The sequence below is a fragment of the Elaeis guineensis genome, chromosome 8, assembly GCF_000442705.2.
Source record: "Elaeis guineensis isolate ETL-2024a chromosome 8, EG11, whole genome shotgun sequence".
Taxonomy (NCBI): domain Eukaryota; kingdom Viridiplantae; phylum Streptophyta; class Magnoliopsida; order Arecales; family Arecaceae; genus Elaeis; species Elaeis guineensis.
Window position 1 is genome coordinate 4611652 of NC_026000.2, and position 53981 is coordinate 4665632.

General features: G+C 41.5%; 3 protein-coding genes and 1 pseudogene across 16 annotated transcripts in view; 3 read left to right on the forward strand and 1 right to left on the reverse strand.

Moving 5' to 3' along the window:
- The first annotated feature begins 441 nt into the window (after positions 1–441).
- On the forward strand, positions 442–23288 carry LOC105050688 (dynamin-2A-like; annotated as a pseudogene).
- A 2866-nt stretch (positions 23289–26154) lies between these two features.
- LOC105050685 (uncharacterized) lies at positions 26155–27158 on the forward strand. The gene has a single exon (XM_010930799.4). It carries the CDS (start codon positions 26486–26488, stop codon positions 26981–26983), a length of 498 nt encoding a protein of 165 aa, XP_010929101.2. The 5' UTR covers positions 26155–26485; the 3' UTR covers positions 26984–27158.
- A 15180-nt stretch (positions 27159–42338) lies between these two features.
- LOC105050684 (nucleobase-ascorbate transporter 6) lies at positions 42339–47383 on the forward strand. Of its 4 annotated transcripts, none has more exons than XM_073261679.1 (16): positions 42341–42497; positions 42611–42707; positions 42855–43042; positions 43409–43506; positions 43611–43787; positions 43872–43972; positions 44060–44135; positions 44333–44392; positions 44554–44738; positions 45023–45119; positions 45294–45380; positions 45470–45528; positions 45633–45724; positions 46367–46444; positions 46557–46717; positions 46855–47383. In XM_073261679.1, the coding sequence occupies exons 3-16, from the start codon at positions 42937–42939 to the stop codon at positions 47071–47073; spliced, it is 1596 nt and encodes a 531-aa protein (XP_073117780.1). In that variant the 5' UTR covers positions 42341–42497; positions 42611–42707; positions 42855–42936; the 3' UTR covers positions 47074–47383. The 4 variants fall into 4 exon arrangements, with proteins under 4 accessions (XP_010929099.1, XP_010929100.1, XP_073117780.1 ...); XM_010930796.4 differs by having other exon boundaries at positions 42342–42497; positions 42611–42800; positions 42909–43042; XM_010930797.4 differs by having other exon boundaries at positions 42339–42800; positions 42872–43042.
- A 986-nt stretch (positions 47384–48369) lies between these two features.
- Positions 48370–53981, reverse strand: part of LOC105050682 (histone-lysine N-methyltransferase TRX1) — a 38397-nt gene continuing 32785 nt past the window's right edge. For 4 of the 11 annotated variants that reach the window (XM_029266256.2, XM_073261678.1, XM_019852368.3 and 1 more), the window contains exons 31-34: positions 53491–53912; positions 50178–50385; positions 48688–49199; positions 48370–48598 (exon numbers count right to left, since the gene is read on the reverse strand). The gene's annotated coding sequence lies outside the window, so the exon portion shown is untranslated. Of the gene's footprint in view, positions 48599–48687; positions 49200–50177; positions 50396–53490; positions 53913–53981 lie in introns of all 11 variants that reach the window. The other 7 variants (XM_029266257.2, XM_029266260.2, XM_029266259.2 and 4 more) reach the window with 7 other exon arrangements.

The following is a 53981-nucleotide window of genomic DNA, read 5'->3' on the forward strand; positions in this document are numbered from 1 at the left end:
AAAAATCAAAAATAATATTTAGTAACATTATGAAAAATAAAAAAAATAAAAATAATTATTTTATATATAAATTTTTTTTACTTTACAAACTTATTTTTTTATTTTTTTTATTTTCACACGTCTAAAATACCAAATCAAAAAGTAAAGAATCCGAATCCTTCACCTTCGTCGAGCTTTTCACCTCTTCACCCTCTTCTTCTTTTTTTTCTGAATTTTTTTTCTCGTCGAGTTCTTCATCTGTCGTTCCTAAATTTTATTTTTTATTTTATAATAACGTAGTTATCAAACAAATTTTTTTATTTTTTTATTTAATAATAAAAATTAAAAAAATAAAAAATATTTTTTAAAAATTAAATATCAAAAATTAAAAAAACGTAAGCAAACGCACCTCATACGCAGCTCGAGGCGTCCGAGGTTTCCGTCTTTATATCCTTTTCCATTTTTTGAAATTAAAGTAGCCGCCCGTCTTGCTAGTGGCGATGTGCGTTCGAGCCCTTCAACAGCCCCTGTCCTCTCTTTTCTTCCTTCTTCCCACGCTCTCCACTCTCTGTTTCAACCATCGTCCGCCGCTGCCGTCAAGAAGACTCCCTCCGGTCGGGGCACATCGGTGATACCACCGCCAATAGATTCCATCGATCTCTCTCATTCTTTCTCTCTGTAACCCGTTCTCGGAGCGATCGAGGCCCTCCTGACGGGGATCTCGACGAAAGTGCAGAACCGGATCCTTGCTCTCCGATCGGACTCCTCCCGGGGCCGTTTCTTGGAGGCCCCTGGTTGGCGCTCGGATCGGATCGGTGTACCCTAAAACCTAGATCTTCGCACGTCTTCGGGAATCATGGAGGCAATGGAAGAGTTGCTCCAGCTGTCGGAGTGCATGATCCAGGCGGCGGCCCTCCTTGCCGACGAGGACCCCGACGAGCTCTCGTCCAAGAGGACCTCCACCTTTCTCAATGTCATCGCCCTGGGCAATGTCGTAAGCCCGCTTCTGACCCTAATCGCCTCCTTCTTTCCCTATTAAGTCCGTGGTTACGATTATGTTGCCCTTTGTTGAAACCCCATCCGTTCTATTTTCTAAAAAACATGGAGTGTTTTCGTGGTGGATTCAATTCCTCTTCTTTTCGTCCGAATTAAGTTCAGTCTTTTTGAAAATCTTGATTCTCGTCACTCCAAGCTGTTCCCAGGGCGCTGGAAAATCGGCGGTCTTGAACAGTTTGATCGGGCACCCTGTTCTGGTACGGTTTCTTGGAAATTAGGTTTCGATTCTTTGTATTGTTTCTTTATTTTGATCCTTGCAAATAAGTCCGGCCTGTGTCGATGGGTGGTTGTCATCTTTGTTGAAGCCAACGGGAGAAAACGGTGCCACTCGAGCGCCCATCAGCATTGACTTGCAAATAGATGGATCGTTGAGCAGTAAATCAATCATCTTGCATATGGACAACAAATCTCAGCAAGTTTCTGCAAGTGAGTTTCTTATAGCCGTGGTGAATGCTTTTGTTTATGCGTTACTTGTGGGTTTTCTGATTCTTTTAGTACCATCTTCTAATTAGATGTTTTCATCTACCATTTTTGGTGCTAACCATGGTTCTGTGAGGACTTGATGAGTCTCTACTGTGTGGTTCCTGCATTTTGTTCATGATGCCCATCACACTTTTTTGTTTCTGTTGTAGGTGCTCTTAGACATTCTCTTCAGGATAGGCTAAGCAAGGGCACAGGTGTTCATAGCTCACGAAAGAACTGCTCGGATGAGATATGCTTGAAGCTTCGGACCAGTACAGGTTTGTTAATTTTTATTTTTCCCTTCCCAGATACAGCTTTACACTGCCGGCCCAGTCACTATTTAATACTCAAAATTAATTTTTAGGAGAATCTATTATATCTTTTCCTTGGAGTTTTGAGGAAGATATGGAGGTTATGTGATAAGTGAAGCAAGAGAGAGATATAAATTGATAGATCATGTATAGAATTTTATAAACTGTTTATATCAAAATAAAAACCATGATAATATTGTAATACTTCTAAACTTTTTGACATCCCTAATTTACCAAGTCATTAAGTCTATAACTATCGATAGTCTCATGCATTTATGGTCAACTGCTTACATTCTAATTTTCTTGAGTGCTGAGCGAAGATTATAAATCTCACCTTCATATGACAAAGAACTTATCAATTCCCAATACTGTCTTTGGCTTAATATTGTCTTTCCTACTTGACATCTGTTTGTGACATTATCTCTTGCTTAGTCATATTGCATTGAGATACTTTACTTATTTTCTAAACTCAGCTTTAAAGTGCTAAAAGGATTTCATGTTAAAAGAAAGGTAAATACAGAAACAAGATATAGAAGCTTTTGTAGCTAGTGTAAATCAGAACTAGACTTGCTTTAACAATAATAAGCCAACGGATTATAGAACTTTGTCAGCTTCATTATTTACAAAAGCTAACAGTATTGTTGGGCCCAATGGGTCTATCACAGAGGGTGTTGGATGCTGGCCAACCATCATGTTCATTAGTAGACTGGAAAAACCTCTTGTTATCTGATCTTAGATTTTGCTACTTGGATTGCTTAAGAGTCATATGATTGTGTCCTCCTATTAGAAATATCAGCAATTTTTAAATTAGAAGACAAATTTTTGGTGACACGATTATTTTCAATTATTTCTTTAAATTTACATCTCAAGGCTGCTTCTAGGAAGTTTATTGGAACTACAATAGAGTGACTATGCCTTTAATTCAAAATCTTATAGGTACATCTATTGGAGAGATGATAACAAGCTGTGCATACTTACTAGTCTCTGCCCCATCATTTTTTTTCATATTCAAAGGATTTTAAACCAATTGTTGTGTTCCAATCTGTGAAACTTGACATTTTTTGTTTCATTCATTTTTAGATTCAGAACCCAATTGCCATGTGTTTTTTTTAAATTTATTTTTTCACATTAATATTGCTACCCTTTAATATTTTTTATGGATTTCTTTAGCAATTCTTGTAGTGCAATTAACCATCCTATCTCTACATTTTCATGCTTCATTTTCACTCTATCATTATTCATCCTTGGGTATCTTCCCTTTACCTCTAGTTTCTAGTATATGTAATTGCAAAAGAATGTTGTTTTGCCATGCTTGCCAGTACTTTCACTTGATAATCCTCACAGATCTCTCTCCATAATTTTTTTAAGGGGAGAATAAACTACATGTGACACATTTGATGCACTTGGAATTCAACAAGTGATTTTATGTTTCAGAATGCTGGGAGTAGCCTAATATGGCCTTGGTTTAGAATGTTATCTAGTCATGTGTTGTATTCACATATTTTATACGAGTGCCACTACCTTTTATTATTCTATATAATGTATTCTACTTGATTCCCCTGCAGTGGATTTTTTTGAGGGAAACCATACAGCGGATTTTATGAGAGATAACACTACTTCAATTATCATCATCCATCTTCATGCTCTTAAATTTCAACTGTAGCTATAAAACCACTAACTTTATATATTTAAGAGGTTTCTTGGTGTGTTACTGTAATATGATATTGACTGATGAGACTAAAAAGAGGTGAATGCCAAATGGTAGCTTTCAGAATATAATTGGAGTGAATCATTAGTAAATGGGATGCAACTTGAGTGGGCGTGTAGGTGGAATCAATGGATTATAATCGGGAACATGTGATTCTTCAAACTTATCTTTTTTAGTTGGTTGTCTTCTTGTGCACTTTGATGTTAATCAAGCTCTTTGTGCTGGTGGTCTTATCAGCAAAAGGTGTATTAAAAGATTCAAGTGCATGTTTTTTGATTGGCTAAGATTATAAAACTAAAACAAAGTTGCAGTATTTGTATTGCATTACTTGCTTTTGGGTGGTTGTTTGAAGATTTTGTTTTCTTTACTGACACTTCTGCTGCGGCATTCTTTAATGTCCATATGCTGTTTTGTTTTAGTCACTTACTTTTACCCTGAGCTAAAATGCTTTTTTTCTTACCAGCTCCTCCTGTGAAATTGATTGACCTACCTGGTTTAGACCAGCGGGCCATGGATGAGTCTATGGTGAGTAGCTAGTGAACACTTACCTTCAATTCTAATATCCGTAGATGTTATGGGATAATTAGTTACCTTTCTACTGACTGCTGCTAGATTCTTGATAATATGGATGATATGCCCTGGGTAAGAGTAATTGACACAATAGAAATTGAATTGATTATCTGCAAAATAATGGTTATTTAGTGGTTTTGAATTTACTTGACATTCTTACTGAACATTTGTTCTGGTTTATAATAATTTTGTAAATTCAGTTAAGATGCTATCTGGCAGCACTAATTCCTTTCTTGTCTGTATCGGGGGATGTGGTTGTAACGTTTCTTGTTTTAGGTCAGTGACTATGCTGCACATAATGATGCAATATTACTAGTTATTGTACCGGCTGTCCAAGCTCCAGAAATTTCTTCATCTCGAGCTCTTAGACTAGCTAAAGAATTTGATACAGAAGGTTAGGAACGTTATATAGCCAATTGCCCAATCTCTAGAGTTTTAGCAATAATTTTTGAAATAATATTTATGTGAAGCTTGTCCATTGATATACTAGTTTAGTTGTCATCAATTGATTTTGTTGTTGTTGTTGTGTCCCTGTTTGTTGTAGGGACAAGAAATATTGGAGTTGTTAGTAAAATTGATCAAGCAGCTGGAGATCAGAGAAGTCTTGCCGCTGTTCAAGCTCTTCTTTTAGATCAGGGGCCACAAAGAACTTCTGATATTCCATGGGTTGCGCTGATTGGGCAGTCTGTTTCTATTGCTTCAGCACAAGCTGGATCTGTGGGATCTGAAAATTCACTTGAAACTGCATGGAGAGCTGAGAGTGAAAGTCTTAAATCTATACTTGTGGGAGCTCCCCAAAGAAAGCTGGGTAGAGTAGCATTGGTGGATACCCTTGCCAAGCAGATTCGCAAACGGATGAAGTTTCGACTTCCCAACCTTGTCTCTGGGTAAATCTTTCTACAAGTTCTACATGATTTTAGCTTCACTATTAGTTATCTGCTATTGCTGTTACCTTATGTGGATTAAAAAATTGCAAATGTTTGTTAGGATTAGGAATATCATGTGTTTGGTGGAAGAGTATGCTAAGCATAATATATTCTCAATGTGTTTTTCTCTTCATTCATTTTTATTTTCAATTGGATTATGAGTCTCTCACTTTCAAAGGCATAACGGATGCACCATAAAAAAAGGTTGTTCAGTAGGCCCAACATCTCCAAAAGACCTCTACATTGCCTTTTTCCCTAAAATGAAGTGTTAGCATGGTTGCATTTGTTGGCTGTGTTAAGGTTTCATCAAATGAACTTTTGCTATGTGAATGTTTTGATATTTGAGGGGTTATTATGCTTTTAAGTGCATAGTAGCCTATGACGCTATTTCCCCTCCTTGGTGGATGCGTTGAATAATTGCAATATCTGACACTCCTCATGTGACATGATTTCAAAGTAGAAGATTGCATTCAAGGTTTTGAGCTATAATTTCAATTACTTGATGTGAGAGATTGGTTCAAGCTCTGCTGATTTACATTAGTGGATGTAATTGATTTGCCAGCTCCAAGTGACAGTACACTTGTCCAGAATGTCACAGGCTGAAGTTAATCATCTCTGCTCATAGATGCTTTTTCTGGCTTAGATTGCTGAAGTTGATAGAAGTTTTGATTAAATTTGAATATCTTTCATTGTCCAAAAGAACATTTGCAGGTTACAGGGTAAATCTCAGATAGTGCAAGATGAGTTGGTAAGGCTTGGTGAACAAATGGTACATAGTGCAGAAGGTACTAGGGCTATTGCTCTGGAGCTTTGCCGAGAATTTGAAGATAAGTTTCTTGCACACATTGCCACCGGTGAGGTCAGTAGTTCCTTCTAATGTTTGTGGTCTTATCTTAAGCATTTTTTTTTGTTTTTATTCAAAAATACTTATGAATATCTCACTATTCCACATATCCATTTGAAGTGGAGTGCTCCCATGTTCGCTGAATGTTTTAACTATGCTCCCATGTTCCATATATAAGGGTGCTCCCATGTTCCAACTATGCTTTAACTTGCAGGCATCTAGAACTGGAGATATTCGCTTAATGTCTGAGCATCATGAGTAAATGATGGGCACAATTAACAAGCTTCTCCCATAATATATTATTGTCTATAAGAATCTTACTTTCTAGTAAGTTTATATACATGGAAGGTAATTGAAGCCGTTTGTTACTAGTTCTGCTCAAGTGCATATAAATATTATTCCTGTAGGCCGAGGGACCTCATAGCTTCAGAAGAATTTGGTGTCTCAGTTGGACATCTAGGTAAGTTCTTAATTATATTAAAACTAGAAAATTAGCAATAAGTTGGAAAATAAAGGTAAAAAGTTTAATTGGGGAAAAACCTTCTATCTGTGCTTGAGGATGTATTTTTGTATCATATGGAAGTCACGGATGCAAGTACAATTATTTTTACAAATTATAAAAAAATTGTTCATAAAAATTTAAACAAAGGTTATTGTGACAAGCAACTCCATCAAGTATCAAACTTGTAAGTTGTAACTGAGCGTCATGTTTGGACACTGATGAACAAACAATGAGAGTTATAATCAGCACATTTGACACTCCAAATTCTACAATAATCCTGACAATTCAAATACATCCTGCCTAAGCTTGTTTTGGAATAGGTGAGCTTGTTAGGCGCCTGCTTGATGGTCTGTTCCATATATGGGCCAATTGGATGGTTGGGCTCTGAAGTGGGTTGTTGGGGGATTGCCTAAGCCTAGATGGTGGCTTTTAAAACAATTCACCTTCATCCTGTGGATGTGATTAAAGATGGAAGATAGACCTTTAGAAAGATCTAATTGGGAGGAGGGTGGATGACTAGATGGGGCAGCTTGAGTCCTTTTTCTTCCTTTTTTTGTTCTTTTTTTTTTTGTATTTGTTCTTTCTTTTTTTTTTCTTCTTTTGTTTCTTTTATTCTCCCTCCCTCTCCTTTTCTCTCTTTATTTTTTAGTTTCTTTTTTCTATTTTTCCAGTCTTTCCAGCATCCAAACCTTGGTTTCTGCTTCCCTCATGCTGTAGGTAAGATAAAATGGCCCACTAATTTTCAACTGGTGGAGATGACCCTGCTCAAAATGGCCACCCTTCTAGGCTGACTTGGGTAAGTTTAGGGCCTCACAGCTTGAAACATTTGACTACATTATATGGTAAGAGCTATGGTTAAGTTTTATTCTTGACTGACATATGCTTAAAAAAGAAAAGGGGTAGACCCCTAAAAAGAAAAACTGAATCATGAATCCAAAAAAACATTTTAAGACTAAACAGAATAGCATGCCTACCAATGAGCTTTCAAACACCCATATTAGCTCCATTCACCCTAAAACTAGATTTTCTTCCACGATAACCTAAGTCATTGGTTAAGGTGAATGTGCATTAATATATGACAACTACTTTAGGGCTGTTTGGATACTGGAGTCGATTATTCACATGATGGTGTTTTTCCTCTGAAAAGAGGTGAGAAAGAGAGGGAGTTTCAAAGAATCGGGGAAGCTTCCCAATCGTTTCATCCTGATTTTTCTCAGACAAAATAAATCACCTCTCAACCGGTTTGCCTTATCCCTAAAAATCAGCATAAATGATTCCATTGGAAGGACTGATCCCTCCTACTTCTGTTGTTTTCTTATTTCTTAATGTGAGAGCTTGTCTGACTTTATGACCTCAGTGGAAGATCTTATCACTCTGATAAGATTTTCTGACATCCAAACGAGCCCTTCATATGATTGAGGTCTGATCTTGAGGATTTTGGAATGAAGAGGGTTTGGTGTGAGGGAATTTGTCAGATTTTATTTTAGATTTTTATGAGCAAGAATCTTTGCAGTACTTTCTAATTGCAAAAATTACGGATTTGCAAGGATTTTATGTGGCCATTTAAGGTGGAGTTCTGTTATTTTGGTTTTAGTACCAACTGGGAGCAAGTATCTAGTAAAATTGGATGAGTGCTCTTCTATATAAGTTGTATGCATGAGTTTTAATGGTTGAGAAAAAAGCAGAATAATTTATAATTAGGTTTAGAATCATCTTAATCCACTATCCTATTCAACTTGTTTATGTTTTACTTAATTTGAACTTATTAACATTCATAGGATTGTGATCCTGTCATTTTGTGTGTCAGATTGCCCAGTTCATACTTCATACCCTTACTTGAAATGATTGTATTATAGATCTAGAGTTGTTCCACATGTCTATAAAAATAAATTAAGCCGATAATCGGTAGGCATGGAAGACTAATGCAATGGTCGCTTCAATGTAGCAGCAAGTTGGAAAATTATAGTCCTTCTAGCCTAGCTAGTCTAACACATGACGAGCCTATTGATCTGCTTCGGTGCATTCGGCTTTTAACCTGGTATCAAATTAGTAAGCCATGATAAGAAATTGGTGGATTATGGACTTTTGAATGTCATGGCCATCAAGGGATCAGTTGTAGAAGATACATGTATGGACTGCATCATAATTATACCCTATTTTGCATGTTAATTATACTCTATTTTTCCTCTCTGAAGACTGTAGTCGCTCTGTTGGAAAGATACATTTGGATCTCCCTAGCAGAATAATATTATGATTTTGTCACACCTCAAATAATCAACAATGGTTATGTTTAATCACACTATCACTTAAGGACTCAATCAATGGATATTCCAAGACAGAAGGGTCAGATGGTCCAGTTTGGTCCTTTTGAGTGCGAAGATGTGCATGGAGAGCTCGTGAGAGTAGCCAAATCTACACTATTCTGGTGAAATAGTTTTTTTTTTCTTCATCAATTTAACAACCTGAGCCATGCCTTTGGCATGGTAAAACTTTATTTGATTGGGACATCTATAGTGGATTTGTTAAGTATTCATCTTATTGTAAAATTGTAGAGACAATGGCCATGTCATTCTATGGGTTGCAATAAGTTCTGCAGCTCAAAGCTCCTGATAATCCTATAAGACATTATGTAGCATAATGTGCAATTACCATCTAGAAGGACTAACAGAAATCAAGGTCTTTTCTCAATGCACCCATCATATGATTTCACATTGATTGAGCGGGAGCAGATAGAGAAGGGCAAATGCTTGTATCGAGACGAGGAATGCAAAGAGGGCACAACTTGGTAAACCTACAGAGTGCTTATTGATGATGAGACCAGCCCTATGACCTTGACAACTCTTTTGTTGTTGCAGAGTAGCATGTTGAAACAGGTGCAGACGAAGACATTTGTCTAAAGTCATTGATGATATTGAATTTCTTCCTTTCTTAGTGGGATAACACTGCTTTGAGATCATATGAGCTAAGGGCTATATTAAACATCAAGCAATAATGCTCTTCATAGTATTAGAAGCACAGATGATTTCCTCTAATGGATGTTGCTAAAATGCCTTCTTGTTGGGTGGAACAATCGGGTATTGTAGACTTCCCTCTGTTATACTTGACCACTTCAATGCATGCACTACAAGATGAAAGTAATGCAGTGCTGGTATGTCAAATATTGATATTTATGGTTCAATTCAACAGGATAAGTGTCATATTTGAAACTGTGGTTAAATATGCTACAGATATGAGAGATATTTCTGAGATGATCTGCACCTTTGTTAGCTAATTTGGGTGTCAGTGCAGGAGTGGATTTCGTTGCAGGTTGGGATGTGGATCTCCTAAAAAGAAACTATTAACCTAGATGCATTTTGGGAAGGGTCTTTATAAGCAAGTAGATGCATCTTGCTACTAAGGTGTACATATATGAGAAAGTTCCTAGGTAACCAAGTTATGGAATTGAAACTAGATGGCACTAGATCAGGCTATTTACCTGATGGCAAAGGCTGTGGAAATCTTTTATTTGGTTTAAAGGATCTGAACATAAGAGGAAAAGATTGCAAAGGCTAAAATGGAAGTGGTAAGAATGATTGAAAGGCACTGGATAGAAATTATTTATGCTATTTAAGCATTACTATTGGGAATTAAAGCTTGCCTTGCTTTGTAACAATGAACAACATTTTAATACAATATCCTCTGTATGGTACATATGTTGAGCTGTATTGTTGGATTGCTGGCTGTCTTGACTAGCTGCAAGGAATGTTGTTTTCTATGAAAATTGTCTTCTTGATTTGTCACAAAAGTTATCTTCTTGGTGCTGTGCATGTTTCAGTGCACATATGTTGAAATGAAATATCATATCTACAACAATGCCCACCACCCTTATTTCATGTATCTGAGATCATTCTTTAATTGAGAAACTCAAAAAAAAGCATAGTGTTTGTACAATTTCTTGTTTGATATGCAAATGGACCTTCTTGTACAACCACATGGCTCACATTTACTCAATCACACGCTATCTTTTCCTTTCCTTTTTCTGATTGTTGATCTTGTGCTGCAATTTGCTTCGACATTTTTTTCTTTGATGTCTTGTTGCAGTTGTTTTGACAATACTTAAGGCATCTGGAGGATCATCAACATTATTCGATATCATACTCTCAAGTGCCTATTAGTTGTCTGGATCCAGTCATTGATTGATCTCTGCTTTTTGTTAGATACTCTCAGATCATGCATTTCATTTGCAGGGTGTGGGTTGGAAAGTAGTTGCGAGTTTTGAGGGAAGCTTTCCTAACAGAATAAAGCTGCTTCCACTGGACAGACATTTGACATCAATAATGTCAAAAGGGTAGGTTATATATATTTATTAATCAATCAACTTCTATTACTCTTATCAGTAGCTTCTAATTGCTCTTCCATATCTGATTCTGCATTCTAGATTGTGCTGGAAGCTGATGGTTATCAGCCATATTTAATTTCTCCTGAGAAAGGTTTGAGATCTTTGATAAAAGGAGTACTAGAACTTGCAAAAGAACCATCACGCCTTTGCGTAGATGAGGTATTTAAAATAATTGTATGGAAGCATGTTTGCAACTATATCTATATGTACATGTTGGATCTCTTCATTGCATGGTATGCACAAGCTGTTGTGCATTCTTTGCATTCTACCTAATCCCCATGCAACTTCTGCTACATCTTGGATGTTGATGCTGGAATATATCTACACTATCTTTCAAACTATTAACTGGTCCTTCCTTAAACTTCTGCTTTGCTGTGGATTTTGTTCGTTTGTAGTTTACAGTGCTCATCAGCATGTTTCTCAATACTGAGTACTGATAGGGCTTATTAGGGATCAAATGTTTGCTTGTAGTTGCTTGCATTAATATCTTTCTCAAACTCTCTTTAAGAACTAGTTTCAACTTTTTAAATGGAAGCTTGATGTGATTCTTAAATATTTGTATTTCTCTTCAGCAACCTTTATAGATTTTTACATTGTGATATGTGCAAGAGCAAATACTTGTCAAGGCATACGATCTATCATTTAAAATTGACAGTCATTCTTACATGATCTTAGCATGTTCAGTCATTTTGTATATATATATGTGTGTCTGTATGCATATGTGAAATTGGGGGTGCATGCCTTTTGTTTTCACTTATATTTTAAATGCAAATCAGGTTCACCGTGTTTTGATTGATATAGTTTCTGCTGCTGCAAATGCTACCCCTGGACTTGGCAGATACCCATCATACAAGCATGAGGTCATTTTTCTGTCGATGCTGATCCCATTTAATAAGTAACACTTGATTTTTTTGCTTTCTTTTCATTCTGACTAGTACACAAGACTGTTACATGGCAGTTCTCTATAGAATTTCAGCATTGCAGTGTTTTATTTTTTGGTAAGGTTATTGCAATTGCAACTGCTGCACTAGAAGGTTTTAGAAATGAAGCTAAAAAGATGGTCATTGCATTAGTTGACATGGAGCGTGCTTTTGTTCCTCCTCAACATTTCATCCGTCTAGTGCAACGGAGGTTTGTCTTTGTGTCCTGATGATACTATTGTTTAATCATAGTAGGCTGGTGAATTATACATTCATGAATAAATAAATAGATTATTTTTGTCTGACCCAAGCAATTATTCTGTTGTGTTGTACCATTTGCCTGTCTTTTCCCCTCCAATTATGTTACAGTGCATTTGCCGATTATGTTTTCTCCATCTGCACTGTTTCTTGATAAATGCTGCACTACTGCTTCTGTAGCAAAGTTCTGACTATTCCTTCTGAACTCAACTGCTTATGGTTCTCTTTATTTTATTTTTAGGTGAAAAAGCATTCCTAAGTTGTTAATCATCAGCGTAACCTCTTAAGTATTAATGGAACCCCCTCTTTCTTTAATGCTTTTGTGGTTTATTTTATATCTATTTTTTTTTCTTTCAAAGATTCGGTCAAAAGTGCAGGGCATTGTAAGTTCTGGAAACCTGCATTTATGTTAATTTTTTGTAAGTCCCCAAAACAATCATTAGGTGAAGATATTGCGTATTGAGTATATAAAGGTAATTATATTGCACCTTTTCATGTCTGGACGCTGAAATTTATTTATATAAAAAAGTACATATAGATTTGAAACCAAACATTCTGAGCTTTAAATTTCAAATAGGTTGTTTGTTTTAGATTTTGCCCAATTGAGGCACTTTATTTTCCTTTTTGCAGATTGTCACGGCCTTTTCTTTTTGCGGGAATAGTCTCAAGGCCCTCAGCTCAACTCGACTAAGCCTTAATCTTGGGGTCAGCTACATTAATCCTTTTCCTCCATTCTGCTCGGTTTAGGACCCTACTTTCTGAAAAAGAATGTTGAGATATCAAGTCTTTACTACTTCATCCTATGCTTTTCGGTTTACCTCTACCCCTCTTGATTCCTTCTACATGTATTAAATCGCTCCTTCGTACTGGTGCATCCCCCAGCCTATGCTGTACCTGTCCAAACCACCTAAGCGGTCCTCTCAATTTGTCCTCAATTAGTGCTGTCTCCACCTTTTTTAAGAATGACCTCATTTCTTCCAGGAATAGTCTAGTTTCAGAATTTTTGGATGCTTTTGGCCTTTGCTCTGGCAAATACACTCCCCATATGTTTAAATGAAATTGTATCTACATATTGTTCAGCATGTAATGCACATTCACATGCTGGAGTGCATTGGCAGGACCACGGGCAAAAGCATATGAAAATTTTCAGGATCAGGTCATTCGTGCTCAAGAAAAAGTGATCCAACTCTGCAAAAGAAAAAGATAAAGTGGGCCTTTTCTGCAAATATTTATTAATTTTTACTCATTTCAACCAGTATGGATTCACCATGCAGAATCCCGAAGATTCCATGACCCAAACTCACTCTATCTCAAGGACTATTGCATGACTTTCTATAAATTCACATGATCATATTCTATCTTACCTGGTATCATAAATAGTAACGTGGATACTTAAAAGTCATGTGATTACATTAATTGCCTCTTTTGCCCGTCGTTTTAAGAGACCTTTGAACCAGATTCCTACCTTCCTTGCTGGGAACTTGGCAAGGGTATTATTTCCCCATAGTCCATGTATATGTACATACCTACATATTATGTGTATAAACACATATATTCTTTTAACTTTTCTTTTTAAAAATTGCAATGAAAATGCACGTTCTTTTGAATTTGTAGCTGATTACCACTCACTGACTTGTAAAAGGTTTGAACATTATTAAACAATTTAATCCTATTCACCTGTTTGCGGCAATCGATAAATAAGTTTCCAATAATTCATTTCATGCATTTCTGATGGGCTTAATGCATATTGATACACCTTGAGCAGACTTGATAGGTTTAATAGGATGACGATACTATAGGGGAGGTCCTGCAGCAACATTGCTTGACACCAGAATGATAAAAAGCTTAACACCTCTTATTTGACTTTTTAAATATTTTTAAATAGGACAAAGATAAAAGTCCAAGGCTAAGTTGGTATAGAAATGCTATCTAAATAGTTTCTAAATATTAGCTTTGGGTAATGTAATAAGAAAATGCAGGGAGCAGGGAAACGTTATGATAATTCCATCTTATATTATTAGTTGTTATTTGTCTCTTTTGTGGTTTTCTATATTGTTCTTTTGCATGGTAACTGAATATGTTCTAATATTGAATTTGTATTTGATACTTCCAAAGTTAGCTGTCAATGAATCTTCTTGCTGGCTCTTTATATACTTACAATTTAACAATTAATATTTCTGCATATACTAATTCATGAGTTTAATGGTGTTCTATGGTGACATTTCTAGTTATCATAATGAGTGAAGAAAGTAGATGAAGTGAACAGTATTAATGTGGAGATGGTACTTGACCATTAAGAAGGAAGTTCTTATGAGGAGGCATTGATCTTTTTGCCTCTGCATTGTTGTTTGCAAGCACTAGGTGAAACGTGGGTTTCTGCTTTCACTTTTTCCTTGCCTTTTGGTCTGGTATGCTGCTGAGTTCCTTTTTCCACGTAGGCTAGGACATTTTAAGTTTTTGTTTGCTATGCATATCGACCCTGATAATAGATTAATTCTAATATCATAGAATGCCTTCCTCGGATATTAAAATCAAGTTCAGATTTTCTATTTTTTGATTTATTTTTTCCTTAATACAAAATTTTCAATTCTCATTTGTTTGGCAATGTCCGAGGGTAGAGAGAGCTTCCTTTCCATGATGGGCCTGGGTAGGAACTTCAAGAACTACAATATTGTTCTCATGGAGCTACTTCCACAAATCGCCCACTGGCATAAGCCAGGATTTGCACAATTAACAGGCATTATTGGCATTTCGTTAACAATTGTCCAAGAATCTTCACCTTCTCCCTCTCTCTCTCTCTCTCTCTCTCTCTCTCTCTCATGTATGTATGTATGTATGTATGTATGTATGGCAGTTTCTCATCTTAGAGGTGTGTGCCATAGGAAGTATGTAATCATTGGGAAAAGGCTTGATTGTTATTCTTGATGCAAATGGATTCAAATATGCCATAAATTAGTCCAGTGGTTGGTCAACCTCATGAAAGATTTTCAACATACTGTTAATCAGTTGTATTTATGCAGTTCTCTGAAATAAAATTTATATTTGCCAGGATGGATAGACAACGCCGTGAGGAGGAACTGAAGAATCGATCATCAAAGAAAGCACATGAGGCAGAGCAGGCTATATTGAACAGAGTTAGTTTTTATCCTTTTTTGTTGCAATTTAAATTCATCTTGGTAAAAGAAGGCTTATGTGATTTTTGAACTGTTCGTGTTGTGTTTAGATTGTTATGTGGCATTAACAGAGTTCTTTTTCCGTTTGTTTTCTTATGGCATATTTCTATTGTATCAACTAGGCAACAAGCCCTCAACCTGGATCACAACCAACAGGTGGTAGCTTGAAAGCGATGAAGGATAAATCTAATCAACCAGAGAAAGATGCAAAAGATGTGCCTGCCTTGCAGATTGCTGGTCCTTCTGGAGAAAATAACAGCAGGTTCATTCACCAACAGTTGGATGCACTACTTTTCCTTATCATGTGTATTTTAGCAGTATATCTTATATGTTACATTACTTAATTTTTTTAGGTAGTATACCTAGGCACCTGCCTAAGCTTTATGCAGTCCTCTGACCAGCTGATAGCCTTTTAGAACAGCAGGGGCGCATGATGGATCTATTTGTTTTCCCAATGAGCTCTCTTCTTTGTTCTGACTCTTATATTAGTTACTTTCATAACCACTCACCACACTCAATTACATTTTCCCACATATGCACCAAATGTCGGTATATCTTGAGTAGCTTTCTTTCATATTCATTTTGAAGCTTATATTGGATTTGTTAAGGCCGAATATGATGCCTTTCATCTATCTAAAAGGGTATCTATCGAAGAAAAGTGCAAAAACAAATGGCTGGAGCAGGCGATGGTTTGTTCTCAATGAAAAAAGCAGAAAAGTTAGTAGTACAATATTTCTATATTTATTTATTTTTCTTTTTTTTGATACATCAAGTATGTCTTTTGTTGGAAGGTAGAACCAATCTGACAATGACTTACTTTTTTAGCTTGGTTACACGAAGAAACAAGAGGAAAGACATTTTTGTGGTGTCATCACTTTGGAGGTATTATTTGCTTTCCTTTTAATTTCTTTGATATTCATTTCAAATAAATAGACTGGAAAGGGTGGTACAGGGTTCATTTCACAGCAAGCTTTGCTATTCTTTGGTGCTCGTTGGAACTTGGGAATATGTCAAGAGGGATTGAAATTGTGCTTAATATCCAAAATTTTAAAGATGTAATTAAGTTTGCATAATGGATTTTCCCGCTTTTGCTACATTTCCAAGTAATTTAGTTATGGAGATGCAATTTTAGCATTCCATATTATTTTTGAGAGCTGGGATAGGAGGAAAGCTATAGGAGAGATCAGGTGAGAGTGGCACTCGAGCCAAGTTCATGGGTGCCAACCCCCAATGGCTTCACCAACTCCATTCCATGTTATTTTGACAAGTTTTGATTGTCCCGTTTGAATTCACTTAGTCATTTTGCTCCTCCAAGTATATTTGCTAATTTTTTTTTCTCTTTCGCCTGACTATTTTGGCTTGCAATTATATTTTTTGTTCTGCTTACAAGGGCGGGGGATAGTTTTGGACTATTTTGTGTTGTGTGCTTTATGTATCCAACATATTGCTTGTCTGCATCTTATGGGTTTGTGCTAGCCGGCTACTACTAGAACTTCAAGCATGAGTTTGACATTATTCCCACTTTGTTTTTGGTTAGAGATGGCAGAATAAGCATTTGTAGATTTTTGAGTTGAAATTCAAAATGCCGTTGTTGTAGCTGAAAGTGATAAAGTGGGAGTTGAAATGGAAATCCAAAACGCGGTTTCTATATTTGAACATAGTTGATAGTATTTAAGTTGGGCATGATTTTTTTGGTGGGCATGGAGGCTCAGTTTTTCCTCATATAGGTTGGTTGATGAGGTTTCTGTTTTCTGTCATTCTGCTTATTTGTCGCTTATTTCTTCACTTATCCACTGTACCATTTTGGCATGAGAAGAATCTTCAGTCCCAAGAAATTGAAATTTCAGTTGAAACTGAAATGTTAGACTGCATTTGTATTGCCTGAGTTTTGCCCAAACTAACTAGTTTCAGTTTGATTTTAACCTGTTTTGGCTGTTTCAGTTGAAATCAACTAGTTTGACTGATAATGGCTTGCATAAAGGTAAAAAAGGGCATCCCAAGGCACAAGACTCCCGCCTCTGTGGATCTGTTGGGGGTTAGATGTGCATGTCCCTTATTTGCAGAAAGGTTGTTTCCATATCTTGAGCCTGTGACACCCAGGTCATGATGGTGCAACCTTACTGTTGCACCAAGGCCCACCCTCAATGGCTTGTATAAATGTTAAGAGTCTTGTTGTGAATTTATTTCCTTTTTCTTTTTTGTGAAGATTTAGTTTGCTCATGTCTAAGAGATTGATACCCTAGGAAGCATCTGCACAAAATTAGACTCAAACAAACTGTGTTTGAGTAGGTTTTATAACATACAGGTGCGGACTAAGGCTGTTTGGCTTTGCTTACATTTTATGGAGTTCAAAAAATTACAGAAATTCATAAACTGGGATTTAAATTCATATGAATAGCATAAAGGAACAACTTTTGCTTTGACATTAATACGTGTATTAGGTGTATAAAAATTTTGCTAACTAGTATGTATAAATTTGTAATGCTGTTTAATCACTTTTAACTGTTGTATGGCTGTTTTTTAATTTTTATTTTTCTTGAATTTTGAATTTTTATTCTTTTGATTGAATTGGGCATTAAAAAAAAAATTTTAGACTGCGGAAACTATACATTGTTTATTGATATGTTTTATATAGTATAAACAACGTAATACACTTCAATTGTATATGTGGTAATCCTTTTGCCTTTTTTCTTTGTATGTTTCTTATTTTAATTTCTTGATTTGTTTTGGTTTTATATCCAGACTTCTGAAGTTTTAACCAGAACTGCTGGAATTGAAACTCTTTTGGCTCAACTGCAATTAGAACTGAAACCAAGTTTTCAGACCTAGCCTAATTCTTTTCTTTCAGGTTATTCTCTCTATTGTCAACTTAGCCTTTTATTTATTATCTTTCAGAGGCATACGCATGCGATTGAGTGACCTTTTGCCAAAAAGTCGGTTGCCTATGAAACATAATAAAGTTGTACGGTAGTATACAATTTGTATATCGGTTTTCCATTTTTGCTGACAAGATTGTTGCTTATACATCTACATATGCTCTCTCACTCTTTGATTGACAGGAATCATGTCACATTAACTTCGGAGGCTAAGCATGCAATTTTTGTAGTTCCTATTCCACAACTTACAGTCCTCTGATTCCTTTCTTAATTATTTATTTTCTTTCTTAATTTTCTTTATTAAGGAAATAAATAATTAATTTTCTTAATTAATTAATTATTAATTTTATTATTTATGCAAGTTTCTTTCTTAATTCTTATTTTCTTCAATATTGCAGGATTGCAATATTGAAGAGGTCTCAGATGGGGAAGAACCTCCTAAAACTTCCAAAGACTCCAAAAAGGCAAATGGACCAGATTCTGGTAAAGGTGCAAGTCTTGTGTTCAAGATAACTAGCAAGGTTCCATACAAGACTGTTTTAAAAGGTACTGCATGCATGCTTACTGCAAGGTTGATCGTCTCTCCTTTATAATCTGGTTCCACATTTAATTGAAAAAAAATGTTGAGCTTGCAGCACATAGTGCTGTCGTGTTAAAGGCTGAGAGCATGGCTGACAAAGTTGAGTGGGTAAACAAGATACGGAATATCATCCAACCTTCGAAGGGAATGCCGCCCAAAAGCATGCCAGGTTCTGAAGCTAGTCCCTCCATAAGACAAAGCCTATCAGATGGCTCTCTAGTAAGTCCTAACCTTGTGCATGCTATCATCTTGGAGAAAAGATTGAAACTTATTCCCATCGCGTGCTGTAACATATTCTGTTGGTGCTGATCAGACACCAAAGATATGCTCAAACCTTATCAATATTTTATTGTGCTTTTACACAACATATTAGGTCTTTGCCAAATTTTAGTACTCTTAACTAGATTATTTTCCAGGAGACAATGTCTAGAAGGCCTGCCGATCCAGAAGAAGAACTTAGATGGATGTCTCAAGAAGTTCGTGGTTATGTGGAAGCTGCTTTAAACAGTCTTGCTGCAAATGTTCCAAAGGTAAGTTTGAATTATATCTTTCATTTTCTGGGCTTACCGACCTATTTGGCATATTGTGAATCTTCTGAGTTCCATTTCTGACTTTGCAGGCAGTTGTGCTTTGTCAAGTGGAAAAAGCAAAGGAAGACATGCTGAATCAGCTATACAGTTCTGTAAGGTTGGTCACATGCCTTCTATTTTTTTTTTTCAAGAATAATAAATATAAGGGTACAGCTACAATGTAATCAGGGTGGGAAAAATGAACAGAAGTTTATACCAATTTCAAAGATGGGTGGTTGCAAAATGGGAATTTATGCCATTGAATGTGATCTATAAATACCTATAAATTAAATAAGAAACATTTGGTCTGTAGACCGCTTGCCTCTGAATCTAGTCAGCTTGATAGTTCTGATGGCATGATATGATATTTTGCTATGGGATTATTTAATGAATAGGCAAGGTTCATACAAAACCTATGATTTTTTGGCTTATAGGCATTTTGACCTTGTAGAGTGTAGATTCCAGTTGTTTAGAAATTCATTTTGCAAACCCCATCTTTGAATTTGATAGTGTGTATTGTGTAAACACTTGTTTTTCTCCTAAGTTTTTCATGACTATACTAGAACATATCTATGGATACGTGTGTAGATGAAAATACAGTTAGTTATTGCATCCTCGAAGCATTCAATGAACTCTGTTGTTTCAACTACCAAACACAAATGTTACTTTTTATTGGTCAATCCTGCTAAATGCTTTGGTGTCTGATGATCACCAAGTTTGTCTGCATGCTTCCATATGTATACCCTGGGTGTGTGTGTGTGGAGGAATGTGGATAAGCTGTGTTTGAATGCATTTTTTACTTTGCATTCCTTATATATATGTGTGTGTGTGTGCGTGCGCGTGCGCATGTGTGCACCTATATATATGGACTAACTTTTTCTCAAACCTTCGGAGTTCGGTAGTTCACTGTAGGTGAGGCAGGATGAAGTTACAGACAGAAGATTTCATGGCAAGCACCTTACAGCTAGGATGTAAGTATCGATGTATGCTGGTCTGTACCATTCTTTCCAGAGTGCAGTAGCAAGGCTCGAGTATGGGTACAGACCCTGTATGGGTACTGTGTTGACACATCCAGTATCCTCATTTTTGCTGTGCCTGCAAATGAGGCATCCCGTATCTGTAATAGTACCACTTTGAATTGGTACAGGTTCTGGTGCTGGTAGTTTAATCCTTGCTCTGTAGTCTATGTGCGGTCACATTTTTATGACATTTCTAACTTTCATGGAACCTTTGATGATACCCTTGCTTGAGTTTGGAAACCAAAATTTTATCATGATTTACATTTGTGTTTGTCATCCATTTTTGATGTTATCAGAACTCTTGCCTGTTCATTGAAAATAAATCCGCCACCAAAAGCATACATGTATTTCTCTGTTTTAAATTCTGGTATGTGGATCTTTGCTGCCATAGTAACCATATTGTATTTCATGGTAAAGAAAGTACGGCATTATTTGCCTCCTTCTTAGTTTTAAATATAGCAATCATCTACGAAAGACTTCTGGTTATTTCACTAACACTGTTTTTAGCCATGGCCTTGGAACCTCAAATAGCAGTAGTTATTGAAAAGTTTACTTCCCATTATATTATTCAGAATGTTATCTGCCAAATAAGCTATAGGGAGTGTTCTTATATTTTTTGTTTGTATGGTCCTTTGATTTCAAATGGTAGGTTCAAACAGTTAAATCATTAATTACATGTGATTTTGATGTAAGGAAGCTATCATAGATGCTAGTTCACGTAAGTTATGGACCTTTCAGGTTGTACCTTATTCATCCTAGCCAAATGGTATAAATTACTTAATTCATACATTTCTTTGCAAAGAGAACCATCAATGGCTGGTGTGATGCTTTATTGAGTCTATGGTAAAAATATGAAGATAATATTATTTGATCTACTATTTTGTTCAAGGTGAAAAAATTGATGCCGTCATGTGAAAGTGACACATTCATGCTGTTTCTTTCCCAATAAAAATTGTCATGATTGCATTGTTTGTGTCCAGTTTATGCCTTTCAATCCTTATGACGTGAGTTTTATGAATTTGTGTCTATGATTTTTCGTAAATTGTAATCAAAGCCTTGTTTTTGTTTGCTTGTGTCTAGTGCTCAAAGCACAGCAAGGATTGAAGAACTGCTCCAAGAGGATCAAAATGTCAAGCATAGACGAGAAAGGTTTCAAAGGCAGTCTTCTCTTCTTTCCAAACTTACTCGTCAGCTAAGCACCCGTGATAATCGAGCAGCTGCTGCTAGCTGGTCCAGTGATGGCACTGTTGCAGGTAAGAATTTTGTAACTTCTATGACACTTACATTGATGTGATCTATGGACTCATCATTCTTATCTGGACTGCAAGCTTTTTCTTGGAAACAGAGCAATGATACCTGATGCTCGGACATGCATTTGATTGTTTGCTGTAATATAAAACTAAGCCATTATATCTCATAAGACAAAATTAAATTTGGTATCAAAGGAGTATTGCTGATACATCATTGGTTTTATGCAGTTCTTATTTCAATAAACTTGAAATGAATTGTGAATTGGCATGTAAGAGAGCCAATTGGCAATATGGTTTGGCCTAATATCGACGTTAGATGACTCCTCTGAAGAACTTTGGACATTAGTTTGTCCAATTAACCTGCATAACTTTTCAGCTTTCTCCTTCAAAGTCCTCACAAAAACACTTCTCTTCACATCTTATGCTATCATAAATGCAAAGGATGGCTTGATATCAAGAATCCTGTAAACCATAAAAAGGAAGAAAATTCTGTCCATCCAAGTGAATCCAACTTTGGAAGAGCAGAAATTGTTTATTATGAATCCAAATCTAAAACCTGACAAGCAGACAGCTGGCACCATGTAAATTACTCTTATGATATTTTGTTATTTTTTTATATTCACTGACGAGTATCAGACTCTAACCATTATTCTAATGTCATGGTTATAACAGTAATATCTGCATATTTAATAGTGTTGTTATTTCATGGGAGTGATCATGAACTGACATCTTTTCTTAAAGTAAAGGGTAATTTCCTTATCTATGTATTCTGGTTTGATAAATTTCTATATCCTCGACTCCCTAGAACATCAGGGCATGAATGAATCTTGCTATATAGGTAGTTTGTGCTGGTTCTCAGTAGTACATCTAATCAGAAAAATTTAAATGCAGTTTATTGACTTTGTCATTGTTTTGGGGTAGGTCTATGCAGAGTTCATGATGTGTTTTGCTTAACATTTTGTAGCTCCTAATATCAGACCAGATTATTAAATTTCTCTTATTATCTTATTCTTTTTCCTTTTTGAACATTTAATATGCCTTCTTTCTGACACAGATGATAGTGGTTCTCATTAAATATAAATATGTACTGTCCAATATTCCATGATGTTCTTAATCATAAAAGGTTCACTTTCATAAACCACAGAATGGAAATTCTTAAAAAGCAAACTTATTGTACTCCATTTTCCTTGATGTTCGTGTTTTTTGTGAGCTAGTTGTGTACCAAACTTTTCCTCCAGCCCGTACAGCTTTATCAGTTTTTTAGCATGGACCGCACAGTGTGGAGGTATGTATGGCATATATATGCTTTTGTTGCTATGCTCGCATCCATCTGTAGCATCTTTTTTCTGGATAGTGGTGTGACTTGTATTTTGCCTGTGAAAATATATGCATGTTATATACTTCTTAAAAGCATTGTAAGATCAATCAATTTTGGTTGGAGTCCCTAATCGAGACTGGAATCTAATTTGAATTTTGATTTTAAACTTTGCAGAGAGCAGCCCAACTGCCAATGTTTCTTCTGGTGATGATTGGAGATCAGCATTTGATGCTGCAGCAAATGGACCTGTAGACCGCTTATTTGACAGATCTAGCAGCATCAGTGGCCACAGCTGTCAGTACAGTGACCCCGCACAGAATGATGTTAGTTCAGGTCCAAATTCTGGTAGCCGTTGGACACCAAATAGGTTGCCGCCTCCACCTCCACAAAGTAGTTCATCAGTGTATAGATACTAGGCAGCTAATGGTTTGATTGACAGTTAATATTCTATGTATTCTTGTTGGGGACACATCCATGTGCTTTCTCATTTTAGTTGATTCAGGCAGCAGTAGAGCGAAAACAATAGTGTACCCCAACCTAGTAAACGATTACATTCCTTCTAGAAATATATAGTTATCTATTTTTTCAACTGGAGATTACAAGCTGTCGATGAGATCCAGGTGCTTGTCTTGCGATGCCATGCATCAGCAAGGAACCACTCGTTGAGTGGTAGCGATTTTTTGCTTGAGATTTTTTTTTTTTTTTTGTTAATTGAGTTAATAATGATACATTCAGATGTAATTTCTTTTCCTTAAACCTTTATTTTCGAGGGGTTGTAGAGGTATAAACACTGGAATGACAACTGGATCTAAAACCACTTTGTTTGAAAAAATAATTACTATGTCCATCGCAGTTCTATAATTTTTTTTTTCCCTAAAGAAGCAACTCTAGATAAGTTTTAAATTGATTAATAAAATATGCTTCATGTGACTCGTTGAAAACCATGACAGGGATTCTGAAATACATTTATCTTCATCCTTTGACCATGTGATTACCTGGTCCGTGTAAAGAAACTGGTACCTGGTGGGATGCTTATTGGCATAGACCAACTGTAAACCTAAGCCTCATAAGGCTCAAAGGTGCATCAAGGACTCTGGTTATTAATCTAGCAAAAGTGCAGAAGCATTCTTGCATTTACCATTCAACGATTCATTCATTCAAGATCTTCCACAGCCTTTCATTCCATTTCTATAGACCAAATCTAAATATTTTAAAAGGAAAATCTAATAGTTATCGTGGTAATGCAACTAATTGACCCTTGAGTCAGACCATATTGATCATAGCATGGCATCCTCTGACTCCGAATCTCAAAGATGACCTGCCACGGCCCTGTCTGATCTACGCAGAACTGCGGTGCCCAAAGATGACCCCATTTGTCGTCACACAGCTCTGCTGGTTGCAAATCTACGGCAGTGAAAAGAGCAGTGTCAGTTGTGATGCAGGTGCTGCTGCTTCTGCCTCTTCTGCTCCTGTAGTTCCCCCTTTCCACTATTAGAACAGGCCCATCCCTGGCACAACTGGTCGAGCTTCTCTAGGTCATTCGACATGGTATGAATATCCTTTCCTCCACTGGTGGTAGCTCTTCTTCTTTTGGAATTAGAAACTTTCTTGCACCAGCCATGAATTTGCCCAGCTTTGTTGCCATTGCTGATATTGGTTTTGGTGATTCGAGATCGAAATCTAGAAAGCTCAAGACAAAACTAGAAGAGTGATTCGAGATCGAAATCAAGAAAGCTCAGTGGAGATATATAAAGACAAAACTAGAAGAGGAAGCGATATCCACGTGCCAGCGAAGCGGCCGAAACCGAGGCAAAAACACCAAAATAAGACCACCAAGAAGACCAGAGAGCCCGTTCTTCTCCATCGCGGCCGAAAACCCGCACCCGAAAGAGTAAGGAAGGAGAGAGGAGCGAGAGACTGAAAGTTGGTTCGCACCGTGCACCCCAACGACCTTTTTTTTTTTTTGTCGTCGGATGATTTAAATCTAACAAGAATAAGTACATCCATTAGAGTTAGGCAATAAAATATTATAAAATTGGATAGGCAGATCAGCAGAGTACGTCTATAGAGTAGATCTCGTATAATTCATCACGTGGGATGCCATCCAATTGACAACATTGTGCACTTCTGTCCATTTCTCTATAAATGTACAAAATCTCAAAAGATAATGGTGATTACAGTAATTTTCAACAATCTCAATTGGAGACAAATCAAAAAATCATCCGATAACTATCATAGAATCACCTATTAACTAATTAGACATCTTCTTCTACGGCTCTCTCCCAGTTTATGAATGTTTTGCATACTAATTCTGATGGATGTATCTATACAAGATTCATGTGATATATTCAGTTTACCAGAAAAAATATATTAAATTCCATGGGACCAAGGTATGACTTTCAAAATCCCACTAAATGAGATCTTAAACATTAGTTGGTAACACTAATTCATATTATTTCTAAGAGAGCTTAAGCTTAATTAAATTTTTGATGTAAAATACATGGATTTAAAATAACTTCGTAGAATAATGAAATTGAATAGCGTAAGTAATTAGTGAATCACCGGTTCAATAACCGGTGATCACATTCATAAATTGGTATAATAGTAGATTAAGTTATCAATATCATATTTATAGGACTGAAATCAGATCAGATATGGATCGAAGCTAGTTATCTATATCTATATGTGTTTTATTTAATGAATGCGGATACAAATATGAATATTAGTCGGATGTCCATATTCATATTGATATCGTTTTATAGAATGGTGATGGTATGGATATAAATACAAATATAAGTTAGATAATTAAATTTATGAATATATAATAAAAATATTATTAAATGAAAAGTAAATTAAGTTAATAGTGTTAATATGGGTATTTATTTTTTAAAAAATTTATAATTAGTATATAAAATTAAATAGAATTATAAATAAAATTAAATATTCGAATACAAATCAAATACTCGTCTATCTATATCTATATATTTTTTTTACAAATATGGACATAGATATCGATATTAATTGAATGTTTAAAGTTTTATTCATATCCGGATAGATTTGGATGAAAAAATAAATCAAGATCGATAATCCAATTCATCAGCCTATAGTGTGAAACTTGCGCCAATAATCCAGTGGCACCTTTTTAGGTGAAAGACGACGAGGCTTGATTGGTGAACAACGATCAGGAAAAAAAAACCAGCTTAGATGTTGGCAAAAGGGGAAAAAAAAAAAAAAAACACAAAGGCCATGAATATAGGGTCCCAGAATATATTAAAACCATGATGATCCTGGCATGCAAATCGCCGCGGCAAACTCCCGCGCGTTCCCAATTACCAGTAGCACGCGGAGGCGATGGAGACAGGGAAAGAAACATGGCGTGCATCCTATTTTTCCAATTCGGACCGTTATCCGGGATTACCGGGTCGCCCCACGGGACCCACAACCCAAAACGTCCTCCCCCCGTTCACTGCATCCACCCGTTGCCACCACTGCATCGGAAAACAGCTGGCAAATCCGTCCGCCGGTTCGTCCCTCCTGCCCGCTCTTTTACCCACCCCTCCCCCTTACCCTTCCTCCTCCCCAGCCCTCCTCCCTCCAAAGCCGACGAGAGAGAGGGGCACGGGGGAGGGAAGGAGTAGGTAATTGGGAGGATTAGGGTCTGGTGTTCCTTCTTGCCCCTTCTCTCCTCTGCCAATCTCAATGGACATCTGCTCCAATCTCCATTTCATTTAACAAGCCGATCCATTCTCCATCTAATTATTTTTTTTCTTAATCGGCGCTATCCGTATGGATTCTAACACCCGAGCGGACCAATCCGAAGAGCTGGTGCTGGCAAGCGCCGAGCTGTCGTTTGCCAACCGCGGATGCTGCTGCTTCTGGGTGCCCTGGCCCGGCACAAAATCCTGGGAACGGATAGCGCCGGCCGAGGCAGCGCCCACCAAGCGGCGCTGCTGGTGGACGGCGGGATGGAGGACATTGATGAAGGTGAGAGAGTGGTCCGAGATGTTGGCCGGCCCACGCTGGAAGACCTTCATCCGACGGGTCCGCCGCTACGCCCGCCGCGGTGGTAGCGGCGGCGGGTTGCCGAGGAGCAGGTTCGGGTACGACCCCCTCAGCTACTCCCTCAACTTTGACGATGGAATGGACAGCGAGACCGACGACGACGTTGCCCACCGGGGATTCTCCGCCCGGTACGTCGCCCCGCCGCTGTCGACCAAGTCGTCCATGGATCTCGGTGGGCGAGATGCGTCGCCGCTCTTCGTCGAACCCTCTGCAGCCAGTTGAGGTGTAGAATTATTGATGGAGGATCGTCTGTTTGTTTTGTCGAGTGATCATTTTTTTGATTGTTTGTTTTTTTTTGTTGAAAAAGAAAGATAAATTCGATGTCCTTCATTTTCTCTCTCTTATGTTTATTTTTTTTTGGGTTTGAAATTGGAATTGGAATTCTTGATGAGTTAAAGCCGGTATGGATAGCGCAAGATATGTAAAGCTCCCAGCTTTTTCCCTTTTGCTTAGGACTAGTCGGGAAGAGAGGTCCTCTCGATGAAAGAGGGAGAGAGAGACTGTCATGACGTACACAATCTACAACCTCTCATGACGTTGACCCGCTTCTGATAGGATGCCATTTCTTGACCATTTTTTGGGAATTCTTCCACACCTGTTCGAAGTATTAGACATGAGATATTCCATTTTTAAATAGATAAAAGGAGTTATTGGTGATTGAAGATGTATGCCCAGCATGAAATATAGCAAAAATTCAGCTAAGAGGAACTTTGAATCCACGAATTTAAATTCAAGTTCCAAGAAAAATTTAAATTTCAGTATTGTCGTAAGATTGTAACCACAGAGAAGTTATCCATCAAAAGAATAAGAAAAGACCATTTAGCTGTGCCTGGAAGTTTTAGACTCATAGACAATGGCCATTAATTGACATTGTAAAACAACAACAAATTACTGCAACAAGATATTGTGATTCTTCTCTGTTGCAATTATGTTGGCATTGCACTGGATCATTGAAACACCACACATGATGAGTAGTTCATACTTCGACCATGTTCCACAACCCATTAACTAATGAATGACACATCATGTAATCAAAAATAATTTCTGGACTCGTAGAATTTGTCCTTGTAAATGATGTGGCGGAAGAACTCAACAAGAAAAGGTAAGCTTTGGTACACCAGCGACTTCCAGAACAAATAGGAGTATGAAGAATGTAAGAATCTGATGACCAAATTGCAAAGGTTTGCATAATAATGACAATGTGTCCTATTTCTCGGCATCTTCATTGAAAGGGTGGGAAACGGAAGAGGAAAGTGTAAATGACAATATGGTAGCGCAACAGACTAAGAAGCACCAAATTCTCCAAAGAACACAGGAAACAAATGGAGAAACTTGTGAGTACAAATCAAAATACAGACTCACTATGAGCATATAAGCACGTCCTTAGCAGATCGACAATAAAATGCAGACTCGCTAGAAGATACATAACAAGAACTGGATCGCTGAGAGTATTGAAGTTGTATGACATCAGACAAGTCCACAAGATATATCAGCCAGCCCTTGAGTCATGCTATAAACATAAGATGGAGAGCCTGCTACACGCTTTACTTGTTGAATGTCTTGATAAACTAATTCAGTAGATTGCTCATGATCTCCATTTTTTAATTTTTATTTATCAGGCTGAAGCCGAATATGTTCTTGGACTTGTCTTGGAATCTCTACAAAGTAAATCATTCAGAAAAGCAAACTTTACTGAAAGTAAAATATCAAGCAGTATAATCTTGCACTTCATCATGTTGGAGCAACAACTTGCTTGGCCAGCAGTTTCGGTGCTTGATCCACTTGTGGAAGCATCGAAGCAACCATCTTGTCTCTCTGAGAATATTTCATACTTATCAATGACCATCATGCTTGTCCTAGAATCATTAATATATTACCTTATTATATAACCTGCCCTGCGTCCATTTTTATCATTTGTCAAGATTGGCCAAGAAGAATAAATACTAAAGAATACAATTATATACATTGGACTGTGCATCTTTCATGGAACAAGCAACCGTTGTTGCAAAAGCCTATTTGGATGGTTCAGCCCAAAATCTCTAATATTTGTGGGCCAACCACCAAAACGGCTTAGTTAGCCTTATGTTTATAAGTATCCAGAACTACTTTTTGAGTGGATAGGCTCTAATCTCATAAAGAGAAAAAAATGACCCACATATAATTTAATACTTTTTGTGATTGTACTGGCCTAATTCACAAATCTCATAGGATTTTGGATCCAACCAAGCCACTCTTAGATGATTTAGACTAGCCCACTCTATCTGCTCCCAGGTGTTTTTGAATACAAGCCTAATCCAAGCTTATTTTTTGTAATTATATTGGTCTGACCCATAAATCCCTTGGAATTTCAAGCTCATGAATCCAAATAGGCCCTAAATTGTATGGTGAACCTGAAGGAATTGGAGTGAGCACATCTGGAGTGCAATTCTAAATATCAGCACCTTTGCTTGCTTCCTGCAACAATAGTATGTTTTCTGGTAGATTTATTGCTCTTTTCTGGTGAGTCTATCCTGCTTACAGGTTGAGGCACCAAGCAATTCCTCACATGGCAAACTAAACAAGCAAATGTAATGCCTCATAAAATAATGGACCTAAATAGTAAAAAATTATATGCTCTAATGAAGCCAGCCAACTCTAAGCTATCAAGAGAGAGTAAGAACATAATGCTGAGCTCCACGTCGGTACGAAGAAAGAGGAGAGAATAAAATGTTAACTCAAAAAGGATTTCAAAGAAAAATTCCTTAATCTTACAAAAAGAGTTAGTGATTGACATGGCAATACTACAGTAATGAAGAAATGCCCACATATGAAAATTTATTACGTCATACTAGGCGATTTACTTCAAATCTTACTCGTTTTCTACAATAAAATTTGCTGCACAAAGAGACAGTTTATTCTTTCCCCTTCGCTTTGCATCAAGTATTGCATTCCATACAACTTAAACATAGCGTCCTATATACCTTGGTGCACAACAATTGCAAGTGAAAGGGACGCTGGTAATTGTGATCAGATTTCAGAGAAGATACTTTGATAAGAAGTGGGAAAACACCACCACCACATAAGCGTGCTAGCCAGGCCCGTGGAGGTAACAGCAGCAAGATTATGAGAAGTGACAAATCCCTGAGATTGCCAGATCGGCATGGTCGTTGCTCAATAACAACTGAATTTATGATAAGATTCAAAGGTCTTCTGAGCCTTCGTATTGTCTTTTCTACAAATTTCTCTCTCCTTGAAATTTCCTGGATGGAAGGCTTTAATTTGTGCATTATAACATTATGTTATAGTTGAACGTTTAGACATTCAATGGGAGTTCAAAAAGATGGTGTTGGGTATAAAATACCCTCAGCCGAAGTTCTCAACGGGATTAACCCTCACGAGTCGTCTCCGACTCCGGCTGCAGACAGACCTCGTCCGGACTCCTACGGGAGCCGGACTTCGCCCACAACTTCAACTGCAAGGAAGACTCCGCCCGGACTCCTACGGGAGCCGGGCTCCATCGCCAGCTTCAATTGCAAGCAGACTCCACCCGGACTCCTACGGGGCCGGACTCCGTCGCCAACTTCAACCGCTGGTAAGCTTCGTCCGGACTTCGCCCCTGACTTTAATTGCAGGAAGACTCCGCCCGAACCCCTACGGGAGCCGGGCCTCGTCTCCGACTCCGGCTGCAGACAGACCTCGTCCGGACTCCTACGGGAGCCGGACTCCGCCCACAACTCCGACCGCAAGCAGACTCCACCCGGACTCCTACGGGAGCCGGGCTCCGTCGCCAACTTCAACCGCTGGTAAGTTTCGTCCGGACTTCGCCCCTGACTTTAATTGCAGGAAGACTCCGCCCGAACCCCTACGGGAGCCGGGCCTCGTCCCCGACTCCGGCTGCGGACAGACCTCGTCCGGACTCCTACGGGAGCCGGACTCCGCCCACAATTCCGACCGCAAGCAGACTCCGCCCGGACTCCTACGGGAGCCGGGCTCCGTCGCCAACTTCAACCGCTGGTAAGCTTCGTCCGGACTTCGCCCCTGACTTTAATTGCAGGAAGACTCCGCCCGGACCCCTACGGGAGCCGGGCCTCGTCCCCGACTCCGGCTGCAGACAGACCTCGTCCGGACTCCTACGGAAGCCGGACTCCACCCACAACTCCGACCGCAAGCAGACTCTGCCCGGACTCCTACGGGAGCCGGGCTCCGTCACCAACTTCAACTGCAAGCAGACTCCGCCCGGATTCCTACGGGAGTAGGGCTCCGTCACCAACTTCAACTGCAAGCAGACTCCGCCCGGACTCCTACGGGAGCCAGGCTCCGTCACCAACTTCAACTGCAAGGAAGACTCCGCCCGGACTCCTACGAGAGCCGGGCTCCGTCACCAGCTTCAATTGCAAGCAGAATCCGCCCGGACTCCTACGGGAGTCGGGCTCCGTCGCTAACTTCAACCGCTAGTAAGCTTCGTCCGGACTTCGCCTCTGACTTTAATTGCAGGAAGACTCCGTCCGGACCCCTACGGGAGTCGGGCCTCGTCCCCGACTCCGGCTGCAGACAGACCTCGTCCGGACTCCTACGGGAGCCGGACTCCGCCCACAACTCCGACCGCAAGCAGACTCCGCCCGGACTCCTACGGGAGCCGGGCTCCGTCACCAACTTCAACCGCTGGTAAGCTTCGTCCGGACTCCTACGGGAGCCAGATTTCGCCCCTGACTTTAATTGCAGGAAGACTCCGCCCGGACCCCTACGGGAGCCGGGCCTCATCCCCGACTCCGGCTAAAGGAAGACTTCGTCCGGACTCTTACGGGAGCCAGACTTCGGACTCCTCTCAAATGGATAGCTAACCACCCCTCTCCGCCAGACGCTCCAGCCGAACTTCAGCCGACAGATCTGCACTCCCTGGCGTGACGCAGCAACGGCCACGATCCTGCTCCACTTCCTGCGACGGATTCCGCGCGGCTCCATTACTCCCTGACAGACCGCTATGATGCCCACGATCCTGCTCCACTTCCTGCGACGGATACCGCGCGATTCTTCCATCCTCTGGCAAGTCGCGACAACCGACGCCGCTCCACTCCCTGCGGCAGACTCCACGTGGCGTACTTCGGTGATAGCCACGGGTCTACTCCACTGCTCTTCGCAACAAACTCTGCCTGACCCTGGGCAGCCCACGACCAGACGGTTACAGACATCGCTATCAGTCTATTGCTCCCTCCGCCTATAAAAGGGGAGACCCCAGATACGTTATAGGCTAAGCTCTCATTTTTATCTAGAAACTCTGCTAAAATTTTCGTTCGAGCACTCCATTATTGTTGAGGCAGAGAACTGACTTGAGCGTCGGAGGGTCTTGCCGGAGTAACCCCACCTCCGGTTTAGACTTCTTTTGCAGGTCCCAGTGGCGACCGTGACTCCCTCGACTCTAGCTTCTCCGGCGCAGGCGGATTTTTGCACCAACAGGATTGGCGCTAGAGGAAGGGGTGTGTCTTCACAGTATCCTTGTTCTTAAAGGAGCGCTCAACGGGACCGTCTCCGGGCATCTTTTCCGATGTCCTCTCCTCCTCCCTCCACTTGGTCTTTGCTCGATGCCTCCCCGCAAGGCGTCCACACGACGATCCACGGCCTCCGCGGCTAGATCTCAGGCTCCGGCCTCACCTCCTGTTTCCCAACCTCCTCCTCCTCCTCCAGCGACGGCGGTCGGCGCGGAGCAGTTTGATCTGCTAGCGCAGCAGGTCAGAGGCCTCACTGAAGCTGTGCAGGCCATGCAGCAGCAACAGCAGCCGCAGGCATCAGTACGTCTGGAAAGGGTGTCACTGGAACACCAGAATCCGGCGGTGGGGCGGGCCACTTGGGCCAGCCGTCCCGTCTTTCCTGGGAAGACGAACCCGAGGGTGGAAAGCCCTCAATTGGATCACGACTCCACCTCTGGAAGATCCCTGCCCCCATTCTGCTAGAGGATCCTCGAGACCCAAAGTCGAGAGGATTTTCTGGACCGGAGACTCCAAGAGATGAACCGGCGGATCGAAGAACTCCGCCATGCTCCCCCCACTTATGGTGAGGATATTTGCACTAACCCTCCCTTTTCTCAAATGATCATGCAGGAACCGATCCCGCCAAACTTCAAGCTTCCCAAGTTCGAAAGCTGCGACGGGACTTCGAACCCGGTTGATCATCTGGAAGCCTTCCGGATGATGATGCTGCTTCATGGCGCTCCCGACGCCATTCTATGCCGAGCCTTCCCATCCACCTTGAAGGGAGCGACGAGAAACTGGTACTCGATGCTAAAGTCGGATACCATCTTTTCCTTCGATCAGATGAGCCACCAATTCGTGGTCCATTTTGTCAGTAGCCGGCGCCCCCAGAAGGGTTCGGAGTCCCTCATCAATATCAAGCAGAGGGAAGGAGAGTCCATTCAGGCCTACATCAACCGTTTCAACGTCGCAGCGCTGGAGGTCCGGAATTTGGACCAATCAGTCGCAATGGCCGCTCTGAAGGGCGGCCTTCAGAAGAATGACCTTTTGTTCTCCCTGGAGAAGAAGTACCCAGGGATTTTGCTGATTTGTTGGCTCGGGCTGAAGGGTACGCCCGAGCGGAAGAAGCCTTCAAAATGAAGGATGAGGAGACCGCGAGAGAGCAGCAGGCGGGAGACTCGAGTAAGCCCGCAGTCAAAAAAAGGTCGAGAGAAGCTCGGCCGTGTTCTCGATCCCCTCTTGGGCACAAGCGTGTCCATACTCCACCCCAGGTACGCAGGCAGAGAAGTCCGGATCGCTGGGTTCGACGGGGTTCTCCACCGAAAGATTCCGCAACTACGCCCCCCTTAATGCTTCGAAGGCCCAGGTACTGATGGAGGTCGGGAGCAGCTCTCTAGGCCAGAGAGGATGCGCACACACCCCGAGAAGCGCAACCCCAACAAGTTCTGTCTCTACCACCGCGACCACGGCCACAATACGGAGGAATGCATCTAGCTCCGAGACGAGATCGAGGAGCTCATCCGACGAGGTCGACTCGACAGATTCATCCGACATCGGCCTGAGGGTAGAGAAGATCGGCCAAGGGCCCTGCCGCAACCTGAACCGCCAAGGAGGGAGGAGCAGCCCGGAGATCGGCCTCTAATTGGGACCATCGACTCCATCGCTGGAGGGCCTCAAGGAGGAGCAGACCTTCCACGACCATGGAACTCAAAAATCTGTAAAGGTATCGCTTATGACTTTGCCCTGAATCTAAATTCCTTTTGACTTTGCATGCTCCTCCCATTTGGCATGGATTTGTTACGACTGGGGATAACCCCTTCAAACAATTAAAACAAGGTTATGTTAGGAACGGAAGGAAAACCTCATCCTAACATAACTAAAATGAAAGTCCGATTATCTTGAGATCGATTGGGGGAGAGGCCTTACAACGCCCTAACGCGCCCCCACAGCCATGTCAGGAACAGGAGGAGAACCTCGTCCTGACATAAGTAAAGTCAAAGGCCCGGTTCTTTTAGACCGGATGGGGGGAGAGGCCTTACAACACCCTAATGTGCCCCCACAGCCATGTCAGGAACAGGAGGAGAATCTCGTCCTGACATGAGCAAAGTCAAAGGCCCGGTTCTTTTAGACCGGATGGGGGGAGAGGCCTTACAACGCCCTAATGTGCCCCCACAGCCATGTCAGGAACAGGAGGAGAACCTCGTCCTGACATGAGCAAAGTCAAAGGCCCGATTCTTTTAGATCGGATGGGGGGAGAGGCCTTACAATGCCCTAATGTGCCCCCACGGCCATGTCAGGAACAGGAGGAGAACCTCGTCCTGACATGAGCAAAATCGAAGGCCCGGTTCTTCTAGACCGGATGGGGGGAGAGACCCTTGCGATGGCCCTTATGTGCCCCCGCGTCCCCGTTGGGAACAGGAGGAGAATCTCGTCCTGACGGTGACGAAATCCGACCGTCCAACAAGATCGAATGAAGGGGAAAGGCCCCTCAACGGCACCTTCATACTTTTACGCAACCCCGCAAAAAGCAAGAGGAGGGCCCTCACTCTGAAAAGAGGAGGAAAATTAAAAAGGAAGAGCGACGAACTACGATGGAAACAGATGAAGGACAAACTACGCCAAAGATGTAAGGAACCTCGTCTCAACAAAGACGGAAAGTCCCTACCAAACACCCCCGGCCTCTAAGAAGGCTCTCGACACAGGTCAAGAAGACGGCGGCACCTCCGAAGTAGTGCGGAGTTCAGACCACCAAGGAAAGCAAACCAGCGCATCGACGACTGGGCACCTCCAAATGACGTCAACATCGGACAAGTCGAACGACAAGAGAAGTCCGACGGACGACAATTTAATACAATATGCAGACGAGATAACACAAAATCTCCTTTTCATTCCATTTGCGAAATATACACCACGAAGCCCAGAAGGCCAAAGGAAGAAAAGCAAAGCGACAAAAGCGAGACAAAACAACAAAAGGAAAATGTATACATGAAAAGATGGAAGGCCAAGAAGAGCCCTAGGGAAGCTCTGCTCCTTCCGACCTAGAATTATCTACTCCACCCCCTATCCAGGACTGCCTCAGATTCTCAACTTCTTCTTCTAGCTCTCCCTTTTTCAGCAGCGCATCCTGGAGCGCCCGACGAAGTCGCTGACTTTCGCCTCCGCCTCTCGATGCCTCTTTCTCAGGACCTCAGATTCTGCCTCCGCGTCCGTGATGGCCCGCTGCTCGTATGCCAGTTGGATCTTCAGTTGCTGCAGCTCAACCGTCCTTTCTCCAAGGACGACAAAATTTCTTTAACGGTTCCTCTTAGGGACTGGAGTTCATCAGAATTCCGAGCAGAAGTAAGTTGAGCCCTGTCAGCCAGCTGCCTCTGGAGACGGGCGACTTCGTCGGCCGCCACCCTGAGTCTCCCTTTGTATTCGTCCACCTGCCTACGCCAACCGGTCCGATGCACGTCGTAGCTCACCTCGGCGTCCTAAAGCTGCTGCTGAAGGTCAGAGACCTTCTTCGACCACTTCCAGTCGCCGTCGGCCCGAGCCAAGAGCCGGGATGAGCTCCCTTCCAGCTGGCCGATCCTCTCCTTCGCAGCCGACAGTTCCACCCTGAGAGCACTAATCTTGGCAGCTTGAGCCCAAATTCGGTCGCTGGCGCTCTTCTTGTATTCCTCAAGCTCCTTCGCGAAGTCCGCCTTCCTTCGGCTATACTCCATGATCCCCTTCACATGGAGATTCCGAAAGCGGGTGGCCTCCGTGGTGGCTTCAGAATGACCCTCTCTCAATCTGCGAAGCTCGCCTTCCATCTTCTTTGACTTTTTTGTCAAGTGAAGAACTTCCTTCTTCAGCCGCTGGATCGTCGACTTCAGCGGGATCCCCAGGGGCAGGGGAAGTGCTTCGGCAGGGCACTGCCATTGGGAGACAAAAGTGTCAAGACGCGTCTCATCACAGAAAGAAAAGCAGAGAGAAGAAAGGAATGAAGGAGAAGCCATTCATGACAAGAAATTCAACTTTATTGATTGAATGATTCTTGAAGATAAAAAGTAAAAGAAAAATAGCAGTAAAAGAAAGATACAAGGTCGGAGGTCTCAGACCTCAGAGGCAGGAGTTGGAGAGCTCGGCATTCCTGGAAGGGGGGCTGCAGCAGCGGTGGTAGTGAGAGAGAGACCGACCTCGTCTTCAGACTCCTCACCCAGGAAGCTGAGGTCGAGCTCCAAAAATTTCCTGACCACCTTCTCCTGGCAGAGCTCGAACCCCTTGATGAACGCCTCCTGATCGAATTGGACATTCAGGTCTCTCATCTCCGCGAAGGCCTTGAACGCCTCTACCGCAAGGACCCTGGCCTCCGAGATCAGGACTGGAATCTGCTCAGCCAAATTGGCGACCTCGACCTCCGCCTTTCTCACCGTCTCCTCCAAGGTCTGCTTCTCCTCCTCTCGGGCTTGTTTCTCTCTTTTCAGGGCCTCTTGGAGGGCGACTACTTCGGCTGCCTTTTCTTTGAGGCGAGCGACCTCGGCCCGGCAACGCTCTTCCACCTGGACGGCGTCCCTCCTCGCCCGGTTCGTCACCTCGATATTGGCGAGGAGCTGGTGCTCAATCTGCAAGGGCGACAAGGGGATCAGAACAAGGGTCGAATAACCGGTTAAATGAAGATTTGTTTACCTCGAGGAAGGACCCTAGGGAGTCCCAAACCCGTTGCTCAGGATCGGTGCGGTCGATCCTCTCGACGACCTCAGGCAGGATGCAGCCGTCGATTAACCGCCTGATCAAGTCCCTGTCATTGAAGAGATTCTCCGGCTCCTCTTCAGAACCGAGGGACTCGTCAGCGGCGGCTCGGCGGCTACTCACCCTGTGGGCCACCGACTTCCTTCTCTTCCCCCTCTCGACTACGGGCGCCTCCATGGAGCGGACCCCCGAAACGGGAGCCCCAGTCGGCGGACTCCTCGAAGAAGCCCGAGGGGCCGTAGGTTCGGCGTCCGAGGGAACGTCGATCGCTGGAGCTGCCTGGACGGGTGCGGCCAAGCTCGACTCCTCCGCCCTGGCCCTCTTTGCCGATCCGGAGGCCGCGGCACCCTTTCTTTTGTGGGCCCTGAGGCCCCTGGCAAGCATCCGCGCTGCTTCGACGTCTATTTCTTAAAAAAAAAAAATCAATCAAAAATCAGAAATCAATAATGGGGTGAAAAAAGAAGGAGTGGCACAAAAAAAAAAAAAAGAGAAGGAAGAAGAGAGAAGAAAAAGAAAGAAAAAGAAGAAGGACAGAAGAAAAGAAGAGAAAGAAAAAGATGAAGTACTCGCAAAATCCTGGGGGCTCAGACCGATGTTGAACAAAAATTGCTCCCTCAGAAGGTTGGGAAGGGAAGGAGTGGAATAGGCGAGAAGCTTCCGGGCAGCCTGGAGGTCGTCCTCCCCCAGGCTGGGGTTCCGGCGGACAGAATCCCTCAGAGAGCCCTAAAGGGGCAGGCCCAGCCTCAGGGTCGGGCAGTGGACGAAGAGATATTTCTCCTTCCAGTTGTGGATCGAAGAGGGGGCACCTTTCAGCAACCCCTTCTTGCCGAACTAAGGGGAGAAATACCACCAGTCCTTCGCCGAAGGATGACGCTTGAAGGTATAGAAATGTCTAAACAGAGAGAGGGACAGTTGGACCTCGACTACGTGGCAAAGGGAGAGAAACCCTATCAAAAACCTAAAAGAATTCGGAGCAACTGAAGCCAAAGAGATATCTAAGAAACGGAAGAGGGCAACAACAAAGGACGGAAGCAGAAGCCGGAGCCCGGAGCGGAACGCCTCCTGATACAGGCAAAAGCGACCGGATGGGGAAGTGCTAGCCCGGTCGGAGGGGCTAGGAAGCTCTAAGTCATACTCCGGAGGAACTCCGTACTGAACCCTTATCAGCAGGAGTTCATCCGGAGTCAAGGAGCAGGGAATGGCATCCGACGCAAAAATCAGGCGAGGCCCCGCCCCAGGTACGGGTTCATCTACAGAACGGGGGACTTGGGGGGTTGAGGCAGAAGAACTCCCGGAACCATCGGAAGCGGAGGTACCGGAAGACATTTCGAATACCTTCAAATGAAGACCCTGATGATCCCGAAGAAAACGGACAGGACAAAGGGCAAGAGATCACAGGAGACTGACTCAGAGGAATACAAAAAAAAAATAGCAAAGAAAGGGCCCCTAAGTGGCGAGAAGAAAGACGAAGGTTCTGGGACTAACCTAGATCGCTTTGAGGGATGCAGAGGGGCGAGGACAGGGATGACTCGAAGGACGCCTATGGCCAGAGAAGACGTCAAGAGAAACAGGGCTCTCGAAGAAAGGGCAGGTACCGATAGAATTCTGAAGCGGAATAGGGCCCCTAAAGATGGAAGGACGGGTTTAAATAGACCCTGGGATCCGGCGCCATAATGATCGCGAATCGTCCCAGGCCGATCCGCCCTCGACACGTGTCCTACTCGCCACGGCAGGCGGCTAAAAGCGGCTGACGGTTGGCAGGGCCATTATTGCACTGTACCTGGGCCAGTGTACCAGCGGAAATTTCGAAGGGTCCTTTCGTATCGCTCCGATTCGAAAAGACTCCAGCATGCGCACATTTAATGCCCAAAATATCTGGAGGCGGTCGTACACAGGATTCAAGGGGACAACTTCGGCTGTGCAAATCTCTCTGTACTTCCTTCATTCGAAATTCAAACTCGGAAGTAGGGAGACTGGTGTTGGGTATAAAATACCCTCAGCCGAAGCTCTCAACGGAATTAACCCTCACGAGTCGTCCTCGACTCCGGCTGCAGACAGATCTCGTCCGGACTCCTACGGAAGCCGGACTCCGCCCACAACTTCAACTGCAAGGAAGACTCCGCCCGGACTCCTACGGGAGCCGGGCCCCGTCGCCAGCTTCAATTGCAAGCAGACTTCGCCCGGACTCCTACGGGAGCCAGGCTCCGTCGCCAACTTCAACCGCTGGTAAGCTTCATCCGGACTTCGCCCCTGACTTTAATTGCAGGAAGACTCCGTCCGGACCCCTACGGGAGACGGACCTCGTCCCCGACTTCGGCTGCAGACAGACCTCGTCCGGACTCCTACGGGAGTCGGACTCCGCCCACAACTCCGACCGCAAGCAGACTCCTTAGGGGCCGGGCTCCGTCGCCAACTTCAACCGCTGGTAAGCTTCGTCCGGACTTCACCCCTGACTTTAATTGCAGGAAGACTCCGCCCGAACCCCTACGGGAGCCGGGCCTCATCCCCGACTCCGGCTGCAGACAGACCTCGTCCGGATTCCTACGGGAGCCGGACTCCGCCCATAATTCCGACCGCAAGCAGACTCCGCCCGGACTCTTACGGGAGCCGGGCTCCGTCGCCAACTTCAACCGCTGGTAAGCTTCGTCCGGACTTCGCCCCTGACTTTAATTGCAGGAAGACTCCGTCCGGACCCCTACGGGAGCCGGGCCTCGTCCCCGACTCTGGCTGCAGACAGACCTCGTCCGGACTCCTACGGGAGCCGAACTCCGCCCACAACTCCGACCGCAAGCAGACTCCGCCCGGACTCCTACGGGAGCCGGGCTCCGTCACCAACTTCAATTGCAAGCAGACTCCGCCCGGACTCCTACGGGAGCCGGGCTCCGTCACCAACTTCAACTGCAAGCAGACTCCGCCTGGACTCCTACGGGAGCCAGGCTCCGTCACCAACTTCAACTGCAAGGAAGACTCCGCCCGGACTCCTACGGGAGCCGGGCTCCGTCACCAGCTTCAATTGCAAGCAGACTCCGACCAGACTCCTACGGGAGCCGGGCTCCGTCGCCAACTTCAACCGTTGGTAAGCTTCGTCCGGACTTCGCCCCTGACTTTAATTGCAGGAAGACTCCGTCCGGACCCCTACGAGAGCCGGGCCTCATCCCCGACTCCGGCTGCAGACAGACCTCGTCCGGACTCCTGCGGGAGCCGGGCTCCGTCACCAACTTCAACCGCTGGTAAGCTTCGTCCGGACTCCTACGGGAGCCGGACTTCGCCCCTGACTTTAATTGCAGGAAGACTCCGCCCGGACCCCTACGAGAGCCGGGCCTCGTCCCCGACTCCGGCTAAAGGAAGACTTCGTCCGGACTCTTACGGGAGCCAGACTCCGGGCTCCTCTCAAATGGATAGCTAACCACCCCTCTCCGCCAGATGCTCCAGCCGAACTTCAGCCGACAGATCTGCACTCCCTAGCGTGACGCAGCAACGGCCACGATCCTGCTCCACTTCCTGCGACGGATTCCGCGCGGCTCCATTACTCCCTGACAGACCGCTATGATGCCTACGATCCTGCTCCACTTCCTGCGACGGATACCGCACGATTCTTCCATCCTCTGGCAAGTCGCGACAACGGACGCCGCTCTACTCCCTGCGGCAGACTCCACGTGGCGCGCTTCGGTGATAGCCACGGGTCTACTTCACTACTCTTCGCAACAAACTCCGCCTGATCCTGGGCAGCCCACGACTAGACGGTTACAGACATCGCTATCAGTCTGTTGCTCCCTCCGCCTATAAAAGGAGGGACCCCAGATACGTTATAGGCTAAGCTCTCATTTTTACCTAGAAACTCTGCTAAAATTTCCGTTCGAGCACTCCATTCTTGTTGAGGCAGAGAACTGACTTGAGCGTCGGAGGGTCTTGTCGGAGCAACCCCACATCCGGTTTAGACTTCTTTTGCAGGTCCCGACGGCGACCGCGACTCCCTTGACTCCAGCTTCTTCGGCGTAGGTGGATTTTTGCACCAAAAGATGTTATTTATGATAGTAGAGATACATACGACAGATTCAATATTTATACAACTCCCCGTAGTTGCATTAGTGATGCAAATTGTATTTAAACCTTAATAAATTGTTGCAGTTACTAGTTCTTTTCATTTCACAGAGAATTTATCTAATATATTCGACTTTGATGAGATGTAGTCTTACGACCAACCACCTTTAATACGCACTAATCACACCCCGTGGATCAATGGAAATTGACAAAGTTCAGAAGCAGATGATAGCGACAGGAGACCATCCTAGCTTAAAATGAAAGGTTCCCTGTTTCCTGACCCAATAGAAGACTCCTCTAATGGTTCTATGATAGAGACAGAGTATGTCCCTTCTAAGTAATTAAGTATGAGGATACATGACGTTATGATATGGAGGCGTCACTAATATCCAAAGCCAAGAGTTTAAGGTTGGCACCGGACTCGGACAACACATCTGGCCTTTCCCTTTCTGCAAGCCGCGCAAAGGTAGTGGACTGTGTGAAGTAATGTTGTGGCGAAGCAGATTAATTATCCGATGAGGAATACTCCTTATCAACATCATGTTTTTTGGTGATATATACATAAGTATTAATAAATCTATTGGGAAAAAGATAAGGTAAATGAGCCCAAGTGTATCGGCATCATCCCACAAACGTAACTGAGCTTTGATCTCATTTGCTTATTTTGGGTTGATAATTTAGAAATGTAAATTTTTTTATGTGCACAGCGTTCAGATTTTCCTATATATTATTATTTAATTATATATGAGGATGATCACATCATTTTGATGTGAGGGCAGTCTAAAAAATTAGAGTATAAAAAATTTCATAGACCGACGTCAGTTTTCACCCGATTGTCAAATTTAATCTTTGAATACGTTACTATATACTATGCAATCTAATCTATCGTACTGTTCATCTTCTGATAAACATACTGCATCATCATTGCAGCAGAGAGGTAAAGTACAATTCAAATATTAAAAAGAAGTGGATAAATTTCTAACTATTTTGTACCATCACAAATCTTTCTAATGATAATAATAGAGTCTTCACAATGAAAATTCGTAATTTTTGCCTGTCAAATTAGAAGGCTATATGAGGCTTGCAATCAGAAGAAATGAGTGAGGGGTAAATCACAAAGTATATGGGAACCATCATAACTCTACCATCATTTGTCAAAAATTATAACAGCCTTTGGATGAAGTTAACCAATTGTCCACCTACGCATCATGAGAGCCTTTAGTTTGTCATTGGTACTTGTAAAGCGCGATCCTGCCCAATAAAGAAGTGCTCTAATGGGGACAGCTGGATGCGTGAGGAATGTGTCAGCTGCCTCGCCTTTTCTTCCTCCACTTAAAAGCAACTGTGTGAAGTTCACCCCTTCTGCTGCTCTCTTTTCAGCTTTACCGCCCACTTTGTGCCTGCTCCTGAATGGAAGTAACCGCATCCTTTGACACTCTTCCTTGCTCGCCTTGGAGTGTGAGAAGACTTTTGCATTCCCTCCACAGCAGGGCAGAGAGAAAAAGAAGCGCGGATCGAGGAGAAAAAAATGAGAGGTGTTTGAGGGGGTCCCCTTTCTCTGGAGTTTTTATTTTTTGAGGAACTTTCTCTCGAGTTCTCGAATCGTCGCTTTATACCCTTCAATTTTTTTGTTTGACCCTTTTATCAGCAATGGTATGGTGGGGGGCTGATGGTGGCTTTTTTCTCTCTGGAATCTAAAGCCACCTTTGAGAAATAGCAAAGAAAAGAAAGGGTGGGGAGGTTCGGTAGGCTGCTTTGCTTCTCTCTCTTCTTTCATCTTTTTATCCTGCATTCTGGTCTCCTTCTCTTTTGGTCGGCGAGGGTTTCGAGTCTGCTTGGTGAGTTTTTTTTTTCTTTTATTTTCTTTTGGTGCTCTGGTTTTCTGATTGTAGCTTGTTTGAGGGTTGAGGAGTGGAAATTCAGGGGAAGTTTGGAGGATTTTGTAGGAGGTTTTTGATTGAAGGGAGGAAGAAGATGGCCGGAGCGGCGCCGCCGCCGAAGCAGGAGGAGTTGGTGCCCCACCCAGTGAAGGATCAGCTTCCCAATGTTTCCTACTGCATCACCAGTCCTCCTCCATGGCGTGAGCCCAAAATCACCATTCTTTTTTTTTTTTTTCCTTCGCATTTTTGCTATTTTATTTTTTGTTGGATGTACGAGAACTGATTGTTTCCCTTTCTTTAATATGCTTCTTGATTAATTATATCAAAATAAATGTTCATATAGAAGTGTTATTACTCTCTTATCTGGGTAGGGGCTCCTATTAGATTGGGTTTTTTTGCTGCTACTTCAGTAAGATTTATTTAATTTTCTTCCTTTATTTGCTTTTGAAGGTTTCATTGTTTTTGTTTTCCACCTGATATGGGTTTTTGGCTTTTAACGTCACCTGTTTGGTTTAATGGCAAAATTTCGATGCCACATCAATGATTTTGTGGGTCTTCTAATGCAGCGGAGGCTATCCTTCTAGGTTTCCAGCACTACCTAGTTATGCTTGGCACCACTGTTATCATTCCTACTGCTCTTGTTCCTCAGATGGGTGGAGGAAATGTAAGACTTAATTACCCATTTATGCGTGATCCATGAGGTTGTTGGTTGGTCGAGCTTTTTGTTTTCAAAAAATTTTGTATGTGAAACCACTTTTATTGCTTTAGGATGAGAAGGCTCGGGTGATCCAGACGTTACTGTTTGTGGCCGGCTTGAACACTCTGTTACAGACCTTCTTTGGAACTCGTTTACCTGCTGTGATTGGAGGCTCGTATAGCTTTGTTCCCCCTACCATCTCTATCATCCTGGCTGGCCGTTATAGTAACATCGCAGATCCTCATGAGGTTTCTGCCACACTCTACATTTGCCTTTATGACATTTTAATTCTTTTAGTTTGAAGTGTTTAATGCAGCATGGTTGCCCTGCAGAAATTTCTGCACATCATGCGGGGAACCCAAGGTGCCCTTATTGTTGCTTCAACTCTTCAGATTATATTGGGTTTCAGTGGGCTATGGCGTAATGTTGCAAGGTTGGTAAAAGGTCTATGCTTCTAAGTGCAACATATGTGCTTAATTTTGTGCTTATCTATTGTCTTTGAATATCCATATAACAACAGATTTCTAAGTCCACTCTCAGCTGTACCTCTTGTTGCTCTGGCCGGATTTGGGCTCTATGAGCTTGGTTTCCCTGGAGTAAGTGCCCTTTATTTTGTCTCTTTGGGTAGAGTTAGCTTATGTAGATGCTACTAGAGGGCTGTGATTTTTCTGCTGATAGTCGTGATTGTTATAATGACCAGTAAAGGAATGAAACTTTGTGTGGTCTTTGTTTTTTTTTCACCTGCTCTATCTTTGTTTTCTAATAGCTTGTGAATTCTGTGATGGACACTCAGGTTGCAAAATGCATTGAAATTGGACTTCCACAGTTAATAATGCTGATAATATTTTCTCAGGTATTATACTGTGATAAATACCCCATCCCCTTACCATCACCAAAAGCCACTCAAACAATCAGCCATCGGCACCACACCCATGCACCCGCATGCATGTTTAGTGAAGTTTTGATTTAGCTAATCCTGATTTCATGAATGTTTTTGGAAATCATTTTATGCAGTACATACCCTATGCTGTACATTCACCAAGACCTGTCTTTGACCGGTTTGCCGTCATATTCTCTGTTGCAATTGTTTGGCTATATGCTGTCATACTCACTGTGGGCGGGGCATATAGGAATGCAGCACCGAAAACTCAACAGCATTGTCGCACTGATCGTTCTGGACTTGTTGGTGCCGCTCCTTGGTAAAGCTCTTTATATATATATATATATATATATATATATATATATATATATATATATATATATATATATATGTTTTAATTTGTTATTCTGTCTCCTGCACAAATCTGTGCTCTGGAGTGTTTAAGCCCACTAATTCACCTTGAAGGGGTGGGTGTCAATGTATCAATTAACTAGTCACTTTTTGTGGTATTGGATATGGGGAGATAAAGGCCTCAAGTTGCATCTCCTTGACAACTAATTCAATTCTGTAATTTTTTTTATTGTTGAAATACCATATGTGCAGGATCAGAGTTCCATATCCTTTTCAATGGGGAGCACCAACATTTGATGCAGGTGAAGCTTTTGCAATGATGGCTGCTTCATTTGTCGCTCTTGTAGAGGTCCGCCTATGTTTATGTTATTATATTCTTAAGGACCAGCATTCAGGTGCCTTTTTAGGCTGTTACTGCTGTCATTGCTAATTTAGCTAGTTTTTCATCAGCACCACATGGTTTAGTGACAGTAAAATTTAGCCGACTGGAAGTTTTACCTGTACATCTTATGTCACATTGTAGTCAACCGGTACTTTTATTGCGGTTGCAAGGTATGCAAGTGCTACACCAATGCCCCCTTCCATTCTCAGTCGTGGTGTTGGTTGGCAGGTAATGGAATTTGATAGCTTATTCATGATTACATGGTCTGACCCAGGTGATTGTTGAATGATTGATCATAACTGTTATTTCCATTGCAGGGGATTGGTATCTTGTTGGATGGGCTATTTGGAACAGCTAATGGCTCCACAGTATCTGTGTAAGGCTGATGAGAAACATGCATTTTATCTGGACATGATTTGGTTAGTGCTTGAAAATATTAATTGCCTGTTCTGAAGATCTGATCATGTTTTCCTGGTTTAGAGAAAATGCTGGTTTGCTAGCCTTGACACGTGTTGGCAGCAGAAGGGTTGTGCAAATTTCTGCAGGCTTCATGATATTCTTTTCCATTCTTGGTAGGTTGTTTGTTTCTGTTGACTTTATTATCTGGAATACACATGAATGCTTGAATCGGTTGGACCAGGATGTGAACTAACAGTGGAGCATAATTCATAGAGCTCAACTAAATGGCCAGAAGAAGATAGAGTTTGTTATGTGTCATGGATTATAGACACAAACAGGCAGCATATCTTGATGTGATCAACTTAATTGCATGGATTTTTTGCTGACCTTGAAAACTGGATAAGTTCTTTGATTAATTGCTGGATATAATTTGACATGTAGCAACAATATCAGCAATGTTACCCTAAAATTCCTAAGTGCATTTCTAAGTCCTTTAATAAATATAAATGTATAGTTTGATTTTCTGCCTTCAAGTTCTCTATGTATTCTGTTTGGATAATTTTTGCTTCTTAAAATTGACAAGTTAGCTTTTCATATGCTTTTCTCATGTATATTCTGACAATTTGGAAACTTAACCTTTTACATCACTTACATGACTAAATACATGTCATTTCTTCAGAACTATGTGCATGTAATTGGTTTTTTCAGATGAAGCTACATGCATGTAAATCTTAACTGGTCTTTCGTAAGGTACTCTGACAATTTTTAACCCAGAATTATTTTTGACAGTAAATATTTGCCTTGAGTCCATGCAGGAAAATTTGGAGCAGTTTTTGCATCCATTCCAGGACCAATAATTGCAGCTTTATATTGCATTTTCTTTGCGTATGTTGGTATGTACTGACACTTGAATAGCTGGTCCTCAGTCATCATGTTAGATCTACCGAAGTCTGATATATGCGACCATCTTGTGTACTCTTGATTTATGTTATCATATATGAACAGGTGCAGCTGGTCTCAGTTTCCTTCAATTCTGCAACCTCAACAGCTTTCGGACAAAATTTATCTTAGGTTTCTCTGTGTTCATGGGTTTGTCTGTTCCACAATATTTCAATGAGTACACAGCGGTTGCTGGCTATGGTCCAGTGCACACTGGTGCAAGATGGGTATGAACTTAATCTGCAATCATTATTGAGCAACACTGAATTATCATTTTTGATATTTCTCAGAAGGAAAAAAAAAACAATGAATTATCATTTTTAACAATTCACTCGGAGCTAAATGGAAGTTCTTCTATTTCCAGTTCAATGATATTGTCAACGTGATATTCTCTTCGGAAGCATTAGTTGCGGGCCTTGTGGCATATTTCTTGGACAACACCCTGCACAGGCATGACAGCGCAATCAGAAAGGACAGGGGCCGTCACTTCTGGGACCGATTCAGATCCTTTAATGCAGACAGCAGAAGTGAGGAATTTTATTCATTGCCGTTTAACCTGCATAAATTCTTCCCATCCGTGTGAGCATGCAGCTACGCAGTATTGAACACGAAATGTCCTTGTAGGATTTTTATTTTGGTCGCGATGTTACAAATGTTGTTGTTTTCTATTCCTACTTCTGTGACCAGAAGGATTCCTAAGGGTTTTTCTCCGCCGCTGCCGCCGGCAGCGCCCCCGCCCCCCACTTTGTTTTGTGTGTGTATGCGCTCCTTTTGTATGTTTGATAGGTAAAATAGATGAAGTCAATAACATTATTGCTGCATGTATGTTGCAATGTCGAAGTAGACAAAATATCAAAGGGGTAATGAAATCCTTGTTACCGTTGTCGCAGGTAGTATACATTTCCTTACCGGCTAGGTGTCTGTAATATTAAGCATCATGCAGCCGAAGTGCTCGGCTCCTTTGTTAGTTTTAACTGGTTAGAGTTCCATGGATAATGTGCCAACCATCCATGGAGATCCGACATATGCCAGAAACATTTATTTTCTTCAGTAGCATGGATAGGAATTATAAATTGAGTTTTGACAGGATGAAAGATTGCATTGCTCAGGCCCACTGGGAACCTGTCTTCTTTAGTTCTTTAATGCAAAATTGTGCCTCTCAACTGGATGACCGTAAGTACCTGAAGCATTTTCTTGACACGTGCATGATGGGGGTAATAGAATTCATTTCAGACTGCTGTCGTGGTGTGTAACCATCCTACTTAAGCTAAGCTTTTGTCAATTGCATATTATACACAAATTCATCTTGGATACCCAATTTCCTCAACCCTCCGCTTTTCTTCTTTGACGCAATATTTGGCGTCATTATTTCACAATATTGACATGCGAATTTAATATCATGTATCATTTGGTGATGTTATGATCAGCTAGACAGACAAACATATTTGCATCGTTGACAAAAATCCTTCGCTTATCATATGCCCACTTGCCCAGTTGAAGATGCAGCGAGCATGCTTGAGGTTTGCATATGATAACCGTCCCAAAAAAATTGAAAAAGAGAATGCAGACATTATGACTGCATTGACATCCCTCTGAATGACAGAGAGACTGCATGATGACCAGTGAAGACTCATTTTGCACTGGGGCCACTCTTGTAGCTAGCTGAGCCTGGTAATGTGTCTCAGCTTATGAGTATTGGCTTCTCCAGCCCGTTTTGTGCGGCCACCCAAAGCAGGTTAATATCTGAACTACTTCTACCACAAACGCGTCTCTTACACCACCGTGTGTGTAACATGGGCGGTATGGCTATGATCCAGGCCATTTCATCCTCTAGACAGTTCGCCTGAAAGTCTGCTGACAAATCCAAACTCTCAACTCCTAAACTGGCAATGTGCAAAAAGCTTATATGAACCTTGTTACAATTAAAGTAGGTTAGCCAATACAAAACACCGGGATTTCCTTGCAACACCACAGCTGATGCAGTAACCAGTGGTTCTGTCAGAGCCATTGATCACGTAGCGAATGATCCCTTAAAAAGAATACTGTTACTCAGCGTTCCCAACCTTTCCCCCATACTTAGAGAGAACACCCTCTCCTTGATCTTTAACCTGAAGCACAAAACGCAACAAATGAAGATATTCCCCAAAAGATTGCAGTTAAAGCAGAGCCACGTGGATGTCAATTCTAGAGTACATACCTGGTCACAGAACCAAGCAGGCTCAAATTCCACGTTCTCACAGATATTTTATTGACCGTTTTCTTCTTTGAACCCTTTTGTTTCCTTTGCGCAACGGAGTAGAAACATTTGAATCCAAAACTTCGGCATTTTTTTCAAAATATTTTTCACTCCCTTCTTTAGCATCATGCGAAAGGGAGGTCTTCGGATGACGAATGCCAGTATTCTCTCGTTTCGAAAAGGGATAGCAGATCATCGGTGCCATTCTCACTCAATACAGATTCTTGTCGAGTCTTGTCAATTACTGTTAACTCAATAGTTCCACCACAAGAATCCTGGGAAAGTTTGTTCATGTCAGATCCTGTGGGAATCTCATCCTCCGAGTCGGTCACTTCCAGCTGGGTGGATGTCTGAGTGCCATCTACTGACTGCTGAGAAGAGTTGGAAGAGCCACGTGAGTTTATGACATTACAAGTAATCTGCTTCTGTGCCTTTCCGAAAAGTACATTTGTCTTGGAATATGTCTGTACAAACTTGGCACGAAGAGAAGGTTGGATAAGCTAATTTTTGTGAGGGGGAAAATGACATCGCAGGATTGATACAATCTTGCATTTGCAACCCAATTTTCAACGCAGAGTTCAATTTTGTAGTTAAACAACCAATGAATTGAAAATTTGTGTCTGGCATAGACAACGTTCTTCACAGAAGAGAATATCAGAGAATATAATGACAAAAGTTGATTGGAAGACTTTACTCGTGATAAAGCAATCATATGACTGAAATTCAATAATTATGAGGAAAAGGAACATAAGCTTGCCAGAGTTTCATAACATTTCCAACGAGGCATGCTGTGGTGAAGTTACAAGGTCTACAATAACTGACATCTCATAATAGATTTGAAGTAATCTGCATCATCGTAGCATTGGCTAAAGTTTATGTTCTTCAACATCAGATGGTAACATTTTTTTTGTTATTTTGAATATACATTATTAATGGTTAAACAATAAAATAGACTTGAAGTGATTTGCAATCTTAGAATTGGCTAAAGATTTTGTTCTTCAACATCAGATGTTAACAATTTTTTGGTTATTTTCGAATATACATTGTTGATGGTAAAACTATACTATATCATACAGAAGCATATAAAAAGACATGTAGGTTAGTAATAATACGTAGATTCAATTTGTTACAAGTAAAAATGGTATAGAATAGTAGTTCAAATTATTTGGGACTCACAATTTGCACATGCTGATGTATGAGTTTAAAAACAAGAAATGTTCAGCAGCGGGAGCTGAAAAACGAATTCACATAACTGCTGCATTTCCTAAGGTAGATGATTCCAACTACCAAGCTATCAAAATCATAATTAGGATGCAATGAATTCTATTTTCTGCAACATACATTAAGATAAATTTTATCCAGAAAATTGACTTTTCCCTTCTTCAAGATTCGTAAGATCTCTCATATCTTATTCAACTAAACAGCAAAGGTATATGACATAAAAGTAGTACCTCTTTGCAGCTTCCTCAGGCTCAAAGTCGAGGAATGCAAAAGCCTTGAAGATAGGATCCCTGGTCTTTCAGTTCCCCATAACCGCTGGGCTCATATTAACAAAGACCAGGGAACCCTTTGAAAGTCAAAGGCAAGTCCCTGTGGATGTTCTTCTTCCATATACTGACACCAAGGGCACTTGGAATAACATATATCGCTGCAAATCTCCTTTTTAAAACTACAAAATTTCAGCCTCAACCAGAACCAGAAGAATGCAAAGAAAAAGAAATGAAAGAAAAACAAAATGATGAACAGGGTCAATATGGATCGAGTATATGTTTGCTTTTATTCAGACTAGTAATAATGGACATGCCGATGCACATGGCTGCTAAAGATTTTAGATATAGAATAAACTTTAAAAAGATTTAAGCATGAATGAGATGCTAATATATCTTTTATCATAAAATAATCTAAAATTTATTTGCTATATTACATTCTTAATCTATAAATAAATTTTTATGTCTTTATTATGTACAAGCTCATAAATGACTTCCTCCCCACCTCTCCTTGATTAGAAACTCTATGCAAGCAGGTATGTTTCTTTGGAATATATGTTTTGAACATAAAGAGGAAAATATCATAGTCAAAGTGTGAAAATCACAAGACATGCAGATTATGTAATCCTTGATTTAGTATTTATCTTCAAAGCAAAAGAAAATAGAGAGGAATTTTTAAATACCATGCATTCTCCCAATAGTTATGTATTTATTTATTTTGGTAAAATCTCGTGTGTGCGTGTGCATGCGCACGTGTGTGGGTGCGCATGGGTGTGCGTGTGCATGTGTGGGCGCGTGTATGGAAACATTTGTGTGGTGCCATTGAGGTGAAATTGGGATATTGTGTGTGGAAACATGTGCGTGTGGATATTTGGGGTGCCATTGAGGTGAAATTGGGATATTGTGTGGAAACATGTGTGTGGATATTTGTGGTTCCATTGAGGTGAAATTGGGATATTGTGTGTGGAAATATGGGGCTTGATTCATTGTAGACCAAGGAGACCCTGAAGAATCCCAATCCCAGACAGTATGGTAACCTGGAGACTTGAGTAGGATCAGGATGAAGCATCCACACCTACCATCTTGAGCAAACTTGGCCTCATCTCAATAGATGAGTTGATCTAATCTTTCTGTCCAAATATCACTAGAATCCATGAATAAGTGGATTGTGATTCCAGCATTCATACTTTACTTTAGCTTTATATCATGGCCAACTCGAGAGAGAGAGAGAGAGAGAGAGAGAGAGAGAGAGAGAGAGAGAGAATGCAGTAGCATCCCAACTGAGGAGAGTTCACTTGGTTAACAGTGGTCTCTACGCTGGATAATGGAAGCAGGATGCTAGTCAACAAAAAAGTTTGAAATCGGTACATACTATGCGGCCATTTTGAAGAATATGTATTTCAGGAAACAATCAGGATATTAAGGGCGGATGGTGTAATGGGAAAGTTTCCACATGAATATTGGCAAATGTATAGTTTTAAGATTTTAGATTTCCTTCATAATATAATACATGTAACAGTTAAATTGCAAGGACTAGAATATTACAAAGGAAGAAGGGCTCATGAATATAATGGGAATAGCCAAAATTAGGATCATTAGACTAGGAAAACTGAAGTTAGTAATAAATACATCAAAGAAAGCATGACCTCATAAAAGGACCAACTACAAAGTGAGGATAACATTAAAACATATTCAACATGGGCCAAAGATGATGCATATTTGTAATAGTTCTTAAATTCAGGTGGAACGATCATCAAGGATAGAGGAAGACTGAAGATGTTAAGGATGGAGGTAGTGAGAAATATTTGAGGTTTTGTTTAAAAAAAATGGAGGACTTGCCTCTAACAAGAACTAAAGAGCTAGGGTTCATCTTCACACACATGCACACACAAAAGAAAAAGGAAAGAAAGAAAAATCCCTCAAGTGCATCTCATGTACCAACCTTTACACATAGTTTTAGAAATGTCAAGTGTCATTTCCCCTACATGTATATAAGAACACATGTATCTGGTGGCCTCTAATTAACTTGCACAAGTCTTTAGTGAAATCAAATCAGTTGGCACTACTTAAACCATGAGCAGTTCGCTAGCATTATGATCTTGCTCTTGGTGATATATCCGAAGATTAGCAAAAGCATTTTTTTGGTTTTTAATTGTTTTAGACCCCGTTTAGGTGCCAGATTAGGCTGCCCAAGGGTAATCCATGCGCAAGAGAAAACTTGAAGAAGATGGAGAAATATGAAGGATCAAAGGAGGCCCAAGATTAGATTATCACGATATTTCAAGGAAACGGTAAACCATCTCTTCGGCTGAGCTTCTTATGCAAAGGTTTCAGGAAGATTTGTCAGTTTTCTCTAAAATCCATCGTCTTCTCAGCAACTCCCTATTGTATGTGGAGTTATCTGGTGGATAAAGTAATCGGCATCCAAGCAGCCCCTTATATAACTATAGAAAACAAGTACCAGCCAAGTATGAGAGTCAAAAGGTATGACTTCAGTTTAAGGACCTTCAGAGTTCTGTGCAGCCAAGGACACGATATGATAGTGCAATCTTATTTGGGGATATGAGGTCCGATATAAAAGAACTTTGATCCCATTTGTAAAAAGACTTCTTCAATCCTGTTCCTTCATAGAAATAAAATTAAGGCATTAGACTTAACAACAATTTAATATCAAAGCTTCTTTCATGCTAAGGATACACACATATGATTTACTAATTTTTAAACCCTAGATTAGTTTCCAAAGGTAGAAACTAGATATTGTTATTGATTTGGTTGTCATATTTGATTATTCCTCACATTCTCGGGCAGACACCAGCCAGAGCTTTTACGAAATCCATCAGATAGGAGTTCACTGTTTGTAGCTATCAGCACTTCATCACACGTATTGGGACAAGAACCCAGGTAACAGTATTCAATCAAGGCTTGCAGGTGATACACGAATAGCTCAAGGTGAATCAATCTTCTTGAAAGACATGAATGCAAGATAAGATTGAAGTCGTACATAGAAAAAAGGAACAAGAAATTGATGAAAATAGATACAATAACATGATAGGAAATTGTGAAACAGACAACGATTTTTGATGCCCTAAAAAGAAGATTTAAATTGAATTGGCGAGGCACTACTGATACTCAATAGGAATGGATTCGAGTTGGAATCTGCCACAGAATTAACAGCTCAAATGAAAACATCGATGATTGATAAATAAGCAACTAATGAGCTTAGAATCAGAGGAAAAGAGGCACCAATTAACAGAGCACAGTCTTGGCTCTATCCTACCTTGATGCTGTGACTCTTGCTTTTCCGAATTTGGCCTCGTTCTTGAGCTTATTGATGTTGGCAAGCTGGGCTTCCCTTCTCCGCTCCATCTCTTCCAAGAGCTGCTCCTCCGCCGTGGTATCGTACGTCTTCCCTTCTCCAGCCACCGCGCCATCTCGTCCAAAGGGATCAGCGGAGACACCGCCCGCTCCCTCCGTCGGAGAGGCCATGTCCCTTTCCCCGCTGCCCAGACGAGAGCGGAGAAGCCCACGCGGGGCCATCGCATTTATTCAGCTAAAGAGAGCGTTCGGAGGAGAGAAGGTCTTGGAGGCGGGAGGAGCGACAGGAGCGCGGACGGAAGGGGGATGATTGGTGCTGGGCAGTGGTGCGACAGGGGCTGCTCTGGCACACATCATCATCCAAATCCCCGACTCGCCCACTCCCTATTTGATTTTGAGGGAGTTTAAGATATAGCAAGTGAAGAAAAAAAAAAAAAACACAAAAAAAAAATA

Excerpts from the sequence above, each read along its gene's own strand:
- LOC105050684 (XM_010930797.4), top strand. The coding sequence starts at position 42,937 with ATGGCCGGAGCGGCGCCGCCGCCGAAGCAGGAGGAGTTGGTGCCCCAC. Across the intron at positions 43,973-44,059 it reads CTATGGCGTAATGTTGCAAG|ATTTCTAAGTCCACTCTCAG; the intron begins GTTGGTAAAAGG and ends ATATAACAACAG. Across the intron at positions 46,718-46,854 it reads TGCACACTGGTGCAAGATGG|TTCAATGATATTGTCAACGT; the intron begins GTATGAACTTAA and ends TTCTATTTCCAG.
- LOC105050685 (XM_010930799.4), top strand. The coding sequence starts at position 26,486 with ATGGATTCTAACACCCGAGCGGACCAATCCGAAGAGCTGGTGCTGGCA.